The following is a 71,485-nucleotide window of genomic DNA, read 5'->3' as shown; positions in this document are numbered from 1 at the left end:
TGTATCTGTTATTAGTAAAAACTTTATTTTAGTGTAAAACCCGAGTATGTACTTAGCACATACTTTACACCACTGCCTTCTAAACATAATAAGCCATATACAGGGATTAGCAAATTAACTGTGAATGAAAGTTTTGAATTTGAAGGTGTGCTTTTGTTATAGGCAAGAGAGCAAAAGGACAAAAACATCGATAATGAAGAGGGTTACTTGAGGACATTAGAACAAAGGGTTGCTAAACTGGAGAGGGAAAATTCTTCCCTGAGGAATGCTCTGAGCATCATTGAAGGTGAGTTGATTATTTACAGTAATGTGTATTTTTAGCTTTTCTAATACTTTGATTTACTAAAAACCTGCAAAGCTAAAGACATTTCTATCATCCCTAAATACACAGACAACAAACGGTCTTTCTAAAGATGGTTAATATCACACTACTGCTAGCAAGGCTGTAGACTCTTCAGCTTCTCTTGTTTTGTATTAGGAATTGCTAACAGACACTGTAAATCTAGGTCTTCCTGAGATGATTTCATCCATGCAGCAGCTTATCACTCTGCCAAAAGAGATGACTTTCCCAAGGACCATGGTATGCTGTATATATATATATATATTTTATTTATTTTCATCTGCTACTGAATGTCTTTATGTCTGCTATATGTTACAATGTTTAAAAAATGTTGTTTGTTTTATAAACACACTCAATTTAAAGGGAATGTTAGGATGTGTTCTTATCAATAGTCAGTGTTTTACAAACAGTAGATGGCTGTCGGCACACAACCAGTTTGCAGCTAAACATATTTTAGACACCAACAAAAGCAATATTAGTTTAAGTGTATGTTATATTTAGAATATTTTCATAGCTTTACTTTCAGCCCTTTACGGTGGAGACCTGAAGCCTTCATCTATGCTCTAGTTAAAGCCACCATACTACTTTGACAAAAACAGTCATTTTGCATCTTTGTTATTGTGTGACTTTTGCATTTTAAACTGTTAGGACCCTGCTGAAAAATCCAGCTAAAACCAGCCTAAGCTGGTCAGGCTGGTTTTGGCTGGTCTCCCAGCCTGGTCATAGCTGGTTTATCAGGCTGGTTTTAGAGGGGTTTTGAACACTTTTTTAGCTGGTCAGGCTGGTCTAAGCTGGTCAGCCTGGCTGGTCTTAGCTGGTCAGGCTGGTCTTAGCTGGTCAGGCTGGTCTTAGCTGGTCAGCCTGGCTGGTCTTAGCTGGTCATTGTTGGGCTTAGCTGGTTTTAGCTGGTCAGGCTGGTCTTAGCTGGTCATTGTTGGGCTTAGCTGGTTTTAGCTGGTCTTAGCTGGTTTTAGCTGGTCATTGTTGGGCTTAGCTGGTTTTAGCTGGCCAGGCTGGTCATTTTTGGGCTTAGCTGGTTTTAGCTGGTCAGGCTGGTCTTAGCTGGTCATTGTTGGTCTTAGCTGGTTTTAGCTGGTCAGGCTGGTCTTAGCTGGTCATTGTTGGGCTTAGCTGGTTTTAGCTGGTCTTAGCTGGTTTTAGCTGGTCATTGTTGGGCTTAGCTGGTTTTAGCTGGCCAGGCTGGTCATTTTTGGGCTTAGCTGGTTTTAGCTGGTCAGGCTGGTTTTAGCTGGTCAGGCTGGTCTTAGCTGGTCATTGTTGGGCTTAGCTGGTTTTAGCTGGTCAGGCTGGTCTTAGCTGGTCATTGTTGGGCTTAGCTGGTTTTAGCTGGTCTTAGCTGGTTTTAGCTGGTCATTGTTGGGCTTAGCTGGTTTTAGCTGGCCAGGCTGGTCATTGTTGGGCTTAGCTGGTTTTAGCTGGTCAGGCTGGTCTTAGCTGGTCATTGTTGGGCTTAGCTGGTTTTAGCTGGTCAGGCTGGTCTTAGCTGGTCATTGTTGGGCTTAGCTGGTTTTAGCTGGTCTTAGCTGGTTTTAGCTGGTCATTGTTGGGCTTAGCTGGTTTTAGCTGGCCAGGCTGGTCATTTTTGGGCTTAGCTGGTTTTAGCTGGTCAGGCTGGTTTTAGCTGGTCAGGCTGGTCTTAGCTGGTCATTGTTGGGCTTAGCTGGTTTTAGCTGGTCAGGCTGGTCTTAGCTGGTCATTGTTGGGCTTAGCTGGTTTTAGCTGGTCTTAGCTGGTTTTAGCTGGTCATTGTTGGGCTTAGCTGGTTTTAGCTGGCCAGGCTGGTCATTTTTGGGCTTAGCTGGTTTTAGCTGGTCAGGCTGGTTTTAGCTGGTCAGGCTGGTCTTAGCTGGTCATTGTTGGGCTTAGCTGGTTTTAGCTGGTCATTGTTGGGCTTAACTGGTCAGGCTGTTTTTAGCTGGTCAGACTGGCTGACTCTATGTCTTCTCTATTTTTCCTGCCACTGTGTGTTGTGACAAATAATGTAAACAATTCCAAGTATACTTAAAATAATCTTCAGGAGCACAGGCAACAATTCAAACAAATTCCTTTTATTTGATATTGCAGCCCCTTAAAACAACCCATTGATATGCTAACAGTAATGTACAAAATTATTAATTGAAATGATTAAAATGCTAAAAACTATAATAGTAACTAAAGGAGAACAATAACAGAATTATAGAGATACATTTCACATTACATTTTTCTTTTCTTTTTTTATGACATCTTGTATTTTTTGGGATATGTAATACCCCACTTGCTTCTCCCGCTTCTCTTTCTCCTTTATTCGGGTTCTTTTTGTTTGAGCCAGTCACTGAAGCAGACTTGAAAGATAAATAATTTAGATTATTAATTTGTCACTTTTCAACTAGTAAAACTTAGAAAGGTAATCAACTAATGTAAAACCGTTTTACTAAATTGGCTACGGCTACATAAAGTATATGAATGAATGAATGAATGAATAAATGAAATAACAGATTACCTCTCAAAACTTGCAGCTTGGATGGTGTCAGGGGAGGCTTTGCAGAGTGTTTATTCATGGGACACTCCTTTCCTGACACACTTCTGCTCTTTAAAGTGTTTGTATGTGGATCTTCAAGACAAAACATAAATGAGCTTCAATTGTATGAAAAAAAACACTCTTCAAAATATCTTCTTTTATGTTCTACAGAAAAAATAAACTTATACAGAATATATTCCAGTTGGTAGCTATAAATGTTGTGACGTTACTCCTACTTTGGCTACCACATCAGAGCTGCATTTTTTTTAAAGATCTCAATATTACAAATAAGAAGCTGTATTTTTTTTCCTACAAAGATATCTAGTCATTTCAGTGAGATCTTAACAATTTGTGTGGGACCTTTCAGCACGTGTCAAGCAACTTTAGTCTGGGTAGATGCCATATTTAATTCTAAGTGAATCAAAAATGAGGCTGTGTGGGATATGCATACAGTCAGTTCAAAAGTTTGTACCATCTAAATGTGCTGGATCTTTTTACTTCATCACCACCCATGTTTTCTAAAGTTGATTTTTTTCAATATTTCATCAACATAACAGTACATTTAACCGATTGTAAGTCTGTCTTTTACAGACAGTGTTAGCTGTAGCTTTGATTTCGAATTAAAAGTCAATATGTGATGATCATTAGCTTCAATGCAGAACATTAATAACTATGATTGGGACTGCCATATATACATACATTATAATGAGCAAAATATTGCATTAAAAACGTTGTCAATTCTTTGGGATTAGTTGCTGTGTTTCAGCCATAGACTGTAAAAAAAGATGGACGACGCCCCTTCGCTCTCTTCCATTGATGAGAACTGAAGCCCGATATGGCGCTGACATCTTGGGGCTTGAGTTTGCGCAGTAGCGATCTCGGGACCAGACCTGCGCAGTAGTGAGCAGGAAGTAATCAACGCTCCGCCCTCACTCTCGCCGAATGCACTCAGGGAGAGCGGATTCTGCACACTTTTTAAAAAATTGATTGCAGTACGACAAGAGGCTTGTTAAAATAAAGTATACAATCTCCTCAGTCCTCCGAAGATCCAGACAAAATGTCCGTTGGTGCTTCGGTGACTACTTCACTCAGAGAACCTGTCAATCACAGCTGTCAATCATGACGTTACACCACCGCATCACGTAACTAACTAAAAACCAACTTATTTTTGAAACAGACACTTGATCTTACATCAGCGTGATAAAAACGACAGCAAATGAAAGAAACCACATTTGGAAAAAAGATATTTGAAGTGTAATTTAATTGTTTAGTTGGTATCAAGTCCCGTTGAATAACACGGGGAGGCGGGGCTTATGACATATACTAGGACCAGTCACCGGGGGCGATCGAGACGTTTTGGCTTCACTTTTCAGGGCTTGTGCGGCACGCTTGGTTTCAGCGTGTTGTCCTGGGAGGAGTGCATCCACAACAGGAGTTTCACTATGTAATAGTTGATTACTATTCAAGCCACTAGATATCAACTAAAGTGGATTTTCAGAGGGAAACAAATAAATTAAATTGACTTTAGAATTCACAAAATGACAGTTAATTGCATTAACATGCAATGTAATACCTATGAAAAAAAAAAACATGTCAATGTGTTACATTAACAATGCATCTCTATTTAGTTTTTCACCGATGTCTAGGGGCTGTTCACACCAGGCCACTTCATGCATTTTCTCAGATCGGATTGCCGTCTGATTTATCAAAACGATTCCATTTACACCTGGTTACATCAATGTGTGTGTGTTTTTTTTTTTATTATCGTGAGGGGGCAGGGCTTACTTATTTGATCGTTAACTTGCTTATTTACTCGTTAATTTGCTTGTTTTATTAGTTCGTTTTATATATGAGAATTGTTTTCTATTTTGCTAGAAAAGGTGGAGTGTTTATTAATAGGCTAAATCAGGTTATTTCCCGGTATAGTGAGGTAAAAAAAAAAAGATCCTTATCATTATTGTATCTGACTCAGAGTATTTCAACATGTCAGCGGGAAATTTACGGACACACATCCTCTCGTGCCGTTACAGATGCAGCATTTTGACCTACTTCTGCACGAGATGGGAACACGTTTTAATAATTTCTTGGGTCAAGAAAGAGTCGGAGTTTGTGATATATGTCATCCTACCAGTGCTCTCTCTGTCTGTATGCAAGTGCACTTCACACATCGCACTTCAATAAGCCCAAAGAACGCGGGTTAATGTGTTTTAAATGCTGAGAGAAATCAAAGGCAAAAATCTAAAAGTTGATCGGTTATACTTAAACTTATGACTTGACTCTGATAAAGGAAAACGGGTTAATCCGTTTACATGACATGCATTGCCAGTTTATTCAGCATAATCGAGTTAATAACGTGCATGTAAACGCGCTCATTCCCTGAAAGTGAAATCAGAAACGGACTGAGCTTTCGCTGCATTAACGGCGCGTTCTCTCAGAGACGACGGTGGATATAACGGTATAGCAACTATCTTAATTTACTGGCTTAATATTTCTCTTGTGGACTTAAATTATTGACAGTGAAACAATTAGAAGAATATTACTTGTTAAACAAGTGTTTGAAGTAGGGGTGACCCCGAATAGTCGAAGATTCGATTGGAGGAGCCTGATTCGACTACCGATCTCACGGTCGAATCTTCGCACAGGTGTTATGAAACGAGGATCATGCCACTTTGGCTATATGAGAGCGCTCAATGTCTGATTTCACATAGAACTAGTTTTCTGTCAATACGTTAATATTCAGCCTATTATGATAATGCTGTATATGAAAATGTGCAAAGAAATAAGCTTTTAATAAATATTTTTAATGTGCGTGAATAAATCCAAACACCCCGTGACAGATTTAAGTTTCACTTTCAATCCGTGACCGACAGAGGAGCGTCTTGGCGGCAAGGATTTACATTTTTAACAATGTCTGGGATAAGAAACTTTAAAGTGTGGATGTACACCATCAGAAAGGATATTCTCCAAGGCTGGATTTAGCATCAGGAAAACCATGATCGCACTTCTGCCGGTCAACGAACATGTTTCACGTCAGAATGTATTTTATCCGCGCGCACAATTTGAAAAGACTCCAACGGACACAGACAGAGTGAAAGACTGGATTTGTTCTCTCGATCAGGTAACGTTAGGGTACAAGTGATTTCAAAACTTTTCAGACGGTTCTAATTTGATTTTTGGATGCTGTGAGTGTGAACATTTTTAGCTAAAAAGACTGCCACTCCAGTTTAGCATTTTGTTTCTGCAGTTAAAAAGACAAAGTTGAAAATTCTGGCTACTATCGTTATTTTAATAGTTTCAAAACCAGCTAAGCCAGGCTGGGATACCAGCTAAAACCAGCAAAGCCAGGCTGGGAGACCAGCTAAAACCAGCTAAGCCAGGCTGGGATACCAGCTAAAACCAGCAAAGCCAGGCTGGGAGACCAGCTAAAACCAGCTAAGCCAGGCTGGGAGACCAGCTAAAACCAGCTAAGCCAGGCTGGGAGACCAGCTAAAACCAGCTACTTCCAGCTTAAACCAGCTAAAACCAGCCAACCAGCTTAGGCTGGTTTTAGCTGGATTTTTCAGCAGGGGAACTAATAAAACTAACAGACAACGCGGTAGACCGGCAACTCTGGTCTTCTGTGAGGTAAAAGTTTTTGTCAATGGAACCTAGTGGCTTTAAAGGAATAGTTAACTGCAAAATGGTATTGTGCAGAGGTATTGTTGATTTTTTTAAAGTATTTAAAATAGTTTTTTTTTTTTCCTCCGGCTCAGGAGCTGGACCTTCATATTGTTTTTCTTTTTATTGTTTGCTTATTTGTTGTTGAACATCTATTTTCTTTATCATTTAACCCCTAGACGTAAAATAAATATTTTGTTGAATATATTTTTTGTTTATTTTGTTTACTTTATTTTGTTACTTCCTTGAGCTGGAATGTAACAATAGCATACACTCAAACTGATATTAATTGATCTAAAATACTTTAAGCAGCTGCCTCCATCCACAACAGTACAGCTTCTGTGTCGGTATCTCAATAAAACCCCACTTCAAATATCTGAACTCTTCCTTTAATACATAGATACAGAAAGACAAAAATGATGTGGCAGAAGCACCATGTATGGCGCATACCTCAACTGCGGGACCCAGTTTGCAGGTAAATGATAAGTTGTTAAGTTATTTAATGGTTCATTTGAATTACAGCTTTTATATGTTGTTGGTGTTTTTCTTGGTTATAAATTAGGGTGACCATACGTCCTGTTTAACCAGGACATGTCTGGCCAGGATTTCGAGATCGCCCAAAATGGATTCGGCTTTTGCTTTCTACAGTCACCATTCATTATGTTTACATTATTACATTATTTGACACTGACACGTAGGCTACGTGGCAGCTTTGCAGGTCATGCATTCTGCTTCACACGGATCCCGATCGAGACGAAAACACAGGAATTTTCTTAGCAATGCTAAAACACACATCAACCGATCACGTGTTTAGCGTTCATGTAAACACTAAATTCAGATTCACCAATCGGAATTAATTCAGTCCTATTGAATCAAAAGGTGTGCATGTAAGCAAAATGAATGGCGTCGAGAAAGCAAAAGCCGAATCCTGGATATTTCGGGCAATCTCGAAATCCCGGCTGGACATGTCCTGGAAAAAGAGGAGGTATGGTCACCCTATTATAAAGCAAATCTGTTTTGTAGGGCTGTAATCTCCTAGTCGTTTACTATACTTTCTGGCTCGACCAAAATTCTGATTTCGATTTTTCTGTCACGTTCATTTCATCAGGTGGAAAGCACTAATTGCTAATGGGGGTGTTTTTAGAGCACCCCTGTTTCACAGGTAACAGTCTGTCTTCAGAACACCCGCCTTGTTTTCCCTTTTGGATTAGCCAACCCACTGGAGAAGAGAGACAGATTGAAGAAAGTAGGCTACTAGAAGGTTTGCTGAATACTATTTATTTAATTGTCAGAGCGTTTAATTTATAGTCAGTCCTCTTCTACCATGCCAACAAAGACATCGACAGCGTGGCAGCATTTTTTTTAAAATAGAAAACTGGAAATTTATATTTGATATGATTTTGTGCAGGTGCACGTGATGCAACGCTATCAGAAATTTCAGGACTTCAGTCGACCAAGATTTTCTTTTGTTGATTACAGCCCTACTGTTTTGTCTGTCTGTCTTCTTGTTAGTTTCTTGTGAGTAGGCTAACATACTGTACATTCTTCTGTGCTTTTTAAATGCTGTATGCAGTCTTCCAGAACACAGCTGCCTGTGGATGACCGTTCTGTCTGTCTGGTAAGTTATATTCACTAAAAACAGAAGTATACTATAAAGTGGGAGCAGGGAACTTCTGCAAATAGAAATCTGCGATAAATAGGAAGATAACAAAATTATTTTAGTTGTCCCCTTTGAACCCCAACACGACTATTTCATAACAAGCTTTTGGTAATATGATAGCCTGGCAAGCCAGACCTACATCAAGATGTTAGGTCTGGAAACTCACCATAGACGCGGTTTAATCCGAGGGGCGGGATAAACGGCTGTCTTTCAAATTCCCTCTGCACGCAATAGGACAGCGCTTCAACCAACCAGAGCGTTTTCCCAACAGCGGAGCTTAGTTGATAGATTCAACTTTTGCCATATCTGGCCGGCAAAACGACGAACACATCTTCCTTTTTTTAAGAATGACTTAAGTGCCGTTCTTTGCTCTTTTCTCAAAGAAAAACTTAACTCCAAGTCCTCCAGAGTCGCAGCCAAAGCCGATTCGAAAGACCATTGTTCTCCATCAGCAGCCGTCATTCTTTGTTTTCAAGTGGCAGCCGTCGCAACTCTGTCGTCATATGTTAAGCCCGCCCCCGCCTACTCTATACACGACGTGATTGGCCTGACCCAATTTAGGTTTTTGCAGCTAGAAGGTCTATTGAGAGTTGCTAGACCCACCTGGCTGCGAAATACATTTTGCTGCCGCTAGGGTGCGTCTAGATTTCTAGGCTAGTAATATGACCCAATGTGATACCAATTTATGTTCTTAGGATATTCCACAGGCAATCAGGGACCGCTGCAACAAGGTCACAGCAGCCAAATATACAAACGATCTGATGCATGGCCTGTACACCACTGCATTCATGGCATCTCACAGTGTGACTGGGCTTGGGTCATCATGCAAGGGGGAGACACGACCATCACTCCCCACTGAAGATGTTAAAAAGATTGTTGGTAAGTATTTGTTCTTCAGTGACAGTCAGTAATGTACCGTCCGTAAAGAGTGACAAATGCCTGCCGCACTGTGTAGTGTAGTGTTGTATCATTTCACAACATTAGAAAACATTGAGTGAGCCATACAGACTTAAGAAATTAAGGTAACCAGGTATTTTGCAAAGCAGGCGTGGGTATGTGTTGCCCTTACTGTTACTCTTTCACTCTCAATAGTTTGTTGTATCTGTAATATCTGTGTATGTATATGTACCTATTTGTACTTAATGTCTATGTATCTATCTGTAACGTGTCTGTTCTCCTTTCCTTCCCTTCTTTTCTCTCTTTAGGTGAAGTTAAATCTGTCTTCCCAGAAAAGTCGGATGCTGAAATTAAGGGATTCATTCGCCAGAAGTTGTCAAATAGTTGATCATAAAAAGACAATCATGCTAAATCTATGGAAAAAATAAAATAAAATGGGAAAAACATTTTTTAGTTTACTGTCTTTTTATTTGCCTGAGGTAAATATTTAAATTCATGTACATTTGACAGTTGTAGATATGGTACAAATACCATGGTACACGTCCCATTGTACTATTAAAAATACCATGGTTTATGTACCATGGTGCTATCAATATACCATGGTACATGTACCATGGTACTGTCAAAAATACCGGGGTACTAGTACCATGGTATTTGTACCATGGTACTACCATGGTACAAATACCATGGTAAAATTTCTTATGGGCATGTTTTTACTATTATCTCATTTCATATCATCATAACGAATGGAAACATTTGAAGTAACATATGATAATTAATATATTTTTCTCTAGCGTAGTTGTTACTGAAATCTTTGGAAGATTTATATGCTGCTATATAGGTTATTGTTATTATTTTATGAAGCACTGTGCATAGCCTATGCTTACAAGGCACAAAAAACCTGGTGTTCATTATATTATATATTGTTGGAAACATTTGTGTGTGTGTGTATTCTGTGAATTTTAAAAAGCAATTTTAACCAGAAAAATCAAATTTATTCCCAATAAATTTTAGAACTATATTCCCTATAGTTTCTCTTGATATCAGTATGTTCACTTTTTTTTTCTTTCAGGGACCAGATGCCACTGAGTCCTGCTGACTTCAACATTCACATGAGTCTCTCTGTACATGAACATGGTAAAGTGAAAATCAAACACCTTGGAAATGAAAGGTATGTACAATGTTTTTAGGAATGGCACAAAGATCTCTGTCTTTGGATTATTGTTTTCAATAGTGTGATTTTTTGTCATTTGTTGTGTATATTTGGATTATGTTGTGTTGTAAATAAATCCAAACAATCAAAAAGCCATTCTTTTTTAAATCTCCTCATTCTTTGTGCAAGGTTGCTCAGAATGATAGGGCCTGATAGCTCCTAAAATAGGGCCATTAGGGGAGGGTCTTTGTCTTTCTCAGGTGTGAAAAGCTTGCATATTAATGAGGTGATCCGCCCCTTCGCATAAAGCTTTCTCACACAAAACACGTCTTAGAAATTTTAAATCAATATATTGTCTTCTCTGAATGAGCAGTCAGGATGATTTTCACATAGTTTTGGAGCAAATATTCTAGGCTATGTGATACAAAAGTCTTGTGAAGAAATAATCAGTATGGGTTTCATGACCTTATTTCAGTGACAATTTTTTTTTGTATTTTCACAAACCACGCATAAATGTCATTATCTCAAAACTACAAACTTTTACATACATGCTGCTGATATATTATTGTAGCAGAGTTTGTGCTGAATACAGTGTAATCAGACTTTAGCCATGAAAATGTCACAAGTAACAGAAACAAGCACAAATGTCAGAGCATGTCAGAACACCTCCAGGCCCCAGAAAACAGCTTAGACCCCAGAGGGTTAATCCCACTGAACAATAAATAGTGAAATATGTTACTCTCAGACAAAAAGCTTCAATATTCCCTTGCTTATTTCCCTGGACTTTGCCTTTGAATCAGAATATGTTAGAGTGACATACTGTATTGTGTGTGGATTAGTAGCAGTAAAGGTTTTGAATGAGTAATTTGTACCTTTGAACAATATGATATGCTTTCACTGGCCTCAAACACACACCACATATTGATATATGGTTTTGGGTGGAGCAAAATATTTTTTCTTGCGTGAACACCTTAAAAAAAGGCGTGCTTAATTTCTTTAAGTAACTTACACATCATAATATTAGAAAAGGAGGCAGTTTGTGCAAACTGCTTCTCTATTAATTTGCCCATGAAAGTGGCAAGTCCCGCAACCATGACAGCAAGATTCACCTGAGCCAACACAACCAACAAATAAATTGGGTTCCGCAGAGTCCTCCTGAAGATTTTGGGGAAGCCTGAGGAACGATAAGAGACACCAAACTATTTGAAAGAATCTGAAGAACATTTCTACATTAAAGCACAAAAAGAATATCCATGAAGACAAGAACATTATATTTTGGTAGATTAATGAAACAGCATGGTTTCATGAAAACAATATCCAAGGATCTTTAATATTTTGATAAGTCAGTGGTTGCGAGCTGGTTTTGTTTTAGAACCCATATTTTACATTTGACATCAAGTGAAGTCAGCATAATACAGTAATCTCCTTAAAAATCAAACACTAAAATTACATTATTAATATTACCAGGAAAGTTATTTTCAGACATATTACACAAGTTCCAAAATATTGTAGAGTTTGATTGGACGCACAACTTTTAACAACAAAACATATGGAACAATAATTTTTTGGTGTGCAGCCCACCCATTGAGAACAAATGTGCTACATTCATGATATACAATTGTTACAGGAACAGAACATTTGAATTATTAATTTGTAGTTGAGGTTTCACTTGATGGTCTCTTTAACACATTCTGTTGACTGTAAGTAATGTTACACCTACATGTCTACTAACTCTCATTAGAGTGTCAGTAGAGTATTAGTACTGTAGACTGGTAGGGTTAGAATAAGTTGACATGTACTTCCAAAGTTACTTATAGTCAGTATAATGTCTGTAATGAGACCATCACAATAAATATTTAGCAGATATTAAGCAAACAGTCTACTAATGCTCTAATGAGAATTAGTTGATGTGTAGTTGCAAAGTTACTTATTAACAGAATGTTCAAAAGGGACCATCAAAATAAAGTGTTACAGTAGTTGAGACAAAAAAAAAGTCAAAAATCATTATTTGGCTTCTAACATCTGGTTCTGAGTAAGTAGGTCAAAGTGCGTAGCATAAAGTTTCTTTGCTTCACTTAGCGTGTTCTAATGTAGGCCATAAACCTGCATCTTACTTACTAATCACTTAGAATCCAGTTTGACCAGATGCTGAATATGATGAGATTTTGTGGGTGAGTTTGTGGAATTATCTCTGAACTGGCTGTTAAAATAATGCAGACAGCATGCAAATAAACAACATTACCAGCAAGCGCAAATTAATTTCCCCAGGTTGATTTTTGTTATTTGAACTTGGAAGTACTTAATTTGTGACTAATAAAATCGCTGACAGGTAAAATGGCAAACACACTTTTTAGGAACTCAGTGAGAGAAACCTCTTCCATTGTGTCAGTTCCAGGCTTCTTGTCTTCCATAATTTTCTCTGTTGATGGCTCTGTAGGAGTTTCTTCGATTTCCTGAGGAGATTGAAATCTAAATTTGTTTTTGAAATACCAACTGATATGATCAAGATTGTAGTGAAAAACTCTGGAATATGAAGTAGCGATGCACATATTGCAAACTGGTTTACACCAGCAAATCATCTTAACCTTTTTAGGATTTTATGAAGCCTGTTTTTATACCAATATTTTAAAAGTTGAGGTTTTGCATCCAATATTAGAATATGCTCATTTACAGAGTTCAGAAAAAGAACATTTAGTACAAGAACATTCTTGTTGAACACACACTTTGTGTTTTATGCGAGGTTAGCATGTTGAGCAAGAGGGTCAAGAACAGGCTGAGACAAGCTCCTTTTGTACTCAAGTTTCTTTCCTTGTTTGTAGTTTTTTTTTTTTTTTATATATATATATACACATGTTCTGTGAGACCCTAGTAGGCTTCATGAACAAAGCCAGAATCTTAAATTACAGCAGAAACACTCACATTCATCTGATTTATATCAGAATTTACTAAATAATTTCCAGAATCAAAAAGGCCAAAGATGGGATTTGTGATATACATCACCTCCTCTGGATATCTTCTTAGGGAAAAACAGATATGGCAAAGAAGTCAGGAGAAGGAGGGTGTCAGCTATCAAGAATCCCAACCACCAAGCTCCAACCCATCTGGGGTCATCATTTTTCAGAGAAAATTTTTTATCTGAAAAGTGGAAATAACAGCTGATTCATCATAGATTTCCCACATACAAGAGACATGAAGCCAAACTTACTACAGAGTGTATAACTTACAGACAGATATGTAGAAGGGCCGAGAGGAAATGGAAAAAAGACAAACTGCAGATCTCTTATGAGATGCTTAAAGACTCTCTTTTTAAATATCAAAATGAGTTGAGAGTGGCCAAATCAAATTATTTTTCTACCCTTATAGATAAAAACCACAATAATCCCAGACTTCTTTTTAATATTATTAATACTGTTACAAATCCAGCTGTGTCTATCTACCCGAGTGAGTCAGTGGCTATGTGTGAGCGGTTTTGCAAGTTTTTTATAGACAAGATAGCTGGAATTAGAAATAACATGCAATTGATCACTGGTAATCCTGCAGTTGAGTTAAATTACATCGGCAGACTCAGTAAGTTTACACCAATCACTATGACTTTTCTAAATGACACAGTGAAGCAGCTAAAACCGACAGGATCACCATTAGACACTATCCCAGCACGACTATTTTAAAAAGTGTTCAGTGTAGTGAGTACGACACTCCTACACTTTGTAAATAGATGCCTTGAGTTGGGAGTTGTTCCTGAGCGTTTAAAACATGCGTCAGTGCAACCCATACTGAAGAGGCCAAATTTAGACTCATCGAATCTATCAAATTTTAGACCTATTTCGCACCTCCCATTTCTAACAAAAATTTTAGATAAAGTAGTTCTATGTCAGCTTGAAACTTTTTTGAACGAAAATAAAATCTTTGATATATTTCAATCTGGTTTTAAAAAATTTCACTCTACGGAAACGGCACTTGTTAAAGTACTCAATGACATTTTTTTAGCCACTGACTCTGGAGATTCTGTAGCATTGATACTCCTGGATTTAAGTGCGGCATTCGACACGGTAGATCACAATGTCCTGCTATCTCGGCTAGAACACATAGTGGGCATCAGAGGCCCAGTATTACATTGGTTTCAGTCGTATCTTACAAACAGGAGTTTTTCAGTCAACATTAGTAACTACCGATCTTCATCAGTAAAGTTAACATGTGGAATTCCTCAAGGCTCCACACTGGCTCCGATGCTGTTTTCTTTATATATGCTTCCTTTGAGTACTATTTTTAAAAAATATGACTTGAGTTATCATTGTTATGCAGACGACACACAAGTGTATTTTCCTCTTAACCATGGAAAGAATCTAGAAGAGATGGCTGATTGCCTTGAGGATGTGAAAGCATGGATGTCGCAAAATTTTTTAAGTTTGAATGAGGAAAAGACAGAGGTTATAGTGTTTACACCTTCCAGTCTACACGATATAACAAATATAAATCTTGGTACCTTGACACCATATGTGAAGCCATATGTTAAGAACTTGGGAGTGGTACTAGACAGTGCCCTAAAGCTTGATAGACAGGTCAATCAAGTTGTAAAATCAAGCTTCTACCAGTTACGAACTCTGGTAAAAATTAAGTCTATACTCTCATTCTCTAACTTCGAAAAAGTCATACATGCTTTTATCTCTACAAGGCTGGACTATTGTAATTCGCTTTATGTGGGGATCAGTGAATCATCCATTAATCGCCTTCAAATAGTCCAGAATGCCGCTGCAAGAGTTCTGACAGGAACTCGAAAACGAGATCATATAACTCCTGTCCTTAAGTCACTAGATTGGCTGCCAGTGCACTATAGAATCACTTTTAAAGTTTTATTATTAGCTTTTAAGTCATTACATGGGATGGCTCCATCATACCTCACGGACTTACTGACTGTTTATCAACCATCAAGAGCTCTTAGGTCTGCGAACCTAGGCCTTCTGGTGGTTCCAAGAATAAAACTTAAGACTAGAGGAGACAGGGCTTTTTCTAGTGCCGCTCCTAGACTCTGGAATAGCCTCCCTCCTGAAATCAGAGCTGCGCCAACTTTGGGCATTTTTAAAGTGAGGTTAAAGACATTTCTATTTGATCTGTCGTATGCAAATTGAATGTTGAAGCAACTGTCTTGTTGTTATCTTTGTAGTGTATTGCGTCATGTCTTTTTTTTATCCTTTGTACAGCACTTTGGATCAACGGAAGTTGTGCTTATATGTGCTTTATAAATAAATTGATTGATTGATTGATTGATTGATACTATGATACATCAAGCAAGACTGCTAAAGATGTTTAATCTTGAGGTCAAACTTTCTTTTTAAAATCAGTATAGCTTGTCAAAAGGCACTCGTCTAAACATGTTTAGTACAGTTGCTAAAGTATTTAATTATAATGACATCTCATGCCGTTTAAGCGCAGTAAAGTGTGTAAATGTGACTTTACATTTATGAAATGTAGACATGGCATATTAGACTCACCTGAAGAAATCTCAACATCAACAAAGAAACGAAGGAGGACAGATGACATCAAGTAGCCAAATGCCGGCCCAATCACAGTAACTGCGAAAAGTATGCCTGTAAAAAAAGATAAAGTTGGATTATTTCTTGAACGAACCACTGTATTTTGTGAATTGATGATTAAATAAAACTCTATTAATCAAAAATATTTAATCAAACCAAGGTAGAAGGGTGAACTCCTCTTTTCTGCATAATCATCTATGTAGGAAATCCCAAAAGGTTGTGTGGGGACACCGCCAATGCCCAGCAGTAACTGGCCCAGTAGAAATATTGGATACACTACAGTGCCATTCTTGTTTGTATAGCATTTCTGATTAGATTCTTCCTCAGGGGAAATGTTCTGTGATTGGCCCGAGCCCGAGCTGTTGTCTTTGGTGTCTGTGCAACAAATACAAACAGGTTAAATACAATCAGTTATTAAAGGGGGGGTGAAACACTCAGTTTCAGTCAATCTCATGTTAATCTTGAGTACCTATAGAGTAGTATTGCGTATCTCCAAAAAGTCTTTAATTTTATTATATTTATAAAAGAAAGATAGGCAGTACCGAGTCTTTCCGGAAAAGAATCACGAGCGCTGTTCTTGTGCTTACGTGCCGATAGCTAACAACACACAGACATTTGAAGCAGTTTTACTCACCGCCTGCGGTTCCAACGCACGACCTTGAACCTTTATCGTTGGAACTGCTCCATTCTAAAGCATTAGACGATCTGCAAATCCGGCGTCGAACTGGGCCTTGTTTATAAAACAATCATCGTCGAAATGCAGGGAACAGGGAACTCCGTTGATGCTCTGGAAAAACAAACTCCATCCACTGGTCCCTTAACGCCGGGTTCTTCGGGAATCTGTGCAGGGTTGTCTTGCCCTGGCAACCAAAAACAGACTTCTTTCTTTAACATCGCGAGCACAGCGCTTTGATGGGCGTACTGCTTTCGCTCTCTCGCTCGTCGCTCTGGTCTTCGGGTGCGCACGCGCCCTTCCGGGAGAAGTGCCTTTAGGACCCGTATAAGGAAATTCCGCCCCATCTGACGTCACACAGGCCCATACTCGAAAAAAACTTCAGAAACTTGTGACAAACCGGAAGGAGTATTTTTCGCACAGAAATACTCTTTCAAACTTAATTTTTTAAACTTTGTCCATGTTTAGCATGGGAATCCAACTCTTTAACAGTGTAAAAAACTCAGTATGCATGAAATAGCATTTCACCCCCCCTTTAAGTACATCCAGTAGTTAACTACAAAAATGGCTAATTTAAAAGAAAAAGGTTTACTCACTGCTATTAAAGCCTGTATACTTGTACTCTCCACCAATGAAGTGAGGTAGTGCTATAAGGAACACCCCCATGCTAGCAATCATTGCTCCGATTCCTATACATCTCGGCCGATGTACACGACTCCCAAAGAAACTCACAAACACGATGAGAACCGTGTTCCCCACCTTTGCTTAAAATCAACAAAACTTACATTGCATGATCTGATATAATAGTTAAAACTAGATGTACCGCATGGCGGTACAAAATATGACCGCCGCTCAGGCCTGCACTGGCTTTCCACAAAAATAAATGACGTGGAGCAATTTGGCTGTATTGCGTGTTTATGTATATACCTAAAAAAAGTAGTAGTATGTGCATGTCTGTCTGTGTATGTGTGTGTGTTTGTGTTTGTGTATGTGTGTGTCTGTGTGTGTGTGTGTCTGTGCGTGTATGTATGCGTGCGTACATGTGTGTGCGCGTGTGTGTTTGTGTGTGTGTGTCTGTGCATGTGGATTTGTATGTGTCTGTATGGGTGTGTGTCTGTGCGTGTGGATGTCAGTGTGTGTGCATGCTTGCGTTTGTTTGTATTCCTGCATGTGTGTGTGTGACAGTATCATCCTAAACCAGCAACCCTTCGCTCAACAGCACCATCTACAGGCCGATGAGTGTACAGTCACTAAATGTGCACATAAATGAATTTATTTTATACCCCCCCATGGATGAAATTCTACGAAACTTAGCATACCACCAGAGGATGTCAAGTTAATCATACACATGAAATATGGTGCAGTTCTGAACATCTCAACTGAAGATAGGGGCGATTAAAGCAGAATAATATTGCATTTTCATTTTTTATGGGAAGGGGCGCAAATCACAAATGACTGATTATGGGCTAGGTTGATGTGGGCCCTTAAGACCAACATACCATAAAAATTTCTTCATCCTCGGTGCCACGGTTCAGGTAGTTATTTAGGAAAAACTGCATTTTTTGGGTTTCGGGGGGCCCAGCGCGGGGGGGGAGTGGCCCCCGGGGACCAAACGAAATTTTTCCGTAAAAGTCTAGTGGGGCTACATGCCCACCAAATTTCATGTTCCCCGGTGTTTCGGTGTCCCTGGTATCGTTGACGGAAAATTCAGTAGGTGACGAAAAAAAAAAAAAAAAAAAACTTTGACAATCCCTATATGACCGCTTTCGCTAGCTATGCTAGCGGCGGTCATAATTATAGTTATAATATTAGTCTTTGCAGATGCAGTACCATTTCATATTAAGACTTTGTGTCTGAACTTGTAACTTTAAAGGAGAACTCGGCAACTCTAGCGAACTCTAGTCACTTCTTCGCTGATTTTCCCTTTTGTTGTCGCATGTTTTCCCCACGAGCTCCCCCTACAGCTGTGGGGGGGGGGGGGCGTATATTTCACAACACGGTCGTAAAAACTCACTTGTGGCGGCCTCCTCCCCCTCTCTACCGCTGCTCATGTGCGTTTGTTTTGATCGGAGCAAGCCAACTGTATCGTGTGGAGCTGTGTCTACCGAGGTGGGTAATCTGGTAATACATCATACATGCGTGTGTGTTTATGTCGAATTGCCGTAAAGCAATTCGTGTTTCGCCCTCGTTCTCGTTCTCTTTCTCGCTTCTCACGAGACTTCCAATTTCTATCTTGCCGGGACGGTAGTGGCCAAGTTGCAAGGTTGGTTTTCCGCCTGGGAACGCTGGGGGGAGCGTAATCTCTATATGGGTTATGAATGGGAATTACATATGGGGTCCACTTTGATAAACCATATGGGTCAGACATGGGCAAACACAATCAGTCCTATATAGGCTGCCAACATGAGCCCAATGTGGTACCCACATAGGTAATCTATATATGGGTTATGAATGGGAAAAACATATGGGGCCCACTTTGATAAACCATATGGGTCAGACATGGGCAAACACAATCAGTCCTATATAGGCTGCCAACATGAGCCCAAGGTGGTACCCACATAGGTAATCTCGATATGGGTTCTGAATGGGGAGTTACATATGGGGCCCGCTTGGCCAAACCATATGTGTCAGACATGGGCAAACACAATCAGTCCTATATAGGCTGCCAACATGGGCCCAAGGTGGTACCCACATAGGTAATCTCGATATGGGTTATGAATGGGAAAAACATATGGGGTCCACTTTGATAAAACATATGTGTCAGACATGGGCAAACACAATCAGTCCCATATAGGCTGCCTACATGGGCCCAAGGTGGTACCCACATAGGTAATCTCTATATGGGTTATGAATGGGGAATACATACGGGGCCCACTTTGATAAACCATATGTGTCAGACATGGGCAAACACAATCAGTCCCATATAGGCTGCCTACATGAGCCTAAGGTGGTACCCACATAGGTAATCTCTATATGGGTTATGAATGGGGAATACATACGGGGCCCACTTTGATAAACCATATGGGTCAGACATGGGCAAACACAATCAGTCCCATATAGGCTGCCTACATGAGCCTAAGGTGGTACCCACATAGGTAATCTCTATATGGGTTATGAATGGGGAATACATACGGGGCCCACTTTGATAAACCATATGGGTCAGACATGGGCAAACACAATCAGTCCTATATAGGCTGCCAACATGAGCCCAATGTGGTACCCACATAGGTAATCTCTATATGGGTTATGAATGGGAATTACATATGGGGCCCACTTTGATAAACCATATGGGTCAGACATGGGCAAACACAATCAGTCCTATATAGGCTGCCAACATGAGCCCAATGTGGTACCCACATAGGTAATCTCTATATGGGTTATGAATGGGAATTACATATGGGGCCCACTTTGATAAACCATATGGGTCAGACATGGGCAAACACAATCAGTCCTATATAGGCTGCCAACATGAGCCCAATGTGGTACCCACATAGGTAATCTATATATATGGGTTATGAATGGGAAAAACATATGGGGCCCACTTTGATAAACCATATGGGTCAGACATGGGCAAACACAATCAGTCCTATATAGGCTGCCAACATGAGCCCAATGTGGTACCCACATAGGTAATCTCTATATGGGTTATGAATGGGAATTACATATGGGGCCCACTTTGATAAACCATATGGGTCAGACATGGGCAAACACAATCAGTCCTATATAGGCTGCCAACATGAGCCCAATGTGGTACCCACATAGGTAATCTATATATATGGGTTATGAATGGGAAAAACATATGGGGCCCACTTTGATAAACCATATGGGTCAGACATGGGCAAACACAATCAGTCCCATATAGGCTGCCAACATGAGCCCAAGGTGGTACCCACATAGGTAATCTCTATATGGGTTCTGAATGGGGAGTTACATATGGGGCCCGCTTGGCCAAACCATATGTGTCAGACATGGGCAAACACAATCAGTCCTATATAGGCTGCCAACATGGGCCCAAGGTGGTACCCACATAGGTAATCTCGATATGGGTTATGAATGGGAAATACATATGGGGTCCACTTTGATAAAACATATGTGTCAGACATGGGCAAACACAATCAGTCCTATATAGGCTGCCAACATGGGCCCAAGGTGGTACCCACATAGGTAATCTCGATATGGGTTATGAATGGGAAATACATATGGGGTCCACTTTGATAAAACATATGTGTCAGACATGGGCAAACACAATCAGTCCCATATAGGCTGCCTACATGGGCCCAAGGTGGTACCCACATAGGTAATTTCGATATGCGTTATGAATGGGAAAAACATATGGGGTCCACTTTGATAAACCATATGGGTCAGACATGGGCAAACACAATCAGTCCTATATAGGCTGCCTACATGAGCCCAAGGTTGTACCCACATAGGTAATCTCTATATGGGTTATGAATGGGGAGTTACATATGGGGCCCGCTTGGCCAAACCATATGTGTCAGACATGGGCAAACACAATCAGTCCTATATAGGCTGCCAACATGGGCCCAAGGTGGTACCCACATAGGTAATTTCGATATGCGTTATGAATGGGAAAAACATATGGGGTCCACTTTGATAAACCATATGGGTCAGACATGGGCAAACACAATCAGTCCCATATAGGCTGCCAACATGAGCCCAAGGTGGTACCCACATAGGTAATCTCTATATGGGTTCTGAATGGGGAGTTACATATGGGGCCCGCTTGGCCAAACCATATGTGTCAGACATGGGCAAACACAATCAGTCCTATATAGGCTGCCAACATGGGCCCAAGGTGGTACCCACATAGGTAATCTCGATATGGGTTATGAATGGGAAATACATATGGGGTCCACTTTGATAAAACATATGTGTCAGACATGGGCAAACACAATCAGTCCTATATAGGCTGCCAACATGGGCCCAAGGTGGTACCCACATAGGTAATCTCGATATGGGTTATGAATGGGAAATACATATGGGGTCCACTTTGATAAAACATATGTGTCAGACATGGGCAAACACAATCAGTCCCATATAGGCTGCCTACATGGGCCCAAGGTGGTACCCACATAGGTAATTTCGATATGCGTTATGAATGGGAAAAACATATGGGGTCCACTTTGATAAACCATATGGGTCAGACATGGGCAAACACAATCAGTCCTATATAGGCTGCCTACATGAGCCCAAGGTTGTACCCACATAGGTAATCTCTATATGGGTTATGAATGGGGAAATACATTCAAGTATAATTGTAAATATAATGAATTTTGTAGTAAATATAAATTGTGCATCTGTAAATTACATCATAAACTATACACTTGTAAATAACATATCTTCACAATCATTAAAATAATTATATACAGTATATTTTTGTAATTTATAATCTTTGTTATAATACCACTAACAGCTGACCGTGGAATATTTAGTAGTGAGGAAATTTCACAAATGGACTTATTACACAGGTGGAAACCTGGTACCACGCTTGAATTCACTGAGCTCCTGAAAGCAACCTATTCTTTCACAAATGTTTGTAGAAAAGTCTGCATGCCTAGTGCTTGATTTTATTCAACTGTGGCCATGGAAGTGATTGAAACACCCAAATTCAATGATTTGGAGGGGTGTCCCAATACTTTTGGCAATATAGTGCATGTGGTTACAGTATAGGCCATGGCTCTTCAAATCCAGTCCTGGAGTGTTGGTGTTCAGCAGACATTAGTTCCAACCCATGACTTTAAATATTCAAAGTGTCAACTTTTAGTGGTCTGATTTTGTGAGTTACTGCAAAATGCTTATCTCCATATAGTTATTTTAAAATCTATACAAATGGTTCAAAATATCCAGAAAATGGTCACTGTACAATATGAAGAATGGGTTACAGAAGCTATCAAATTCTGTCTATCAAAATCTTTTATAATGGCTTAGAGATGGGTAGAAGAAATCAAACCTCTAGCAACAGCCATATGCCCTTATTCAACGGAGATACTCCAGAGTTTTCTGGTCAGATAGTTAGTGACAATGTAATTCTGATTTTGAATATTGGGGTTAGGGTTAGGGTTAGGGTTTTGATTATTGAGAGGGGCACATCAGTTCAGATGATGAAATAGCCCAAGTAAAGAAAGATAGAATGGAAATTCATGGTTTGAAGAAAATCCAATGTAAATTCAGAAATCATATTTGCATCATATACAGGAGTACAGAATAAAGTGCAGTTTCATTCATTTAGCATTTTGTGTTTTGTGTTCAGTTTTCTTTTGAGGTCAACAGTACAGACTTTTCTTTTCAGTCATAGTTGGCACATGACTGACCCTCAAAGTTGAAATATGGTTGAAATAATGTCAGTTGTTGTTTTAATGTTGTTAAGTTTTTTATTTTGTTTGTTTGTTTGTTTTTACAAAATCTGTATGTTGAATCAATGTCATGTCTTCAAGGAATACATAATCTTTGAATTATTATTATTTCTAATTATTATTTTGTTATTTTAGCATTGTATGATATTTTGATCAAAACACCACTTCAAAAATCTAAATTTATGTTAAAATATAATCATATTATTAACAATAATAATAATAATAATAATAATAATGGATATAATTTCAATCTCAAGAGAGAAGTACAAGCAGAAACTTTTTTGCTTTGTGTGATTTTGTTTGGACTTACAATTTTGTGTTTGCCTAAAGCTTACCATGCAGGATTGCATTTTTATTCACACTGTCATCAAACACTATTTGACCAACTAATCAAATATAGTATACAAATAAAACTAAACACACATTTCTTTAAACAAAAAAAACAAAAAGAAAGAAAAGTAATCTTTTCCATTACCACCCTGAAACAATTACTATTGGTTGTTTCACCTTCTTTGATCATGATTGGTTAATATGACTGTCATCTACGTAACTGGCCAATGACAACCGTGCGCGCCTTTTTACTGGTCAAGTTTGAAAATACGATGACGACGTGTGTGTGCTACTGCTCGGCAAGATTACTCGGTCTTTCCTTATGCCTGTTAAATTATTATTTTAAACTAATTTGCGTTGTGACATGTAAACGGAGGAGAACAGAAGCTGATATGTGAACACAGAGGAAGGTCGTTCTGGATGTGTGAGTCCTGCAAACATTTTGGTGATATCAGGTAAGAGAACATTTTTCAGTCTCTATTACGTAGTTATGTTTTGTGTTCATGTCCTATTAGTTTAGAAAAAACAGAGATCAATTAATATATATTTAAACGTTTAGGCATTACATTAAAATAAGTGGATACGAATGTTAATATAATTCATGGTAGAATATATAATGCAGGTAAACAAATCTTGTGTTAATGGAGTTCATTAACTTCCCAGAAATGTTCTGTGTCAGTTAACTTTTACACACGGATAACGGACGTACTACAACCTGCAGCTGTGTGTGTGTGTGTGTGTGCGCGCGCGCGTGTACGTGTACCATTGATTTGATTACAGTAAGATGCTAATAGTGATTAGCGTATTAGCACGTTGTAGCCTCTGATGTCAATGTTAGTCAGCTAGTTTAAAACTCAAACACATGAAAACCCTATTGGAAAAAATATATAACTAAAATATATTTGAAAAATTTATTTTATGTTAAGTTTACTACAAATGCATTTACATATTTATGTACTTAATATAAATACCCTGCAATTGTACTTTGGTATCCTAAATTATATACTTAAAGTCAATAAGAACAACAAATGTTGTACTTAATGCAACTTTAGTTATCTGGAAGTAGTGCTGAGGTTAAGTGTATTTGATTGTGCTAAAGTGGAACTATTGCATTTGATGTATTTATTTATTTTTCTAGGGAAGGAGCATCCGAATGAGTAAAGTGACTGATATAACTGTCATTTATATATATATATATATATATATATATATATATATATATATCTCAAGCACTGGAAGAAGATTTTTTGGGGAGAACAGGCACCCAACAGAGAGACAAATCCACCACGATTATCAACTTCAGTAAGATGCAAGTCAATTTTAACCATTGCTTCTAAACCATACATTGGGATTAATATATTATGTAGTTAAAAGTATTATTCTCATCATCAAAAGTAATTTCATCTACCAGTGACAAATCTGAGTAACTTTTTATCCTTTTGTCTTTCTTTCTCTAAAGTGACAAAGAAAGGAGAACATGTCACCATCATCAGTCCTTTATTTAGTTCACTGAAGAGCATCAAGGGAAAGACCCTCAGACGTGTCATAACAGGATAAATGTGGCGACAGGTAAAATTATTAGATGGTCTGTTTGATTTTGGTGTACCAATTTGCTTTTTTCAGAGCTACAATTGTGTGATGTGACGTGACATGTATGTGCAAAAACGGCTGCCCACTGCTCCGGGTGTGTGTTCATAGTGTGTGTGTGTGTGTGTTAGTGAGTATTGAACACACACACACACTGAACACACACCCGGAGCAGTGGGCAGACGGTTTTGCTGCGGCACCCAGGGAGCTATTGGTGACCATTTGTTCATGTTGTCTGAATGTTTAATAATGGCAAATGTTGGTACAATTTAAATACGTTTTGTTTAATATTGTTTAAAGGAATGGTACAAATTAAATCTTTCTTTTTAAGGACTTATCAGCCCCCTCCATCCCACCTCAGATTGACCAAGGATCCAGATGAGTACTGGCAATTTGGTGAAGGATTGCACTGTCACTTCTGGTATGAATCTATTAACCTTTTGTTATGTGTGAGGTGTTTTGATTTTACTTAATTTAATAAAATTTACAAAATTAGATTTTACATAATTGACTTAGAGTAGTAGTAATTTTCACTAAAATGAAAATTACCCCATGATTTACTCACCCTCAAGCCATCGTTAGTGTATATAACTTTCTTCTTTTAGACAAATACAATTGGAGTTATATTAACTATGGGGTTGGGTTAATAAAGCCCTTCTGGAGCAAGGCTTTTTATCCAAAAGTATACTTTTTTTCCAAAAGTATCCATATTTAATACTTTAGAAAGTAAAATAACTAGCTTCCGGCCATACATAGTCTACTTTTGTATAAAGCACAACTTACGCAACTTGTGACGTCAGAAGTAGCGTAGTGCATCATGGGGTAGCGTAAATATCAGCAGCACGTCGCATTACTCGCATAAGTTGCGCTTTACCCTTAAGTGGAATCTGTATGTTTGTTTGCCCAGAACCTAGTTGTTTTAAATATTAATATTTTTCTAACACAAACTCATGGCTTCGCTTCAGAAGGCCTTTATTAACCGCGTAGAGTTCTTATGTAATGGATAGATGCACTTTTTTGAGCTTCAATCTGATGGATGCAATGGTTGCAATCCACTGCCATTATGCAGCTTGGAAGCATCAATGTGTTTATTAATATAACTCCGATTGTATTCGTCTGCAACAAGAAAGTCATACATACCTAGGATGAGTAAATCATGGGCTAATTTTCAATTTTAAAGTGAACTACTTTAATACTATGTGTAGTTAGGATTCTGAATTAAGTGTAATGTTTCTCTACATATCAGAAATATACAGAGCCACTTATTAGGGGTGGAACGGTACACAGGAGTCACGGTTCGGTTCATGCCTCGGTTCAGACATCACAGTTCGGTACGAGTTCGGTACAATGGAGGAAAAAAGCAAAGCAAAACAAAAATGCAGAAGGCTTGTGCATGTCTCAGGCTGTACCACCAAAGGAAAATAAATTACTTAAGCCTTGTATTTTTTAAATAAGTTTTATTAATAAAGTAAGGCATAGAACCAGTTTATTTGTAGTGCACTGACAATAGTTTTATATAATTAGTTTATTAATTAAATTAATAAAAAGACAAAAAGACCTTGAGATATGTTTGGTAATTGTACCTGAATTAATTTAATTGAATTAATTTGCTACATTTCAGATTAATATATTTGTTTTCTCTTAAAATTTTAATTAACAGTAACTTAAACACTTTGCAGTTTGAATGATGTCCTGTATAAACAAAATGACGGAGTATGTTTTTATGTTTACACTGTTCGATCACACCTCACACACACAAATTTCAGTAAGCACTTTGCGACTTTTCGATCATGACCGCGCCTCTCTCTCTCACACACACACACAATATATTCCAGCATTGCAATCTTTACATCGCAGCCAGCTTCAGAGCTAAGGCGGGAATGCAGATTAGGTGTCCCTAAAGAACCCGCGTATCTAACAGTAGTTCCACATTACATTCATTAATTTGCACACAAGTTTTATTTATTTTTATACCGTGTATTCTCCGTGTAAATTTATGCGGTGAACCGTGACGCCCGTACCGTTTCGGTTCAATACGAATACATGTACCGTTCCACCCCTACCACTTATATTATCAGAAATTAGAGCTGAAATTGTTGAAAGATTTTGATCTCGATTCAAATACCCACGCAATATTTTCCTAAATGACAAACGATTTGTCTTAAACCTTTGTCAAGTAAGATCACAGTGAACATTTATATCTGCGTTGGCGCTGTCAGTAGCCACATTTACATGGAAATGTTTTGTTTCGATCAGAATGAAATCATTCTGATTGATGAATCTGAACATAGTTTTTACATGAATGCTAAGTCATCAGGTTGATGGGCATTTATAAGTCACAAGCTTCAAATCTGATTTAATCTTTTTGATGTGAACTAATATGCAGTTTCCTGCTGTTGTCACAAACTAACCATCCTCCGTTGTTTTAAAAAGCAGACTTATATTTACCTATATTTCAGGTCCTTATTAGGAGACGAGGAGTACACAAAGCTTTGCCGTGCTGCTTATATTAATCAAGCAGTAACAAAACAATGCCCAGATGCCCAAAACAAGGCGTCTGCAGATGAGAGTCCGAAACAAGAGCTTGTTGGACAACGTTGTCCTGCACCACTTCACAGAATGATGAGTGAGAAGATCATTTTAGATTGACACAACAGTCATTTATTATATTCTTAAATAATATTACAACAACATCAGCTCTTAATTCAAATGATCACAGAAGTACTGAGATAAAAGTTTATAGTTCAGATATAAACACTGTCTACAGTAGCAATCAAAATAGAGTAAATCAACTTTTGCAAGAATCTTGACACTTGAAACTTTAATCATTCATTCTAGAGATTCGTTCAAAAACGCTGATTCATCCAGTAATGAAACACGTATTTTAGTCATTAAATCATTCATTCAAACTTTTTTTTTTATTCAGATTCATATTCATTTTAAATCGATTGCAGAAATTAACATTTGTCAGAACCTCTAGTAAATTACATGTTATGTTGTTAATTTATCTGTTCAGAATCATGATCTCTGTCTGAAACACTAAAAGAATCAGATTCTCATTTTAACAATTCTAACTTGTTATTAAAACTGTGACTCTGAAGTCGAGCCATCCTGGAAATTTAAGAATCATCCACACCTGTGATCACCTCAATTATTTTCCAAAGACACAAAGAATAATATTTTTATATTTTTACTTTAAAAGCAATCATAAATCATTAGCAATAAAAAAATAATTAAAATACTTTAATTATGCATCATTTTGTCGGCCCATTCTATCATCGACTGAGAATCTGATTGTGAGAAACTACCTAATATTAAAATGACTTGAGACAAATAATGTATTATTATTATTATTATTATTATTATTATTATTATTATTTTTGTTTATAATTTTTTTTAAGGGTTAACTTGTATCAATTAATGAATTGATGCTTTCAAACACATTGCATATTCATACTTTATAAACTGGTTTTATTAAAACAAAATTAAATCGGAATAGTCTGAATAAATAAACAGTAATTCTCTGTTGATTTCCCAAATGCCCTTCCAGTGACATTCCAATACCATGACCATTCCAATTGAAGTTTAATGCTGTTTTTGTTTTTTATCCTGAGTAAAAGTTATTTTTTCATAAGGTATTGTGACGTGTAAGTAACATGATTTCTCTAAAATCCTAATCTCTAAAAAAAAACAAATTTGTTTTGCAGAGGCTCTTAAGAAGACTGCTCAGATCAACTGGCAAGAAACTGAGAGGGAACACTCAAAATAGTCTGGGACAAGAGATGGAGGACAGTGTCCAGAATGCACAAATGACTGTCTGCAGTGTAAGCTGTACTGGTACATGTGTAGTTGCTGCTTCTTCTAACTGCCCCCATTTTATTTTCTGTTCAAATGTTCAAAGCTTTCAGTAAAGACTGGGTCAAATACAGGTTAAAAGTATGTATTTTAACAATTAGGTATAGAACTTTAAAGAGATACTCTTTAATCTGACATAAATCTGCTTATTTAAATATTGTCTCTGGAATTTCAGAATATTGCATAATATGATGGGTAATTTCAATAAAATTTAAATTTGAAAAGATTTCAATCTCACTGTGTGCTCTAATGCTTTAAAACTTGTTTGTGTGGTGTTGCTACTCATTTAGATGGAACCCAGATGATCCCTAGTTGGGCCACATGCATATGATTCCTAGTTGGGCCCCACCTAAAGCCCTGTGAAATCCTAAATAAAACCTAAATGAGTAAGTTGCTGGGGCCAACATGGAACCCATGGACAAACCCACTTACAGCCCATATTTCGGCCCATGTAGTAACGTTGTAGTACCTACAAAAAAACTAAAGCTGGGACCAAGAAAGGTCTTGTGCATGTAGCCCAGTTGGGGCCCACCTTTTTGTAAGTGCCATCCTATATGAAATCCATGTGGGCAGTTGGTATGGGGCCATTATGGAACCCGCGGACAATCCCATACAGAGCCCATTTTTCAGCCTATTTCGAAACCCACATGGGCCCCATATACAAATGTCGATGGGGTTAAGCTGGGACAGAGATGGGTCTTGTGCATTTTGTCCACTTGGGCCCCACCTAGTACCAAGTGCAATCCTACATGAAATCTATCTGGGCAATTAACATGGGGCCATTATGGAACCCGCGGACAATCCCATACAGAGCCCATTTTTCAGCCCATTTCAAACCCACATGGGCCCCATATACAAATGTCTACTGGGTTAAAGCTGGGACAGAGATGGGTCTTGTGCATTTTGCCCACTTGGGTCCCACCTAGTACCAAGTGCCATCCTATATGAAATCTATCTGGGCAATTAACATGGGGCCATTATGGAACCCGCGGACAATCCCATACAGAGCCCATTTTTCAACCTATTTCAAACCCACGCGGGCCCCATATACAAATGTCTACTGGGTTAAAGCTGGGACAGAGATGGGTCTTGTGCATTTTGCCCACTTGGGTCCCACCTAGTACCAAGTGCCATCCTATATGAAATCCATGTGGGCAGTTGGTATGGGGCCATTATGGAACCCGCGGACAATCCCATACAGAGCCCATTTTTCAGCCTATTTCAAACCCACATGGGCCCCATATACAAATGTCGGCGGGGTTAAGCTGGGACTGAGATGGGTCTTGTGCATTTTGCCCACTTGGGCCCCACCTAGTACCAAGTGCAATCCTACATGAAATCTATATGGGCAATTAACATGGGGCCATTATGGAACCCGTGGACAATCCCATACAGAGCCCATTTTTCAACCTATTTCAAACCCACATGGGCCCCATATACAAATGTCTACTGGGTTAAAGCTGGGACAGAGATGGGTCTTGTGCATTTTGCCCACTTGGGTCCCACCTAGTACCAAGTGCCATCCTATATGAAATCCATGTGGGCAGTTGGTATGGGGCCATTATGGAACCCGCGGACAATCCCATACAGAGCCCATTTTTCAGCCTATTTCAAACCCACATGGGCCCCATATACAAATGTCGGCGGGGTTAAGCTGGGACTGAGATGGGTCTTGTGCATTTTGCCCACTTGGGCCCCACCTAGTACCAAGTGCAATCCTACATGAAATCTATATGGGCAATTAACATGGGGCCATTATGGAACCCGCGGACAATCCCATACAGGGCCCATTTTTCAGCCCATTTCAAACCCACATGGGCCCCATATACAAATGTCTACTGGGTTAAAGCTGGGACAGAGATGGGTCTTGTGCATTTTGCCCACTTGGGTCCCACCTAGTACCAAGTGCAATCCTACATGAAATCCATCTGGGCAATTAACATGGGGCCATTATGGAACCCGCGGACAATCCTACATGGGGCCCATTTTTCAGCCCATTTCATACCCATATGGGCCCCATATACAAATGTTGGCTGGGTAGTAGTCCTGACATCTGACTGGAAAATCCATATCGTCTGTCAATAGTGGTTATGGAGCCCTTCAGATAACCAGACACCAGGAGCTGAGCAAGTTGTAGCATCCCATGACACAGTACAAAAAACTGAAACACAAAGAAAAAAAGTGATAAAAATGTAAATTCCTTTGGTGTGCATTCTGTAAATATGTATACAGGGCTCCAGACTAACTTTTTTTACTGACAAATTCTCTTATAATAAATAGACTTAACGTACAGATATTACAATGTCCAGTTTTATTTTAAGTTAACAGGGCTCCAGACTAACATCTGAGGGCAGCAGCACTGGAGCCACTGAGTTCTACAAATAATATCTGGTAGCACTGTGGCTGACAATAAAGCACTGAGCTTAATTTAGGGTGTAGATGAAATTAACTTTAATTATTATCATTCATGATGTCTTAATATTAATTAAAAAGCAAAACGAGTGAAAAAATGGATGATATTAGGGAGTGAAAATAGCCAATAAGCATCCTACTGTTTACAATGTTAATTGATTTTTTTTCTTTTTCTTTTTTTTTTTTTTTTTAAATAAGTGTTTAAATAAGAGTTTTCCTACATCTTAAAATTTTTAGTTTTAGGACAATCTTTGAAGGATGAACAAAAAATGTGTTGGTCATCACATTAAAAATAACATTTATTATATTATAGTTTTGAAGTGCTGGAAAAAGATGTGTAGTACTTGTAAGCGTTTGACTATTTCTGTCACAATACCATAGTTATGGTTAGAGTTACTACATTAGCCAAATCCATGGTGAATGTTGCTGAATTGTGGACTGAAAGCCTATAAGCTATAAGTGTTTCTCCTGGTTTCCACGTCAGCGCTGTTTGATCTGATATCTATGGTTAAGAACAGAGAACTCTGCGCAGAATCGGAATGTTTCTCACTGGATCTCGCAGCGATGATGTTATTAATTCTGAGGCGAATTCAATGCATTTCTTCACTGGATCTCCTAGTAACAGTGTTGCGTGATCGAGATCGGCCTGCGACTGGCAAGTTTGGGGCGCTGCGCTGTCTATTATTGGTCCGAACTAATAAACGGTCTGTGAAGCATAAATGAGTAGCTCATTTTTGTTCATCTTGGCAGATGAATTTACAGGTTTCAATATTCATTCTGTGTTTATATATGACTCAGTAAAGCCCTGACATTCGGTTCTATTTATTTAATGAATCATAATGCGATTGTACGCGCTATTATTATTACGTTAGAGACATCAACCACTGGTTGATGACCATAATGTTTGTATAAACTGTAGGTAACAACTGGTAAAATGCACATCTAGGTCATAAAAACTTAATATTTTCTTCTCAGCCATGTCAACAATTGTCCGTGAGTGAAATCTCCTCCCATCCGTTGTCTAATTGGCCTTTCGCAAGGATTCCTGGGTAGTTAAAGTGTGTGGAGCCTGCATCTATGCGGGCTTCGCGGAAGACCGTTTCAAGGGTACAAAGCACTGCTGAGCACACTTCAGCGTGGTAAAATGCTGAATGGAACGGCCTACGGACTCGTAGACTCAGCGAGCACGCGCAATTCAAGTCCATGAGACCGAAAGTCCACATGAAGTGCGCCATTTGGGACAGGGCCTTTGTCGCAGTCTGGAGCAGCACAAACATTTTGGAGTCAATAAGCAAAGGATCAATCTAGGTTTTTGGCTATGTTAATGTCATTATTTATTGCGAAGGTGTTTTTGTTTTAATCTTTGAATTGGTTTTACGTGTTCAAGTAAAGTCAAGCTGTCTTCTTGCAAAGTCAGGTTGTGTATGTTCAAGTTCATAAGACTTTTAGCCATTTAATAATCATCACTCTGATTGTTGAACAGCTATTTCAGAGCATTTGGTAATGGGATAAACATAAGAAGAAGAAAAAAAAAAAAGAACAATATAAGGATGTGCAGTGAATATAAGGAAATTAATATTGTCCAGGCCAAATCTATGGAGACTAGTAAAGTCAGGAAACTTAACTCAGCTACGCCTCTAATAAAATACCGCATTGTAAAAAGAAGCTTCCATTGCTACATCTAACATTTCCAATATCTAATACTGCTGAAATTCTTACAGTGTTTACATTGTTTTTAAAACACTTCCAGAAACAAACTACCGAACCTGTAGACTGGCAAATCATATCACAGTGCAGGTAGATGCCCAGCGTCATGTTAAATTAATTGATTGTCACTATTGTCGATAGTCATTAGACAACGGACGTTTTTGCCTGCCAAATTTCACTGAAATTATGCTAATTTGGCCGCACTTTTAGAGTGTGCTGTTTTCTTCATGAATAAAATATCATATGTTAGTTATCAAAAGATGTGTCAGTGGGTAGACTAAGCTGTAGCCTTTTTTTCCTTTAAAGGGTTAGTTCACCCAAAAATGAAAATTCTGTCAGTAATTATTCACCGTCATGTTGTCCCAATCCCGTAAGACTTCATCTTCGGAACACAAATTAAGATATTTTTTATAAAATTGGTAAGGCACTTTTACGTTTTCTCGTTGGTTTCTCGGACATCCAGGAAATGCACACTTTAGAACTATTTTAAACACTACATCGAGACCCATCTGCATCATCTTCTCAGCTCTTGCGCATGCGTCGTGACGCTCTCGTGAACTCACTCAGTGGCCCACACAGAAGAAAATGAATAGTTTAATAAAGTCTTATTTTGGGGATTTTTTTGCGCACAAAAAGTATTCTCGTCGCTTGACAAACTCAAGGTTGAGCCACTGTAGTCACTTGGACTATTTTAACAATTTCTTTACTAACTTTTCTGGGCCGGCAGATGAAATTACCTAGCAGCCGATGGAGGAGTGAGACAGCTCTCAGATTTCATCAAAAATATCTTAATTTGTGTTCAGAAGATGAACGAAAGTCTTACGGGGTTGGGACAACATGAGGGTGAGTAACTACTGACAGAATTACATTTTTTGGGTGAACTAACCCTTTAAATCATATTGATCTGGTTAATATAATCTTTTCCTGAGGTGGGGAAAGTTGTGTCACTGGACACCTTTATTTTAGAAGTCATATTTGTATGTAATTAGGGATATTTACATTTTGAATCTTACCTTGATATTGTTAAAGAGACCCATTGATCTGCGACGTCTCGTTGTCTCAATAGCTGTCATTTCGTGTTTTTACAAGATACAACACATTCTGGAGAAATAAAATCATAACTATTAAAGGTATATTTTGCCTTCCTCAGCAAAACAAATATGGATTAAAAAGCTTGTCATGAGTTTTTATCTCTCATTTTAATCTAGAAATGTGGAGTTACAATCAGTTACAAGTTGTTTTCTGCAAGCTATTTAAAATGAACAGGAAATGCTTGTGGTCTTAAGCTAACTTGGTTACATGTAGTTGATGCTGTTTTTTTATTTGATTGTTTCAGGCAGCCGCTCACAAGAAAGCAGCCTTTCGTCCCCGTTTTTTTCTTAGGAACTTGGTGAGCAGAACATATGATGTCAAGACTTAGGCTGCTCCAAGGGCGTCTTGGCAGTGCTTTGTGCTGGTTTTGATTTAGCACTTTCAATTCACTTTGAATTCAGCTCCAGAATAGAAGTATTGAGGAGAGTGTGCCTAATATCATCCATACATGTTCTATTACATTATACACATTATTGAGTATACTCAGGATAAGAATGAACTGAGATTAATTGATTAAATTTAAAGAATACATTCATTTCTACTGTAAGTATAAAAACAAATATCTATAGCAAAATGATATATATTGATAACTTGATATTATCACATCTTGATAAGTCTGACTAAGAGTTGTCCTTTACTGCCCAGAGTTCATGAATTAATGAAAGTGTTCTTACAGCTTGCTGAGACTGAAGAGTTGGAGATATAGTCTAGCTACTTTCACTTTAGGACGTTAAGTGGGCTACAAGAAGTTGCTGAGCTGTGGGCGGGCGTTCGGGATTGTGAAATCTCAAATAGCATTTGGACGTGATTTCATGTGAAGTGTAAAAAGAAGGTGAAAGAAAGAAAGAAAGAAAGAACAAATAATGACAAGACACACCTCTCAAACGAGCATCGATCATTGATTGATCACTGACGATTGTTAACCGGCAACATGCGGTTGCTAGTCGTTCTGTCCTTATTCCAAACTTTTTTCTTGAATTTCCTAACATAACCAGCAGATGGAGACAAAGTACAGTTTTAAAACCAAACTCACTTTTATGAAAATTCTCGATTCTAGATCATATGTGACCCGATCTGGCGAAATGAGTCGGAAATTTTTTTTTTGCTAAATTTCAAAGAACAGACATTCAAAAATAATCTCCTAAAGTTTCGCAGTCCAGATAATTGAGTAAAGGTATTTAAATGACTATTAAAGTTTACAAAGTTTTACTAAATTCGCTGAAAATGAATATTGCTTTTCTCAACTCCTCTCGTCACCTCTGAGCATTTCCCGGGAATCGCCTCAAACGTCTCTGCTCTCCAAATATGGTGTTTCACGTTGTATAGAACCAATCAAAAAGCTTAGAAATGTACACAAATGCTGATCATTTGTCAATGGGAAGCCCCGTTTCGACTGACCGGCACGCGATTGGTCCAGCCATCCTCCTGTCAGACTCACAGCGCTATGTGTAAACAAGCTAGCTGATCTCCTCAGAAAGATTAAATATTATTAATTTGAGAAATGTCGCTGTCAAAAGAGAGCAAAGTCGCCAAAAAGTTGCCAAAAGCGTTGAACTCACTGGAGGCTTCTAACCTAAGCTCTGCTGCTGGTCATCAAGAGTGGCTAAGGCTAGTCAGTGATTGTTTTGAATCTGGAGACGTGTCATCCTCTGATGACCGCGACAGCAGTGACAGCCCTGTGGTATTTATCGTGTATGGATGTGAGTGAGTGCAATTATTCTGTGAGTGTATTTATCTGCAAGGAGAATCCATTACAATGTGTTTGATTTATTTTAACCCAATATTTAACTGTTGGTATCTCCGTTATGAATGTGTTACACTGTTATTGTTACTGTCAACTAGCCTACACAAAGATATTGCATAGGCTAACAGTATTTTGTTCTCTGTTTCATTGTCTCTCTGCCTCTCTCACTTTCTCTCTCTCTCTCTCTCTCTCTCTCTCTCTCACACACACACACACACACACACACACACACACACACACACACAGAGAGAGAGAGAGAGACGCACACACACCCTCTCTCAAGGAAAACTGTAGCACCTCTGTTCAATCTTTCTGATTTTAGTAAATGTTTGTAAAAGTGCCTTTTAAATTATTTATTAAAATAAAAACTTTAAAATAATTTGAGCTTCAGCCTGGTTTAATAGCATATATTAATGTCTTTGGTCAAATTAAGCTGTACAATAAATAGTTTATCCCTTTAAATGCAATGGATTTTGAAAGATATCAACAAAAAACGGGCAAAAAAACTTTAAAAGCGATATTCTCAGGTTTTCAATTGGAAAAAGAGGACAGACGACCATAATTCAAATGTGTATATCTTTACAACCATTCAAGGTATGACTATGACTAGGATATCATTTGAAAGCTTATGGTCTCCTCTTTCCATTAATAACAAAATCTCAATTTTGAAATTTGGGTCACTGTGACTCATTTTGCTGGATCAGGTCACATATTTAGGTCACATACTTAATACAAGACCAGTTTTAACTGGTCATTCAAATGGCATGATTACAGAAAAGTCTTTCAGGAGCTATATTACTTCTAAATGCATCTATTAGAATGCTGCATATTTTTTTCAATTCAAGGTATTGCCATACTTTTTTTTCCTAGCTATCTAGAACTAGGCCTTAAGCCTGGAACACACCAAGCCAACGAACTAGCGCTGATGAAAGCCGACTGTGTCGTCGCCTGGCGTCGGGGTTAAAAGCGGCACCTGAACACACCGAGAGAACTACTGCCGACTGTCAGCTAGAATGCGCGTTCTGCGCCTGCGTGTAAATGAGACAACTGTCTATTTCTGCAGATATATTCGTCTATATTCGTCATTCAAAAAGGGAAACCGACGCTGCCGGCTACAGATACATACACCGTAAACAAAGCAGTGCGTGCTTACCGTTTTGAATATCGCTTGGTGTGTTCCAGGCTTAAGGCCTACATGTTATTTGATCATGTTCATCACAAAAAAAAATAAAAATAAAAAAAATAAAGATTAACTTTACTATACCAGTTATTCAACTGTATTCATGTTTTATATACAGATATACAGGGTTATATACTTGCTTTCTCTCTTTTTTTAGTTGCATGGTATTATGTAACCAAAGAACATGGGGGCAGGGACAGAAATTAACCAGGGAAGTGACCAAGGTATGCATATTGAAATTGTGGTGGCAGAAACATTTTCTCATTTGATATTTTTTATTATTATTATTATTTATTTTTTCAGTAGTAGTACCCCCCAAAAAAATTTTTTTCATCCCTTTTGGGAGGGTCCAAGTCTCATCTAGGGGGGTAGGATTATGATCGGTTATGATGTTTCCTATGCAGTATGGAACTTTTGTCTCTCTGTCACCATCTGTGGTTGAAACATAAAATTGCAAGTGGCTTGGAGGATTTAAAAAAAAAATATTTATTTGGAACAAATCTTTCATAGTGCACCTTTAAATAACTGGCTTGTATGTGATGTACTAAAGCCTAAACAAATGATTAAAATATTATTTTAAATATTATTAATATTATCTTTATTATTTATTTATACAATAGGTGTATTTATGTTGAGCTTCTCACAATAATATAGTTCCACATGTACATAATGATTGAATGATTGAACACCCAGCAATGTGTAATTTCTTTGCATCTCCTTTCGAATACAACATTCAAATTATTAGACAAAAAATTCTATCTTGAGAAAAGCGGATTTTGATGGGTATCCGGTTGTTAAGTCTGACGTCACACGTGACGTTTAGCCTTTTCCGGGTCCAAGCGCTCCGCTCGTCCAGAAATAACAATGGCGGAGCCTGTAAATTTATTTACGATCACGTCCTTCTTTAGTGAGGCACCCTTGGCGGTCAAAAAGGGTTTAAATTCTTTTAACTCCAACAGAGTGGTTAGTGTAGCTCATCACTCAGGTGGCATAATTAAGGGTAGAGTCCAGGCATCAATGAAAAAGAAGATTTACGAGGTTGAGGTGAGTTAGCTGTAAGCTAGCTAGCTAGTTGACATAATTTGATATTCCATGTTCTGGATGAGGTATTTCAAAAGAAAACATGTTCAGGACTGCTATAACTGTGGATGTAAACGAAGATGAAATGGCAAATATGTGACTGCCAGGTTTTAGAGGGTTAAGTTAGTGAACTTAGGCTAGCAGCTAGTCAATTTAGTAACGTTAGTATGATCTGACAGCCCCGAGATGGCTACAGAAGTATTAGGATAAACATAGTGCTGGCAGCATTGTGTTTTAGAAGTGTTAGGGTGAGGGTTAAATTGTTTTCAATACAGGTTCACGTTGAGGGCCAGGCAGTCAGGTACAGCACATGCGAGTGCCCAATCGGCAGAGATAAGTGCCATCATATGGCAGCTTTGTTGATTTGGGTTGAGAAAAATGTGTCCCGCACCGACGTGGAATGTGTGTGGAAGAAGGCCAGCACTCCGAAGGGGGACGAAATTACATCCAAGAGAGTGTCTGAGATGACACCAACCACAACACGAGGTTTGTAATAAGTTTGTTGATGTTGCCTGGTTTTAATTATTTTCTTAAACACGTAATGTGGTTTAAGGCTATTGCTAATTAGATTAATCATATTTATGAAACTCTTCTGACATACACTCACGGTGTGTTGTGATTCAGCTAGAATTCATGACCATGAGCTTTATCACCACATTGAAATATAGTTGCAAGACAGTGAGCCTGAGATGTACACTGTGATATTTTTTTTTTTTTAAAGCTTAGATTTTGTGCTATAAATGAATGATCATAATAAAAGGCTGTTAAATTGAGAAATAATCATCACTTGAAACGTTCATTTTCATTTTCATTTTTATAACCAGTTTTATACCATTATTTCAGCTGGCATCAAAAGACCTGTCACCCAGGAGGACAAAGAATGGGCTCGGGTGTCCTTATTGCAACTTGGGCGTTTTACAGGGATGGGGTGGATTTTAGTCCAGGAGTCCAGAGACGCCTCAGGTATATATTTTTTTTACTTTTGTACTTTCATGTTCCCTTAAAATTAGTAGAAACATTACAATAACACTACATTAAACCAATGACAATTCAGCTAGGATTTTGTCACCCAACACATAATTTTGTACAATGTTATGTTTAATCATTTCTTGAAATTTGAACCAAGTGTTTCAAACTGTTTATTATAGTTAAAAACTAACATTACATAATTTAGGGACATGAAAAATGTGGTAAACTACACACGTATGTGTGTATGTATGTAAACCATTGCTTTCATTTCAAATGTATTTTGTAAACACAATGTGGCTAAGTATGTGGACACCTCACTGACTTCACAACTTGTGCTTAATTTTAAATCTAGACTCTCCCAATCAAGACATTTGATGGGCTGGTGACCAGCCCAGGTTTTGTCCAAGCTGAGGACAAGGCTCTATATGTGCTGTCAATGATCAGGAGAAGCAGCAGATTGAGGAAGCAACAGTTGGCCAGGCTAAGAACGCATCATGGTAAGAAAGCTTATTAATAAAAACAAAATTCTGGTGGTTCTGAGAGCTAAAGACTCTGAAACTTTATCACATGGAAAAAGACAACACAAGCATAAATAAGTTAGCTCTGATGACATTCTGCTGTCATTACTCTAAGACAATCATGAACACCTTGATTAGATGGATCAGGTGTGTTTAATTAGTGTTGAAGCTGAACTCTGAAGGGCTGTGGCACATCAGGAACTGAGTTTGACACCCCTGCTCTAAAAGAATGTTAGTTGCTTTCGAAAAATGTACTTACTTAAAGTTGATATGGATAAAAATGTCTGCTAAAGGCTGTAAATTTGCTCAGAATTTAGAAAATGCACATGCAAAATGTCATATGTCAGATGTTTTTTTTTTACATGAAACTGTAATGCCAATTGTTGCGCAACAATGGCCTCTCTTGTGGCTGGTTTCTTTTAACAGGTTTGCATATCGCAAGAAAAGGATAACCGCAAGTAATTTTGGTTTGGTATTGGCAGCAGTCAAGCGGAAGTCTTACCCGCCTTCCTTATTCAAAACCCTGCTTGGCCAGTACAACCTCAAAGAAGGATCTAAAGTAAGTTGTAGTATAGTGAATATTTACAATGAAGGCATCTGTGTCTATGAACACACTTATTAAGACTAAGTGGTATTTGTCCCCTCCCCCCAAGGCATGTGATTGGGGAATCCTCCATGAGCCAAGGGCGAAGCAGGAATACGCTGAGCGCACTGGTGTTGTTATACAAGAGAGGGGACTGTTCCTATCTGATAGCGGCCTGCTTGGTGGATCTCCGGATGGGACGGTGTCTGGAAACTGCGTGATTGAAGTCAAGTGTCCGTGGTCAGCCAGAACCAAGACTATCCTGCAGGCTGCAGAGAATAGGGACTTTTTCCTGGAGTTTGATGAAGCCATTGGTTCCCTGACACTAAAACAAACTCACAACTACTGGCATCAGATCCAGGGAAACCTGCACCTGACCGGAGCTAACAGTGGTCACCTGCTTGTGTGGACTCCTCTTGACCTTGTCCTTCTGCTCAAAGACCCAACATGGGCTGTTAACATTAACATTCTGGAAATATTTTATAAAGATGTTTTCCTACCATACATTCTCTCACAGTTGTAAGTACTGTTCAATTTGAAAATAAATGAGAATTTGGCATTTCACACAAGCAAGGCATTTATTTATTATACACGTTTGTAGGACCTTCATGCTACACACAAAACTTTTAAATGTAACATTTTATTTTACAATGTCCTTTTTACATGTTACATGTACGTATCATAGCAATAACAGTACATTAAGCATAAATACATGCAACTAACCCTCAACCAATCCTACCCTAATATTACTCAGTACTTCAATATATAATTATACTGTAATCTTGACACCTTAAAATATAGAGTAACCAAATAAAACTATATATACAGTTATTTATATACAGACATATGTATTACACCCATTAGCCTGTATTTTGAAATTTATCTGATTTCTGCAAGCAAATATGCAGAAACGAATGTATGTACAATAGTTAAAGGGATAGTTCACCCAAAAATGAAAATTAGCCCATGATTTACTCTCCCTCAAGTCATCCTAGGTGTATATGACATTCTTCTTTCAGACGAATACAATCAGTTATATTAAAAAATGTCCTGGCTCTTCTAAGCTTTTATAAGCTTATGCTAAAAGAGTAACCCTTGAACTTGACGCACAATATAATGACGATGGCTTCAGGGTGAGTAAATCATGGGCTAATTTTTATTTTTGGGTGCACTATCCCTTTAAGCTCAATACCTTTAACTCATCCAATTTCACGGAGAATGGGTGTTTGTAAATTTGTAAGACACACACACACACTTTAAGAATTTTGTTAATATTTTGTTTGAACTGGTACGGAATGTGGTCCAAAATATGAAACAATTTCAGTCGCTGAATTAGGGATGGGACGATTACCGGTTTTACGATAAACCACGATAAAATGTACTGACGGTTAGTAATATCGTTTAAAATTTAATTATCATTAAAACCGTGTTTGATTATCGCGATTTTAGATCCTGTTCAGCCAGCAACAGTCTGACGCAGCCGCAGGCGCAATGTTATTTTTTTTATTCAAGAAGGAATTGCGGAAGGCAGTGACCGTGCTCGGGAGAATTTTCAGCCTTTTAAAAGAACCAATTCTGATGTGTGGTCATATTTTGGCTTTAACAAAAGTCCTGAGGGAAACTTAATCGAGGATGGTCACCCTGTCAGCAGAACATGCACAAGAAAAAGTCGCTGCAATAACTTCAGATCTGCCGAGTCGTCTTGTGTGACCATCACCGACTGTTGTATAGCGAACGCAAGGCAAGTTAACTTTGACCTCAATACCAAAACTATGTCTGGGAAATAACTGGGCATGAAATGTTGTTTTAAGTTTAACTATTTTATATCAATAAACGTGAGGCTTCCGCAAATAAAAGTTCGCAGCAAGTGGCTTAGCCAAAGACGAACGAACAAGTTCAAACAAGACTATTAAGAGTGACATTTAAGGGATAATAATTTATATTCATTATACACTTATTACACCGATATTTTTTTTTACCACATAGGCTAATTACGGGGACAATGAATTGAGATTAATCTTTTCTTACCTTTTTATAAATCATGTACAGCGTAGGCTACAAAACAATCGTTCAGACAAGATGATCACAACAATATTATCAAACTCTATAAACAATAAATCAACTCTGATTTATTAATTTTCAATACAATTAAAAATGGAGACGCAAGACGGCAAGTTGTATTTGAATGAAACGAGAGAGCGCGTCCATTGTGATACATGTTGTAACGTCTGTCAGAGAGTTTGAAGTCTGCCCAGATGAAGAATACAAGACAGTGCAAATGAACTGGTAGTTCCACAAGACTTTTATAGATGTTTTCTCTCAGTTAAGCACACACTTCACATGTCGAAGAGCGAATGTTAAAAGGGAAAAGAAAACACTCTAAAACACGCTACAAATCAAAGTAAACACATTATAATAAAACAACGGTCAGCAGTAGAGCGGTCATCTTCCTCTTTGCGTGATCAATCTCACTCTCCCTGTGCGTGCGCGCTCACATAAAAACAGCATGCATACAATAACGTACACCATAGAAGAAGTTATCTTAAAGGCACATCCACATTCATGTCATGAACACTACTTAACACTAGGTGGCCGTTACAATGCATGTGCGCGGTCTTATAATGCGTTGCTATTGACGACCGTCATTATAAGGAAGGAAATGCTTTAAAAAGTGCATAGAGCTGCTTGTTTTATTTGTTGTTTGTTGATTTTCAAATATAAAACTTGTTGAAATGTCTTCAGTGTGAGCATCAACTCTTTTTGAACACTTTCATCTCGTTTTAACAAAACCGTGATAATATTGATAATCGCGATAATTTTGGTCACTATTATCGTGATATTAAATTTTCATACCGTCCCATCCCTACGCTGAATTGAACGCTCCACATGTATCCTAGCTTTTGAGATGAGTCTGTTATTGTTCACTTCCTCCTGCGTAAACTGTCCATTGACGAGAAAAGAGGGGATGTTCAGGGAAACTCCTTCTGGCAAAATGTCCCGAATTGTGAAGCCCTTGTCTGCCATTACCATATCACCAGGATTTAAATGTTGGAGAAGTCCACAGTCAGCTGTTATTGCCTTGTCTGAGGCACTCCCACCGTACAGGTCACTGGCAAAAGTAATAACTCCGTTAGGCGCAACGCCGATTAAAGCCTTAAGTGTGGTTCGTCCTTTGTACTGGCTGTACAAATGACACTGTGTGTCAAGCCTCTCTGTGTTAGAGACGGCAACCTCTGTGCAGTCGAGCACGATCCTACAGTTGGGGAAGGGCTGGAAGCAGTATGGCAGTGATGTCTGATTCTTGGCTGTTGAGGGGATGTTGTTCTCAAGCAAACCGACATACACATCATACAGACATCATACAGGGCACTAATGATGGTGGTGAAGATGTTGGTTACTGTAGCTGTGCTACAATTAAACCTGGTTGCTAGGTCTACGTGGCCGCAATTTAGTCTAAGCTTCATTAAGGTCAGGAGCAATTGATCAATTAGGGGCATAATTTGGACAGTCCAATCAGAATGATATTGTATTTCAAATTTAGAAAGAAGTGCTTCCAAAAACAGGACAGTGGCAGCATCAGGCAATCCAGTAAAATACTGAACTCTGTCAGGGCTGGAAGAAATTTGACTAAAGGAAAAAGTTTGCTTCTGTTTCTCCAATTGTTTTTTCAATTGGTCATTCTCTTTCCTCAGCATGTCATTCTCCACCTCAAGTGCCACAAGACTTTTTGAAGTACATGGGGTCTGTGCAGTTACCATGTCAGCATCCGTTCCCCACTGCTTGGGACCATTTGTTTCTTCCGTTTAGGGAGATGTCTGAGGTGCTCAGGGAATTGGAAAGTCTTCCCCTCATCCCAAGCAAATTGCGATGACCCAGCAGCTTTTCCATTGGGGAAATGCCAACTGCACACCCTAGAGTTGCAGTTTGGGGTGAAGTTTTCACATCTGTAAAAATTATAAACAAAATAAATTTTAATATTACTTAAATTATTTGTCATGTGAACACACTACAATAACATTAAAGCAGTCATTGGCAACAATTGCTGTCTACAAATGTTTTGTTTCTGGTGTGTGCATGTGTGTACTGTACACTGTAGTTTGTGTCCGTTTTTATTTAGCTTGTTGCCCTGTTAGTTTATGCTTGTTCTGTGTATGTACACTGAGAGCAAAGATCAGAGTCAAATATGTAAACATACCAGGCCATTAATCATGATTCTGATCTTATATCTCAGACTCCCTCCAACAATACTTAATTATTATAGCAAGAAAAAACATTAAACCAGTTAAAGTATGATAATATGCTAACATTTCTCATTAACGTTACACCCATTTACCTGTTTTTTACTTTTAAATCTGATTTCTTCAAGCAAATTTGCAGAAACAAATGTATGTACAATAACTTACAGTTAAAGGAATAGTTCACTAAAAAAAGTTCAAATTACCCCATGATTTACTCACTCTGAAGCCACCGTAAGTGTACATGACATTCTTCTTTCAGAATGTGCTGGGCTACACTCTTTACTGTGTGAATGGCCCCACCATCAGCAGTTATATCAGTAAAGGGAACAAGCAAAGGCTTGTCCCTCAGCAAACTAAGCAACTTCTCCTCATTGAAAGAGGACTCAGCATCCATCACATGCTGAATGTCACCCCCCTCAAAGAGCCCAACTTGTTCAATACGAGCCCTTACTGTGGAACCGAACTTCAGACACATATCTGACATGTAAGTCAGATATGTGTCTGCCCTATTCCTCGTGGTTCTCTGGTGCCTTGGGTGACATGCACCACAGGTGACCAAGCACCCACTCACTGGATGTATATGCACTTTCTGCAGTCGGTTGTGCGGTGTATTTGAATACAGTTGCACAAACGTCAGGGTGTAACCGAGGTCGATCTCTCTGAAAATCCCCCGAAGTGCCCTTGAGATGTCTATACCCCGGTTATCAAGGTTGGAGGAGAAATTCGCTGTTTCATTGATAGAGAGAGCTGAAAACAAACTCCCTCTATTCCCCACCACCTCCTGCACACCATACCGAGACCAAAATATGTGGATCTTTGGGTCTTTTGAGTGGACCGTACATGCAGTGTGCACAGACACACACATAATGCACTCAGCATCCACCAATGTACCCAAATCCAGCAGGTCATCGTTTTTTTGTCCAAACTTGGACAGTGTCAACATCACCTGGACGTTGAACCCCTCACTTATCTTGTTAATGCACTTTTGCAGTACACTAAACAAGAAGCCCTGGTCCCCAGCAAGAACGTTGAAGTGGGACAGGTCATGGAAATTCGCCTTCATTATGGATGGACGATCCATGTTGCGAGGAGCCATTGCACGCAGTGCGGACTTGAACTCCAGTAAAACTGCATTTAATATTTCAGCAGTCTTACATTTGGCTACATACTTATCAAGGAACATATTGTCTATTGTCCCATTGATTTGTGGAACAACAGAAATGTTCATGAAATAACCCCCCTCAACATGGCCCAGCGTCCAACCAGTGCAATTGTGCAGTGCACTTACATATTTCTGAGTAAGGTTGCTCAGTTTGAAGTGCTTTCTCAAAATGTCAAAATGTTCATTCATCATATGTGGATGAAATTCCGGCAGGAACAGATAATGAACACGACCATGCACACCAGACAACTCATTCAGCTGTACAACAACCCCATCAATATCATACGTAAAGTATATGCTGTCACATTCAGCAGTTGTACAATGGATGGGGATTTTCACATTCTCATCAGCTAAAAAATCCTCCATTTCAGGAAAACCTGCAACAGCAGACAAAATATTGTCTGTGTTCACCCTCCCTGCCTCATAAAGCACTGACTTGGCCATAATGTACTGTAATTTTTCAAATTTGCTCTGAATACAACCACACAACCTCCCTATTCAGTCTCCTCACACCAACAAAGCTGCTGCAGTCTGTGACCCTGCTAAACCAGACGTTGTTTGTAAACAAAGAAAAAACAACAACTGCCATTCCCACAGTATTCAAACTCAGTTGAGTTTAACCAAAAAATATGCATTTTATTAATTTTTAATAGGTTTTAATGGTCATACAATGAATTTTAATGTTCCAAAAAATCATAATTACCCATATAATAATAAATTTGGGGTAAAAATGAGTTGTTAATGTATGATCACTGAATAATTACAACTTTAAATAAAAAAATGCTCTTTAAAAATCACAGAACATACCAATTCAGATTTTTACTACTGATCTAGTAGTGACATAACAGTGGTCATGTGACCCCAGCAGAATTTGCCGAAATTTCGATTGTTTACCATAGTAATTACACAATAATTACAACTTTTGATCAAAAAAGGGCCTTTAAAAATCAGAAAAAATACAGATTCAGATTTTTACTACTGATCTAGTAGTGACATAACAGTGGTCATGTGACCCCAGCAGAATTTGCCGAAATTTCGATTATTTTTGATTTATAACAGACAATTTACTAAATAATTAGTATGAATAAACACTATATCATGGTTCCACCCTCAAAGCTCAGAACGACATGCATCTGGTGTCATCTTAAAGGCCTCATCCAGACCTTACTATTAACCCCTCCCATGCTTCAATGCGACCTTCTAGTTAGGACATATGGCCATTTCCGGTTACATTTTGAGTGTCAATATCTCAGGACCCCTACATACCACAGACATCAGAGTAGACTCTTTGGAAAGGTCTGAGAAAACCCTTTCGAATGATACCTTTATGTCGTTGACAGCTTCCTAGGCAGAGCTATGGGACAAAATATATTCATGTTTCAAAAATGTATCTCGGCCTGGGAAGGACGCAGCGACACAAACAAGGTGTCATTGGAAAGCACTCACAGAGACCTTTCCAATGACACCAATCACGAGTCGTTTTGACCTTCCTAGACCGAGATAGTTTTTGGATACACAAATATATTAGGCCCCATAGCTCCGCCCCCAAAGCTCAAAACGACAAAAGGGTGGTGTCATATTAAAGGCCTCACGAAGACCTTTCTTTTAACACCTCCCATGATTCAATGCGCATTTCTAATTAGGAGATACGTCCACCTCCGGTTAACATTTAGGGTGTCGATATCTCATGACTCCTACATAGCAGTGGCATCAGAGTAGACTCTTTGGAAAGGTCTGATAAAACTCTTTCGAATGCTACCTAATTAATGTCGCTGACTGCTTCCTGGGCGGAACTACATGTTCACTTCCGGTTAAACTTAGAGTGCCAATATCTCACGACTCCTACATCACAAAGACATAAGAGTAGACTCGTTGGAAAGGTCTGAGAAAACCCTTTCGAATGATACCTGGTTTATGTCGCTGACCCCTTCCAGGGCGGAGCTATGGGACCAAATATATTCATGTTTCAAAAATGTATCTCGGCCTGGGAAGGTCGCAGCGACACAAACAAGGTAACATTGGAAAGCACTCTCAGAGACTTTTAAAATGACACCAATTACAAACAGTTGCGACTTTCCTAGACCGAGATAATTTTTGAATACACAAATATATTATGTCCCATAGCTCTGCCCCCAAAGCTCAGAAACACATAAATCTAGTGTCATCTTAAAGGCCTCATTCGGACCTTTCTTTTAACCCCGCGCATGCTTCATTCCGTTCTTCTAGTTAGGAGATATGGCCGCTTCCGGTTAAAAGTTTGACGGTCAATATCTCATTAACCGAACATACAACATACATGAATTTACACTCATTGGAACGGGGAAAGCAAACCCCTTCGAATGGTACCAATTATGTGTCGCTCACCACTTCCTGGGCGGAGATATACATTCACTTCCGGTTAAATTGTTGACGGTCAATATCTCATGAACCGTACATAGCACATACATGGGACTAGACTCTTTGAAAACGTGAGAACATACCCTTTCGAAAGATACATAGTTCATGTGGCTGACAGCTTCCTGGGCGGAGCAATATGTAAATTTCCGGTTAGAATTATAATCACCTTAGCAACCACACAGACCACCATAGCAAACCCCCAAAACACCCTAGGAACTAACAAGAACAAATTAGCAACCAAACATAACACCTTGGCAACAAGAGTCAAACACCTTAGCAACCACATATAATCACCTTAGCAACCACCAAGAACAGCCTAGCAACCACACAGAACACACAAGCAACCACCAAGACCACCCTAGCAACCACCCCGAACTACTTAGCAACCAAACAAAACACCTTAGCAACAGCAGTCAAACACCTTAGAAACCACATATAATCACCTTAGCAACCACCAGGAACACCCTAGCAACCACCCAGACCACCCTAGCAACCACCCAGAACTACTTAGCAACCAATCACAATACCTTAGCAACAGCAGTCAAACACCTTAGCAACCACGAAGGAGGCTCTGGACTGGATGGGACCAGCGGCGAAGAGGGCTTTGAGCTGGACAGGACCATCACAGACTCTGGCTCGGCGGCGGCGGCCATCTTGTCCAGAGACACTGGCTCTGCGGCGGCCATCTTGTCCGGAGACATTGTCTCGGTGGCGGCGGCCATCTTGTCCAGAGACACTGGCTCGGCGGGCGTGACGTGAACAGTCTCTGGATCGGCAGACGTCACGTGAACAGTCTCTGGATCGGCAGACGTCACGTGAACAGTCTCTGGATCGGCAGACGTCACGTGAACAGTCTCTGGATCGGCAGACGTGACGTGAACAGTCTCTGGATCGGCAGAAGTGACGTGAACAGTCTCTGGATCGGCAGAAGCGACGTGAACAGTCTCTGGATCGGCAGAAGCGACGTGAACAGTCTCTGGATCGGCAGAAGCGACGTGAACAGTCTCTGGATCGGCGGCAGACGTCACGTGAACAGTCTCTGGATCGGCAGAAGTGACGTGAACAGTCTCTGGATCGGCGGCAGACGTCACGTGAACAGTCTCTGGATCGGCAGAAGCGACGTGAACAGTCTCTGGATCGGCAGAAGCGACGTGAACAGTCTCTGGATCGGCAGCAGACGTCACGTGAACAGTCTCTGGATCGGCAGAAGTGACGTGAACAGTCTCTGGATCGGCGGCAGACGTCACGTGAACAGTCTCTGGATCGGCAGAAGCGACGTGAACAGTCTCTGGATCGGCAGAAGCGACGTGAACAGTCTCTGGATCGGCGGCAGACGTCACGTGAACAGTCTCTGGATCGGCAGAAGCGACGTGAACAGTCTCTGGATCGGCAGAAGCGACGTGAACAGTCTCTGGATCGGCAGCAGACGTCACGTGAACAGTCTCTGGATCGGCAGAAGTGACGTGAACAGTCTCTGGATCGGCGGCAGACGTCACGTGAACAGTCTCTGGATCGGCGGCAGACGTCACGTGAACAGTCTCTGGATCGGCAGACGCAACGTGAACAGTCTCTGGATCGGCAGAAGCGACGTGAACAGTCTCTGGATCGGCAGAAGCGATGTGAACAGTCTCTGGATCGGCAGAAGCGACGTGAACAGTCTCTGGATCGGCAGCAGACGTCACGTGAACAGTCTCTGGATCGGCAGAAGTGACGTGAACAGTCTCTGGATCGGCGGCAGACGTCACGTGAACAGTCTCTGGATCGGCAGACGCAACGTGAACAGTCTCTGGATCGGCAGAAGCGACGTGAACAGTCTCTGGATCGGCGGCAGACGTCACGTGAACAGTCTCTGGATCGGCAGAAGTGACGTGAACAGTCTCTGGATCGGCGGCAGACGTCACGTGAACAGTCTCTGGATCGGCAGAAGTGACGTGAACAGTCTCTGGATCGGCAGAAGTGACGTGAACAGTCTCTGGATCGGCGGCAGACGTCACGTGAACAGTCTCTGGATCGGCAGAAGTGACGTGAACAGTCTCTGGATCGGCAGAAGCGACGTGAACAGTCTCTGGAATGAGAGCTAATGTGGGAGTACCACGTTTCTCTTCCGTGATCCCCACAGCATATCCCGAATCACTCAGCTGCAGGGCCAAGTTAATATAACTTTCTAAAGTGCCGTGGGGAGAGTGCAGTGGCATGGTTGACCCAAGTGGCTCTGATAGTCCCCCTCTAAAAAAGATCATGAGGCACATAGGGTCAATAGGGGTAACATTTGCCAGATCGATAAACTCCTGTACGTACTCCTCAGTGGTCTGGTCTCCCTGACGGAGACACATAATCCGTGCTACAGCATTCCTGGAGGTCATTGTTGCTGGATCCTCATTGTTTGGTGGGTTCTTCTGTGACGATGCAGGGTTGAATCAATGGAGGAAGCAGGATCCAAAAGCAACAGATTTATTAAATAAACTAGAAACAAGACAGACTCAGATAAAGGAACAAAACTAGGGAACATAACAACCAGACTAAAACAACATCACAAATAACAAGAACCCACAAACACTGAACCAAGACACAGGGTATAAATACAGTGACTAACCAGCTAAACAAGATAACAAGGGGGGCGTGACTAAGAGAAAACACCTGGGAAGACTAATCAACATAACGGGGAACTGCAAAACATGTGACAGGACAGAGGAACACATGACAGACAGGAACAAGACACGAAACCCACACCGTGACACTGACCGTGTTGAGCACAGAATATCATTTTTAGGTTACGATTTGTCTCTAAAATCCAGCATTTTATATATTACAGTTTTTCTTGATTGCTTTATCACTATAACCAGGCTTTTGAACTAAAATGTAAAAGCCATAATGCCGTTTATCAAAAAGCACACCAATTCCCCTAAACTATAAACACTATTCCCATTTTGACACGAGGCAGATTTGTTGAACTGTCACTGCAAAACTCTACACACAAATCTCTTTATTTCTCATTGCCTACACCATGTTGTCATTTAGAAAGCACTAGCATTCAATATTGTTCACTCAAGTCAGCACAGTTTCAGCTCATTTAGCACACAATTACCCAAGTGGAAACACTAAGAGTCAAAATTTAACACGCATCATTCAGATCCTTCAGTAGATATATAAAAGGGCCCAAATCAGTTTATTGAGTTTTGGAACAATGGATCCAGAAAGACATGAAGGAAGAGATGGAGGAGGGATAAGAAGGAGGAGGAGCAAGGGCAAGAATACAAGCAGTCTCAGATGAAATTCAAGCCACTCTAGTTGCCCATGTCTTAGTCAATGGTATGACTATGAGGGAGGCTGGCCTACGAGTAAGGCCAAATTTGAGTCGCTTTACCGTCGCCTCGAGAACCTTCAGGGAGGTGTGGTGGCAAACACAATTCTATCACTGAATAAGAGACAAACCTTTCCAATAGTCTTTGATGAGGTTTATTTTCTTGCAAGAAAAGGCCAGCAGTCGTACAGTCACACAGAGTGCCACAGAGTGTGACAGTGAAGGGAGGGCATCCTTCATCCTTTATAGTCTTGACTCCAGAGTGTTATCTTTCTAGGCAAATGATGATATTTCAACCATATGTGGAACATTCTTAGACGTGTTCATCATATTGTGTCCTTGAGTGGAGGCCCTCCTGTCACGACCAACACTCTTTACCATTCCAATACAATTCCATATTAGAATAAGGTTTGTGTGTGCTCTTTTACTGTCAAATTATGGTCACACACATCTTACTGTAAGTAAATTTAAAAAAAATTAGAGGAGAGAGTAAAAAAAATATATATATATTTTGTGTGTGTGTTGTACTGTGTAGTACATGAATGAATAAAAATGTGCAAATGTATCCATTGGTTGTGTCTTTTGTGTTCATCATGTGAAAAGGTTTGTGAGGGGGGGAACCACAAGCAACATAACTTACCAGTTTAGGAAATGTTGTTTTGAATTTATTGCACCAGTGTGTTAGACTATGTTGTAGTGTGTGTGATTTTGAGGGCTTGTGTGTCCTGTCTGAGGGCAAAGTTTGGTTTTTCAGCAAGAGTGAATGGTTTTGAGTGTAGAGCTTCATTTTAACCTGAAAATAGGATGTTTGGGGAATTGGGTGAGACGTTATGGATTTGTGTTTACAGTTTTGAGAATACGAGGCATAGTTTCAAGAAATGTGTTTAAGCAATCGAGAAAAACTGTAAGTCCTATTGTACCTATTCCTATTGAATTTTAGTTGTAGTTCCACCAGAGTTCCACTGGGGGCGATTACCCATGAGTGCAAAATGAATGGGAGTCTATAGAGCTTGACGGCTAAATTTGTCTCTTTCACCCGATTGCCGTTGAGAAATCTCAGATTTGATTGTAGGTTTTGCAAGTTCAACATGGGTTATAGGTCAAAAGTTGAATGAACTTATGTCCTTTCAATTTCTTACAGGTTGAGTTGTTGTTGCCCATAAAATGCTAGCATTCTGCTAATGAACGCTGATTAGTCAGTGAAGGACTGATTACGACCAGAGATACCGCTTGATGGCATCGTGGCATCCGAAGCGGGACCAGAATGTTAAGGTGGACTTTTTCGCCCAAGTTTTTTTTATTTTTTTTATGCAGCAACTTTTTTTTTGGTTACTGACACTTTTATCTGCCTATGGTTATGTATGTACTGTGAAATTTACACGGAAAATAAATTGAATTTGAGTACTTGTTGTGTTATTCTTGTGTTAGGAAATACAGGATATCCTACATATGGTATAGTATTGCCACCTTAAAAAAAAAACTATTTTTGTTCTATTTTTCGAGAGAAAAGAAAGTGCAGAGCACGAAAGCAACAAAGTGACTGAAGGATTGCAGTAAGCAGTGTCTCTGGTCGGACGATGTGTATGACGTCATTGACATTTTAAAATACTTTTTAAAGCAAATAGCCTAAGTGACTCAAAAAAATCTAACACCCAGCAATGTGTAATTTCTTTGCATCTCCTTTCGAATACAACATTCAAATTATTAGACAAAAAATTATATCTTGAGAAAAGTGGATTTTGATGGGTATAGCTCCATAGACCTCCATTCTCGTCCTGTGAGCGCCCTCATATGGAACCAGAGTGGAACTGCAACCAGTTTAGAAGCCAGAAGTTTACTGAAAGTGGAAGTACTCTCCTTATTAGACATTCTCTGCCAGACATTCATTGTGCCTGTTATGTGCTATACACTTTCACACTGTTGCTAAACATATTCTACATTGCACACTCTTCATATCCTGCAAAGATGACAGAATTTACTCACATTTGCTGTCCTGCGGCAATACATGAGAGCAGTTTTAGCATTTTAGACCAAACATATGGTGACTGCGTGCGACCTGGACTACATCAGTGAATGGTGAGATATTTTACTAAATAAAATTACCCTGTCAGAAGAATTGGGCGATAACTAGGGCTGGGCGATATATCGACTATACTCGATATATCGCGGCTTGTAGTCCGTGCGATGTAGAAAATTACTATATCCTGAAACTCGCGGACATTTTTTTTTTCCTTTGTTTTTCCCCCCTCTTGTCCTGTCCAGCATCGAAGCGCCAGCATAATGATTACCTTGATAACCTAAGTTAAGAAGCTTATTTTATTTTATTTTTTACACTTGTTTGTAGATTAACTTTTACATACTCGCGGACATTTAACTCCAGGCTTCTCACACTCTTTCTAGTCTTTCCCTCTCACAGAGAGACAAAACAAACGCACATAGTTACAAACGTCAGTCTGTCGCGCATGCAACGTCATACGCCCTCGACCAGCAGAAAGATAGCGGCAGCAGGTGCTAACGGTTACACATGGAGGAGGACGAATTAATAAAAAAAAGAAACAGCACAGGATCCATCGTCTGGCGGTGGTTTGGTTTCAAGAAGGAAGATGTTGAACAAACAACGGTGATATGCAAAATCTGTCGCAAAAGCATCGCTTCAAAATTTAGCAGTACATCAAATTTACATCACCATTTGAGAACCCACCCGCTAGAAAATGAAGAGTGCTTGAAACTCCGCACGACAACATCTCAGAGCGGTGCAATATCAAAGAAAGTGCCTAAGCAACCAGCACTCACGCAACTGAGTCTGGCCTCTTCTATTTCCAGATCAACGCCGTACAACAAAAACAGTCAAAAACAGAAGGAGATAACGTGTGCAGTAACCCACCACATCGCGAAAGACATGGCCCTGGTTAATGTTGTTGAAAAGCCCGGGTTCAGAAAGCTCATCAACACACTTGACCCAAGATATAATCTGCCGGGTCGCAAATATTTTGAAGAGAAAGCGCTGCCTGAGTTGTACATTAAAGTGAGGGAAGAGCTAGCCAGTCAGCTTGTAAATGTGACCCACTTCTCAACAACTGCCGACATATGGAGCAGCCGAACATGTGAGCCATACCTCAGTTTGAAGGTCCACTATATAGACAATTGGGAGTTGAAAAGCAAGTGCCTTCAGACGAGCTTTCTTCCTGAGGATCACACTGGCGGGATCATCGCACAAGGCCTGCAAGATGCTCTCATGTCATGGAATTTAAATGAAGCTCGTCAGGTGTGCATCACCACCGATAACGGCGCTAACATCGTCAAAGCTGTGAGCCTGAACCACTGGACACGTCTACAGTGTTTTGGCCATCGCCTGCATCTTGCAATTGGTGAGTGTTTTTTTACCACTGTGATAAAATAGTAATTATCTTTATTGATATATGAGAATAATGCTCAATCATCACTAAATTAATCACTTAATTATCTCATTAACTTTAACACTCTTGAGTGTTAATTAAGTTGGCTTGAGAAAGCCAACTTACTGAAATCCTATTTAAACTTATTAAGTTGGCTTGAGAAAGCCAACTTACTGAAATCCTATTTAAACTTATTAAGTTGGCTTGAGAAAGCCAACTTACTGAAATCCTATTTAAACTTATTATTATTCTTCTTCTTTTTCTTATTCTTCTGACCCAAAATTTATCAACTCTAACTCCTCCTAGAGCTTTAACTCTACAAACTCCAAACTCAGGTCAGACCTTCAGACTGTTCTGACTTGGTGTGCTATATCTTTTCAGACTGATTTGACTTTCAGGTTTCTTAAAAATTAATATTAAAAACCATAAAAATCCCATAGACTTACATTGCAGAGTGCTCAAATTGAGCCAAGACTACGGTGGCCCATTAGTGTACAAGCCAAAAACTCAAATCTAAACTCCCTGAAGCCCTAGACTCAATTAAACTACCATTCTATGGACTAATCTATCTATCTATCTATCTATCTATCTTTTTAACTAATCTATCTATCTATCTATCTATCTATCTATCTATCTATCTATCTTTTTAACTAATCTATCTATCTATCTATCTATCTATCTTTTTAACTAATCTATCTATCTATCTATCTATCTATTTTTTTAACTAATCTATCTATCTATCTATCTATCTATCTATCTATCTTTTTAACTAATCTATCTATCTATCTATCTATCTATCTATCTATCTATCTTTTTAACTAATCTATCTATCTATCTATCTATCTATCTATTTTTTTAACTAATCTATCTATCTATCTATCTATCTATCTATCTTTTTAACTAATCTATCTATCTATCTATCTATCTATCTATCTATCTATCTTTTTAACTAATCTATCTATCTATCTATCTATCTATCTTTTTAACTAATCTATCTATCTATCTATCTATCTATCTATCTATCTATCTATTTTTTTAACTAATCTATCTATCTATCTATCTTTTTAACTAATCTATCTATCTATCTATCTATCTATCTATCTATCTTTTTAACTAATCTATCTATCTATCTATCTATCTATCTATCTATCTATCTTTTTAACTAATCTATCTATCTATCTATCTATCTTTTTAACTAATCTATCTATCTATCTATCTATCTATCTATCTTTTTAACTAATCTATCTATCTATCTATCTTTTTAACTAATCTATCTATCTATCTATCTATTTTTTTAACTAATCTATCTATCTATCTATCTATCTATCTATCTATCTATCTATCTATTTTTTTAACTAATCTATCTATCTATCTATCTATCTATCTTTTTAACTAATCTATCTATCTATCTATCTATCTATCTTTTTAACTAATCTATCTATCTATCTATCTATCTATCTATCTATCTATCTTTTTAACTAATCTATCTATCTATCTATCTATCTTTTTAACTAATCTATCTATCTATCTATCTATCTATCTTTTTAACTAATCTATCTATCTATCTATCTATCTATCTATCTATCTATCTATCTTTTTAACTAATCTATCTATCTATCTATCTATCTTTTTAACTAATCTATCTATCTATCTATCTATCTATCTATTTTTTTAACTAATCTATCTATCTATCTATCTATCTATCTATCTATCTATCTATCTATCTATCTTTTTAACTAATCTATCAATCTATCTATCTATCTATCTATCTATCTATCTATCTTTTTAACTAATCTATCTATCTATCTATCTATCTATCTATCTATTTTTTAACTAATCTATCTATCTATCTATCTATCTATCTTTTTAACTAATCTATCAATCTATCAATCTATCTATCTATCTATCTTTTTAACTAATCTATCTATCTATCTATCTATCTATCTATCTTCAAACCTTTTCTATCTATCTATCTATCTATCTATCTATCTATCTATCTATCTATCTTCAAACCTTTCTATCTATCTATCTATCTATCTTCAAACCTTTTCTATCTATCTATCTATCTATCTATCTATCTATCTTCAAACCTTTTCTATCTATCTATCTATCTATCTATCTATTTTTTTAACTAATCTATCTATCTATCTATCTATCTATCTATCTATCTTTTTAACTAATCTATCAATCTATCAATCTATCTATCTATCAATCTATCTTCAAACCTTTTCTATCTATCTATCTATCTATCTATCTATCTATCTATTTTTTTAACTAATCTATCTATCTATCTATCTATCTATCTATCTATCTATCTTTTTAACTAATCTATCAATCAATCTATCTATCTATCTATCTATCTATCTATCTATCTATCTTTTTAACTAATCTATCTATCTATCTATCTATCTATCTATCTTCAAACCTTTTCTATCTATCTATCTATCTATCTATCTATCTTCAAACCTTTCTATCTATCTATCTATCTATCTATCTATCTATCTATCTTCAAACCTTTCTATCTATCTATCTATCTATCTATCTATCTATCTATCTATCTTCAAACCTTTTCTATCTATCTATCTATCTATCTATCTTCAAACATTTTCTATCTATCTATCTATCTATCTATCTATCTATCTATCTATCTTCAAACCTTTTCTATCTATCTATCTATCTATCTATCTATCTATCTATCTTCAAACCTTATCTATCTATGCTACAATCAGTAAATCATACTTGAACATGGTAAATCATGGTATACTATAGTAAATCATAGTAAACTATGATAAATCATGCTAGAATCAGTAAATCATACTTGAACATGGTAAATCATGGTATACTATAGTAAATCATGGTAAACTATGGTAAATCGTGGTAAATAATGGTAAACTATGGTAAATCATGGTAAACTATGGTAAATCATGCTAGAATCAGTAAATCATACTTGAACATGGTAAATCATGGTATACTATAGTAAATCATGGTAAACTATGGTAAATCGTGGTAAATCATGGTAAACTATGGTAAATCATGGTAAACTATGATAAATCATGCTAGAATCAGTAAATCATACTTGAACATGGTAAATCATGGTATACTATAGTAAATCATGGTAAACTATGGTAAAACGTGGTAAATCATGGTAAACTATGGTAAAATCATGGTAAACTATGATAAATCATGCTAGAATCAGTAAATCATACTTGAACATGGTAAATCGTGGTATACTATAGTAAATCATGGTAAACTATGGTAAATCGTGGTAAATCATGGTAAACTATGGTAAATCATGGTAATCTATGATAAATCATGCTAGAATCAGTAAATCATACTTGAACATGGTAAATCATGGTATACTATAGTAAATCATGGTAAACTATGGTAAATCGTGGTAAATAATGGTAAACTATGGTAAATCATGGTAAACTATGGTAAATCATGCTAGAATCAGTAAATCATACTTGAACATGGTAAATCATGGTATACTATAGTAAATCATGGTAAACTATGGTATATCGTAGTAAATCATGGTAAACTATGGTAAATCATGCTAGAATCAGTAAATTATACTTGAACATGGTAAATCATGGTATACTATAGTAAATCATGGTAAACTATGGTAAATCGTGGTAAATCATGGTATACTATAGTAAATCATGGTAAACTATGGTAAATCGTGGTAAATCATGGTAAACTATGGTAAATCATGGTAAACCATGCTAGCAACATGGTAAAAAAATTCTAGCATCATGCTAGAAACATGATAATCATGCTAGCAACATGATAATCATGCTAGCATGGTAAACTATGGTAAATCATGGTAAACTATGGTAAATCGTGGTAAACTATGGTAAATCATGCTAGAATCATAGTAAATCATACTTGAACATGGTAAATCATGGTATACTATAGTAAATCATGGTAAACTATGGTAAATCATGGTAAATCATGGTAAACTATGGTAAATCATGGTAAACTATGATAAATCATGCTAGAATCAGTAAATCATACTTGAACATGGTAAATCATGGTATACTATAGTAAATAATGGTAAACTATGGTAAATCGTGGTAAATCATGGTAAACTATGGTAAATCATGGTAAACTATGATAAATCATGCTAGAATCAGTAAATCATACTTGAACATGGTAAATCCTAGTATACTATAGTAAATCATGGTAAACTATGGTAAATCGTGGTAAATCATGGTAAACTATGCTAAATCATGCTAGAATCAGTAAATTATACTTGAACATGGTAAATTGTGGTATAATATAGTAAATCATGGTAAACTATGGTAAATCATGGTAAACTATGCTAAATCATGCTAGAATCAGTAATTCATACTTGAACATGGTAAATCGTGGTATACTACAGTAAATCATGGTAAACTATGGTAAAACGTGGTAAATCATGGTAAACTATGGTAAAATCATGGTAAACTATGATAAATCATGCTAGAATCAGTAAATCATACTTGAACATGGTAAATCGTGGTATACTATAGTAAATCATGGTAAACTATGGTAAATCGTGGTAAATCGTGGTAAATCATGGTAAACTATGGTAAATCATGGTAATCTATGATAAATCATGGTAAACTATGGTAAATTGTGGTAAATCATGGTAAACTATGGTAAATCATGGTAAACTATGATAAATCATGCTAGAATCAGTAAATTATACTTGAACATGGTAAATTGTGGTATACTATAGTAAATCATGGTAAACTATGGTAAATCGTTGTAAATCATGGTAAACTATGCTAAATCATGCTAGAATCAGTAAATCATACTTGAACATGGTAAATCATGGTATACTATAGTAAATCATGGTAAACTATGGTAAATCGTGGTAAATCATGGTATACTATAGTAAATCATGGTAAACTATGGTAAATCGTGGTAAATCATGGTAAACTATGGTAAATCGTGGTAAATCATGGTAAACTATGGTAAATCATGGTAAACCATGCTAGCAACATGGTAAAAAAAATTCTAGCATCATGCTAGCAACATGATAATCATGCTAGCATGGTAAACTATGGTAAATCATGGTAAACTATGGTAAATCGTGGTAAACTATGGTAAATCATGCTAGAATCATAGTAAATCATACTTGAACATGGTAAATCATGGTATACTATAGTAAATAATGGTAAACTATGGTAAATCATGGTAAATCATGGTAAACTATGGTAAATCATGCTAAACTATGGTAAATCATGCTAGAATCAGTAAATTATACTTGAACATGGCAAATCGTGGTATACTATAGTAAATCATGGTAAACTATAGTAAATCGTGGTAAATCATGGTAAACTATGGTAAATCATGCTAGAATCAATAAATCATACTTGAACATGGTAAATCATGGTATACTATAGTAAATCATGGTAAACTATAGTAAATCGTGGTAAATCATGGTAAACTATGGTAAATCATGCTAGAATCATAGTAAATCATACTTGAACATGGTAAATCATGGTATACTATAGTAAATAATGGTAAACTATGGTAAATCATGGTAAATCATGGTAAACTATGGTAAATCATGCTAAACTATGGTAAATCATGCTAGAATCAGTAAATTATACTTGAACATGGCAAATCGTGGTATACTATAGTAAATCATGGTAAACTATAGTAAATCGTGGTAAATCATGGTAAACTATGGTAAATCATGCTAGAATCAATAAATCATACTTGAACATGGTAAATCATGGTATACTATAGTAAATCATGGTAAACTATGGTAAATCGTGGTAAATCATGGTAAATTATGGTAAATCATGGTAATCTATGACAAATCATGCTAGAATCAGTAAATCATACTTGAACATGGTAAATCATGGTATACTATAGTAAATTATGGTAAACTATGATAAATCATGGTAAACTATGGTAAATTGTGGTAAATCATGGTAAACTATGGTAAATCATGGTAAACTATGATAAATCATGCTAGAATCAGTAAATTATACTTGAACATGGTAAATTGTGGTATACTATAGTAAATCATGGTAAACTATGGTAAATCGTTGTAAATCATGGTAAACTATGGTAAATCGTTGTAAATCATGGTAAACTATGCTAAATCATGCTAGAATCAGTAAATCATACTTGAACATGGTAAATCATGGTATACTATAGTAAATCATGGTAAACTATGGTAAATCGTGGTAAATCATGGTATACTATAGTAAATCATGGTAAACTATGGTAAATCGTGGTAAATCATGGTAAACTATGGTAAATCGTGGTAAATCATGGTAAACTATGGTAAATCATGGTAAACCATGCTAGCAACATGGTAAAAAAAATTCTAGCATCATGCTAGCAACATGATAATCATGCTAGCATGGTAAACTATGGTAAATCATGGTAAACTATGGTAAATCGTGGTAAACTATGGTAAATCATGCTAGAATCATAGTAAATCATACTTGAACATGGTAAATCATGGTATACTATAGTAAATAATGGTAAACTATGGTAAACTATGGTAAATCATGCTAAACTATGGTAAATCATGCTAGAATCAGTAAATTATACTTGAACATGGCAAATCGTGGTATACTATAGTAAATCATGGTAAACTATAGTAAATCGTGGTAAATCATGGTAAACTATGGTAAATCATGCTAGAATCAATAAATCATACTTGAACATGGTAAATCATGGTATACTATAGTAAATCATGGTAAACTATAGTAAATCGTGGTAAATCATGGTAAACTATGGTAAATCATGCTAGAATCATAGTAAATCATACTTGAACATGGTAAATCATGGTATACTATAGTAAATAATGGTAAACTATGGTAAATCATGGTAAATCATGGTAAACTATGGTAAATCATGCTAAACTATGGTAAATCATGCTAGAATCAGTAAATTATACTTGAACATGGCAAATCGTGGTATACTATAGTAAATCATGGTAAACTATAGTAAATCGTGGTAAATCATGGTAAACTATGGTAAATCATGCTAGAATCAATAAATCATACTTGAACATGGTAAATCATGGTATACTATAGTAAATCATGGTAAACTATGGTAAATCATGGTAAATCATGGTAAATTATGGTAAATCATGGTAATCTATGACAAATCATGCTAGAATCAGTAAATCATACTTGAACATGGTAAATCATGGTATACTATAGTAAATTATGGTAAACTATGATAAATCATGGTAAACTATGGTAAATTGTGGTAAATCATGGTAAACTATGGTAAATCATGGTAAACTATGATAAATCATGCTAGAATCAGTAAATTATACTTGAACATGGTAAATTGTGGTATACTATAGTAAATCATGGTAAACTATGGTAAATCGTTGTAAATCATGGTAAACTATGCTAAATCATGCTAGAATCAGTAAATCATACTTGAACATGGTAAATCATGGTATACTATAGTAAATCATGGTAAACTATGGTAAATCGTGGTAAATCATGGTATACTATAGTAAATCATGGTAAACTATGGTAAATCGTGGTAAATCATGGTAAACTATGGTAAATCGTGGTAAATCATGGTAAACTATGGTAAATCATGGTAAACCATGCTAGCAACATGGTAAAAAAAATTCTAGCATCATGCTAGCAACATGATAATCATGCTAGCATGGTAAACTATGGTAAATCATGGTAAACTATGGTAAATCGTGGTAAACTATGGTAAATCATGCTAGAATCATAGTAAATCATACTTGAACATGGTAAATCATGGTATACTATAGTAAATAATGGTAAACTATGGTAAATCATGGTAAATCATGGTAAACTATGGTAAATCATGCTAAACTATGGTAAATCATGCTAGAATCAGTAAATTATACTTGAACATGGCAAATCGTGGTATACTATAGTAAATCATGGTAAACTATAGTAAATCGTGGTAAATCATGGTAAACTATGGTAAATCATGCTAGAATCAATAAATCATACTTGAACATGGTAAATCATGGTATACTATAGTAAATCATGGTAAACTATAGTAAATCGTGGTAAATCATGGTAAACTATGGTAAATCATGCTAGAATCATAGTAAATCATACTTGAACATGGTAAATCATGGTATACTATAGTAAATAATGGTAAACTATGGTAAATCATGGTAAATCATGGTAAACTATGGTAAATCGGTAAGGACCAGCGTTCATCATAAGAGACACGGCAAGAGCGCGCAAGTGTGTTTTTCTGGATTTCTCTGTTGTTCTGTTATTTTAGTGCTGTATTTTAGTCCAGGTAAGCCCTTCTTCGATTCTCTGTTCATTTTGTATTTTTAGTTTCACATAATTCTGTATTTTAATTAGACGCGCTGCTACATTAAACAGAAGCCGCGAGTGAAAATTAATATTGCTTTCTAGTTTGCACTTAAGCCTTTGCTATTGAAGAGTTTCGATTCAGCGCATTCTCACGCTATTCAGACTTAATTGCCCGAGAGAAACAGCATCTGTACGAATAGATATAAATAAGGAAGCTTCAGTTCATTCGCCAGGACCAGCGTTCATCATAAGAGACACGGCAAGAGCGCGCAAGTGTGTTTTTCTGGATTTCTCTGTTGTTCTGTTATTTTAGTGCTGTATTTTAGTCCAGGTAAGCCCTTCTTCGATTCTCTGTTCATTTTGTATTTTTAGTTTCACATAATTCTGTATTTTAATTAGACGCGCTGCTACATTAAACAGAAGCCGCGAGTGAAAATTAATATTGCTTTCTAGTTTGCACTTAAGCCTTTGCTATTGAAGAGTTTCGATTCAGCGCATTCTCACGCTATTCAGACTTAATTGCCCGAGAGAAACAGCTGTACTCACTCAAGCGGTGAAAGCATTATCTGTATATCTGTGTAATTTGCGCGCTGTCGCGGAAGCGTCAGCGGAAGCGTTCAGCTCTCGTGTTCAGCCCCCTCGTGTGAAGACCGACTCGGGTAAAGACCAGCAACTCTACCTGCGCGACTCCACCGAGCAAGGACACCAGAAAGGCACTTAAGTATCTCCTTTTCCCTTTTCCTTCACTCTTTTTATCTTATTGTTCACCTTAATCAACATGTGCCTTCAATACATTCCTGTTATCTCTCGGCAACGCCCTTTCATCACGTGCAAAAGGCAGCGCAATACTGCCAATCTGCGTCCCATTCTCTCATCCTCACACACTCCTCTCTCTCTTTCCGTGGGTCTATGGAATTGTCAGTCAGCAGTCAATAAAGCTGACTTCATTCCAGCCTTTGCATCTCATTCTTCTCTTAATATCTTAGGCTTGACTGAGACCTGGATCCGGCCAGAAGACTCAGCAACCCCCGCTGCTCTCTCTAACAATTTCTCCTTCTCTCACTCCCCTCGCCAGTCTGGGAGGGGTGGGGGTACAGGGCTCCTCGTTTCTAACAATTACAAATACTCCACGCTCTCTTCTCTATGCAACAACAACTCATTTGAATATCATGCTATTACACTTACAACTCCCATTAAGATCCATATTGTAGTCATTTATCGTCCCCCAGGTCAGCTGGGTAACTTTGTGGATGAGCTGGATGTGCTGCTGTCCACTTTCCCTGAGGACGGCACCCCACTCCTAGTCTTCGGTGACTTCAACATCCATCTCGAAAAGCCGCATGCAGCAGACTTCATCTCCCTCCTAGCCTCCTTCGATCTCACACGACTCATCACCACAGGCACTCACAAATCAGGCAACCAACTGGACCTGGTTTACACACGCAACTGCACCACAGAGAACATCTTGGTGAGACCTCTCCATGTTTCAGATCATTTCCTCATTACTTTCAGTCTACAACTCTCTACCCCTGCACCTCCAACCCCACCTCCAGTCACTTTCAGGCGAAACCTGCGCTCACTCTCTCCCTCACACCTTTCCTCTGCCGTGTCATCTTCTCTTCCCCCACCCTCACAATTCTCATCTCTGGATGTGAATACCGCAACGGATACCTTATGCTCCACTCTAACCTCTTCTCTAGACACTATCTGCCCTCTCTCCTCCAGGCCAGCACGCGCTACTCCCTCCAACCCCTGGTTATCTGAGGTTCTTCGTGAACACCGGACTGAACTCAGGGCAGCGGAGAGGAAATGGCGCAAATCAAAAGACGCATCTGACCTGGGTATGTATCAATCTCTCCTCTCTTCCTTTTCTGTAGATGTTCATGCTGCAAAATCTTCATACTTCCACAACAAGATCAACAGCTCCCCCAACACACGAGTACTTTTCAAGACATTCAACTCTCTCCTCTGTCCACCTCCACCACCACCCACCTCCTCCGTAACTGCTGACGATTTTGCGAACTTCTTCACCAACAAAACTACAACTATCAGCAGTCAGTTCTCGGCTCCACACACACAGGAACCCAGACCGACCCCTTCCTCAGCCAATGTCCCTCTGTCCTCCTTTTCTCCGCTAACCGAGGAAGAAGTATCTACACTTCTCCTCTCCAGTCATCCTACCACCTGTCCTCTAGACCCCATCCCCTCGCACCTTCTACAAGCCATCTCTCCGACACTTCTACCAGCACTCACACACATCATAAACTCATCCCTCCATACTGGCACCTTCCCTACAGCATTCAAGCAAGCTCGGGTTACTCCACTGCTTAAAAAACCAACACTAAACACATCAACTGTAGAGAATTACAGACCCATCTCCCTCCTACCATTTATTGCAAAGACACTTGAAAGAGCTGTTTTCAACCAAGTAACATCCTTCTTGTCTCGAAACAACCAGCTGGATGTCAACCAATCCGGCTTCAAGAAAGGCCATTCTACTGAGACTGCACTACTATCAGTCACAGAAGCCCTACGGATCGCAAAAGCTGCTTCCAAATCTTCAGTCCTCATTCTCCTGGATCTGTCTGCTGCCTTCGACACTGTGAATCATCAGATCCTTCTGTCCAGCCTCTCATCACTGGGCATCACAGGTACTTCACTCCACTGGTTTGAGTCCTATCTCACAGGTAGGTCCTTCAAGGTCGCATGGAGAGGCGAGCTATCCAGATCGCATCAGCTGACCACAGGGGTTCCCCAGGGTTCAGTTCTTGGACCCCTCCTCTTCTCCATCTACACCACATCACTGGGACACATCATACAAGCGCACGGCTTCTCCTACCACTGCTATGCTGATGACACACAGCTCTTCCTCTCGTTTCAACCAGATGATCCCACAGTAGCTGCACGGGTCTCAAGCTGTCTGGCGGACATCTCGGCATGGATGAAGGAACATCACCTACAGCTCAACCTGCCAAAGACTGAGCTTCTCGTCCTCCCTGCCAATCCATCTCTACAGCACGACTTCACTATCCAGCTAGATTCATCTTCAATCACCCCATCAAGGACGGTCAGAAATCTTGGAGTAACATTTGATGACCAGCTGACCTTCACAGATCACATTTCAAAGACAGCTCGATCATGCAGGTTTGCACTGCACAACATCAGGAAGATCAGGCCTTTCCTAACTGAGCATGCAACACAACTTCTCGTCCAGGCCCTGGTCATTTCTAGGCTTGACTACTGCAATGCTCTTCTGGCCGGTCTTCCTTCAAGTGCAACTAAACCTCTACAGATGATCCAGAATGCTGCAGCTCGTCTTGTCTTCAACGAGCCCAAGAGGGCCCACGTCACTCCTCTGTTCATCTCTCTGCACTGGCTACCTCTCGCTGCTCGCATCAAGTTCAAGGCATTGACGCTTGCTTACCGATCTATCACAGGCTCAGCTCCCTCCTACTTTAACTCATTCCTACGAGTCTACATCCCTACCAGACGCCTACGATCAGTCAACGAGCGACGTCTCGTGGTTCCATCGCAGAGAGCCACAAAATCACTTTCCAGAACATTCTCATTCACAGTTCCATGCTGGTGGAACACTCTCCCCTCCCTCATCCGGAATGCTGAATCCCTGACAACCTTCAAAAAGCATCTGAAAACCCATCTCTTCCGTGAGCACTTAACCACATAAAAAAAAAAAAAAAAAAAAAAAAAAACCCCTCCCCTTTCCCTCTAAAAACCTCACTTATCGGGCTTATGCTACTCTGAATAATGCCTGAACTTTGTATCTTGAGCACTCCTTGCGTAGCTTTGGTTTTTGCCTCTTCATGATGATTCGCTTAATCTAGTCCTGCTTTGTAAGTCGCTTTGGATAAAAGCGTCTGCCAAATGACTAAATGTAAATGTAAATGTAAATGTAAATCATGCTAAACTATGGTAAATCATGCTAGAATCAGTAAATTATACTTGAACATGGCAAATCGTGGTATACTATAGTAAATCATGGTAAACTATGGTAAATCGTGGTAAATCATGGTAAACTATGGTAAATCATGCTAGAATCAATAAATCATACTTGAACATGGTAAATCATGGTATACTATAGTAAATCATGGTAAACTATGGTAAATCGTGGTAAATCATGGTAAATTATGGTAAATCATGGTAATCTATGACAAATCATGCTAGAATCAGTAAATCATACTTGAACATGGTAAATCATGGTATACTATAGTAAATTATGGTAAACTATGATAAATCATGGTAAACTATGGTAAATTGTGGTAAATCATGGTAAACTATGGTAAATCATGCTAAACTATGGTAAATCATGCTAGAATCAGTAAATTATACTTGAACATGGCAAATCGTGGTATACTATAGTAAATCATGGTAAACTATAGTAAATCGTGGTAAATCATGGTAAACTATGGTAAATCATGCTAGAATCAATAAATCATACTTGAACATGGTAAATCATGGTATACTATAGTAAATCATGGTAAACTATAGTAAATCGTGGTAAATCATGGTAAACTATGGTAAATCATGCTAGAATCATAGTAAATCATACTTGAACATGGTAAATCATGGTATACTATAGTAAATAATGGTAAACTATGGTAAATCATGGTAAATCATGGTAAACTATGGTAAATCATGCTAAACTATGGTAAATCATGCTAGAATCAGTAAATTATACTTGAACATGGCAAATCGTGGTATACTATAGTAAATCATGGTAAACTATGGTAAATCGTGGTAAATCATGGTAAACTATGGTAAATCATGCTAGAATCAATAAATCATACTTGAACATGGTAAATCATGGTATACTATAGTAAATCATGGTAAACTATGGTAAATCGTGGTAAATCATGGTAAATTATGGTAAATCATGGTAATCTATGACAAATCATGCTAGAATCAGTAAATCATACTTGAACATGGTAAATCATGGTATACTATAGTAAATTATGGTAAACTATGATAAATCATGGTAAACTATGGTAAATTGTGGTAAATCATGGTAAACTATGGTAAATCATGGTAAACTATGATAAATCATGCTAGAATCAGTAAATTATACTTGAACATGGTAAATTGTGGTATACTATAGTAAATCATGGTAAACTATGGTAAATCGTTGTAAATCATGGTAAACTATGCTAAATCATGCTAGAATCAGTAAATCATACTTGAACATGGTAAATCATGGTATACTATAGTAAATCATGGTAAACTATGGTAAATCGTGGTAAATCATGGTATACTATAGTAAATCATGGTAAACTATGGTAAATCGTGGTAAATCATGGTAAACTATGGTAAATCGTGGTAAATCATGGTAAACTATGGTAAATCGTGGTAAATCATGGTAAACTATGGTAAATCATGCTAAACTATGGTAAATCATGCTAGAATCAGTAAATTATACTTGAACATGGCAAATCGTGGTATACTATAGTAAATCATGGTAAACTATAGTAAATCGTGGTAAATCATGGTAAACTATGGTAAATCATGCTAGAATCAATAAATCATACTTGAACATGGTAAATCATGGTATACTATAGTAAATCATGGTAAACTATGGTAAATCGTGGTAAATCATGGTAAATTATGGTAAATCATGGTAATCTATGACAAATGCTAGAATCAGTAAATCATACTTGAACATGGTAAATCATGGTATACTATAGTAAATTATGGTAAACTATGGTAAACTATGGTAAACTATGGTAAATCGTGGTAAATCATGGTAAACTATGGTAAATCATGCTAAACTATGGTAAATCATGCTTGAATCAGTAAATCATACTTGAACATGGTAAATCGTGGTATACTATAGTAAATCATGGTAAACTATATTTGGCTAAATCTATATTTTGAACTTATCTATCTATCTATCTATCTATCTATCTATCTATCTAACTTCAAACCTTTTCTATTTATCTATCTATCTATCTATCTATCTATCTTTTTAACTAACTAATCTATCTTTCTTTTTAACTAAATAATCCATCTTTCTTTCTTTTTAACGAACTAATCCATCTTTCTTTCTAACTAATATATTTTTCTTTCTTTCATTCTAACCAATCTATCTTTCTTTCTTTCTAACTAATCTATCTATCTTTCTTTCTAACTAATCTATCTTTCTATCTTTCTTTCTAACTAATCCATCTTTCTTTCTTTCTTTCTTAACTAATCAATCTTTTTTCTTTCTCTCTCACTAATCTATCTTTCTTTCTAACTAATTAGTCTTTCTTTCTTTCTTTCTTTCTTTCTAACTAATCCACCATTCACTCATTCTTTCTTTCTAACTAATATTTCTTCTTTCTTTCTAACTAATCAATCAATCTATCTTTCTTTCTAACTAATCTTTCTTTCTTTCTTTCTTTCTTTCTTTCTTTTTCTAACTATTCTTTCTTTCTAACTTATCTTTCTATCTAATCTTTCTAACTAATCTTTTTCCTTTCTAACAAATCTTTTTTTTTCTTTCTTTCTAACTAATCTTTCTTTCTTTTTTCTTTCTTTCTTTCTAGCCAATCTTTCTTCTTTCTTTCTAGCTAATATTTCTTTTTTCTTTTTCTTTCTTTCTAACTAATCTTTATTTTCTTTCTTGCTTACTTTTCTTCCTTTCTTTCTAACTTATCTTTCTTTCTTTCTACCTAATCTTTCTTTCTTTCTTTCTTTCTTTCTTTCTTTTTTCTTTCTTTCATTCTTTCTTTCTACCTAATCTTTTTCTTTCTTTCTTTCTTTCTTTCTTTCTTTCTTTCTACCTAATCTTTCTTTCTTTCTTTCTACCTATTCTTTCTTTCTTTCTTTCTTTCTTTCTAGCTAATATTTCTTTTTTCTTTTTCTTTCTTTCTAACTAATCTTTATTTTCTTTCTTGCTTACTTTTCTTCCTTTCTTTCTAACTTATCTTTTTCTTTCTACCTAATCTTTCTTTCTTTCTTTTTTCTTTCTTTCATTCTTTCTTTCTACCTAATCTTTTTCTTTCTTTCTTTCTTTCTTTCTTTCTTTCTTTCTTTCTACCTAATCTTTCTTTCTTTCTGCCTAATCTTTCTTTCTTTCTTTCTTTCTTTCTTTCTACCTAATCTTTCTTTATTTTTTCTTTCTTTCTTTCTTTCTACCTAATCTTTCTTTATTTTTTCTTTCATTCTTTCTACCTAATCTTTCTTTCTTTCTTTCTTTCTTTCTAACTATTCTTTCTTTCTAACTAATTTATCAATCAAAATTTAAACTACTTTAAATTTCTAACTACTTCAAATTTCTAACTACTTTAAACTTCTAACTACTTTAAACTTCTTCAAACTCTCTGGTCCGGCTTTCTCAAGCCAACTTAAAGTTTGTCTCAACAAACTTTTTTTTCTAGTTATTATTATTATTCTTTTTCTGACCCAAAAAATTCTGACTCTAACTCCTCCTAGAGCTTTAACTCTACAAACTCCAAACTCGGGTCAGACCTTCATACTGTTCTGACTTGGTGTGCTATATCTTTTCAGACTGGTTTGACTTTCAGTTTTCTTAAAAATTAATATTAAAAATCATAAAAACCCCATTGACTTTCATTGCAGACTGCTCAAAATGAGCCAAGACTACGGTGGCCCATTAGTGCACAAACCAAAAACTCAAATTTAAACTCTCTGAAGCCCTAGACTCAAATAAACTACCATTCTAAATCTATCTATCTATCTATCTATCTATCTATCTATCTTCAAACCTTTTCTATCTATCTATCTATCTATCTATCTATCTATCTATCTATCTATCTATCTATCTTCAAACTATTTCTATCTATCTATCTATCTATCTATCTTCAAACATTTTCTATCTATCTATCTATCTATCTATCTATCTATCTTCAAACATTTTCTATCTATCTATCTATCTATCTATCTATCTTCAAACCTTTTCTATCTATCTATCTATCTATCTATCTATCTATCTATCTTCAAACCTTTTCTATCTATCTATCTATCTATCTATCTATCTATCTATCTTCAAACATTTTCTATCTATCTATCTATCTATCTATCTATCTATCTATCTATCTCTTTCTAACTAATCTATCTATTTAACTAATCTATCTTTCTTTTTAACTAATCCATCTTTCTTTCATTTTAACTAACTAATCCATCTTTCTTTCTAACTAATCCACCTTTCTTTCTTTCTTTCTTTCTAACCAATCTATCTATCTTTCTTTCTTTCTAACCAATCTATCTATCTTTCTTTCTAACCAATCTATCTATCTTTCTTTCTTTCTAACCAATCAATCTATCTTTCTTTCTTCCTAACCAATCTATCTTTTATTATTCCTTTCTAACCAATCAATCTATTTTTCTTTTTCTTTCTTTCTTTCTTTCTTTCTTTCTTTCTAACCAATCTATCTTTCTTTCTTTCTAACCAATCTGTCTTTTTTCTTTCTTTCTAACCAATCAATCTTTCTTTCTAACCAATCAATCTATCTTTCTTTTTCTTTCTTTCTTTCTAACCAATCTATCTATCTTTCTTTCTTTCTAACAATCAATCTATCTTTCTTTCTTTCTAACCAATCTATCTTTCTTTCTTTCTAACCAATCTATCTTTCTTTCTAACCAATCTTTTTTCTTTCTTTCTAACCAATCAATCTTTCTTTCTTTCTAACCAATCTATCTTTCTTTCTAACTAATTAGTCTTTCTTTCTTTCATTCTAACTAATTAGTCTTTCTTTCTTTCTTTCTTTTTCTTTCTTTCTTTCTTTCTTTCTTTCTTTCTTTCTTTCTTTCTTTCTTTCTAACTAATCCACCATTCTTTCTTTCTTTCTTTCTTTCTTTTTCTTTCTTTCTTTCTTTCTTTCTTTCTTTCTA

At 37.7% G+C, this 71,485-nt stretch overlaps 2 protein-coding genes, 1 long non-coding RNA gene and 1 pseudogene across 5 annotated transcripts in view; 3 read left to right on the top strand and 1 right to left on the bottom strand.

The window, feature by feature from the left end:
- Positions 1–9,489, top strand: part of LOC311070404 (BEN domain-containing protein 6-like) — a gene marked incomplete at its 5' end in the record, with an annotated part of 10,701 nt that extends 1,212 nt beyond the window's left edge. Inside the window, 6 exons of the mRNA XM_084094229.1 lie at positions 163–286; positions 507–580; positions 6,916–6,990; positions 8,089–8,133; positions 8,871–9,054; positions 9,381–9,489. Coding sequence (XP_083950355.1) covers positions 163–286; positions 507–580; positions 6,916–6,990; positions 8,089–8,133; positions 8,871–9,054; positions 9,381–9,460 — 582 coding nt within the window. The 3' untranslated portion in view covers positions 9,461–9,489. The remainder of the gene's footprint in view (positions 1–162; positions 287–506; positions 581–6,915; positions 6,991–8,088; positions 8,134–8,870; positions 9,055–9,380) is intronic.
- A 1,613-nt stretch (positions 9,490–11,102) lies between these two features.
- LOC311070403 (solute carrier organic anion transporter family member 2A1-like) lies at positions 11,103–34,597 on the bottom strand (annotated as a pseudogene). Its single transcript, XR_014609527.1, has 11 exons — positions 34,461–34,597; positions 33,708–33,795; positions 30,581–30,736; positions 17,026–17,188; positions 16,558–16,616; positions 16,391–16,487; positions 15,913–16,131; positions 15,715–15,810; positions 13,226–13,360; positions 12,573–12,678; positions 11,103–11,399 (listed from the first exon to the last, which is right to left on the bottom strand). The product of XR_014609527.1 is annotated as a solute carrier organic anion transporter family member 2A1-like (transcript).
- On the top strand, positions 24,353–28,935 carry LOC311070540. 2 transcript variants are annotated; one of them, XR_014603686.1, is made up of 4 exons: positions 24,353–24,442; positions 24,593–24,702; positions 25,052–25,141; positions 28,428–28,935. It is a non-coding gene; the product is annotated as an uncharacterized lncRNA (long non-coding RNA). The 2 variants fall into 2 exon arrangements; XR_014603687.1 differs by having other exon boundaries at positions 24,356–24,435.
- A 3,130-nt stretch (positions 34,598–37,727) lies between the features above and the next one.
- Positions 37,728–43,667, top strand: LOC311070402 (uncharacterized protein; the record flags this gene model as incomplete). Its single annotated transcript, XM_084094228.1, has 7 exons — positions 37,728–37,754; positions 38,066–38,276; positions 38,634–38,753; positions 39,172–39,256; positions 39,704–39,836; positions 39,931–40,379; positions 43,553–43,667. 7 exons carry the CDS (start codon positions 37,728–37,730, stop codon positions 43,665–43,667), a joined length of 1,140 nt encoding a protein of 379 aa, XP_083950354.1.
- Between the last annotated feature and the right edge of the window lie 27,818 nt (positions 43,668–71,485).

The sequence above is a fragment of the Abramis brama genome, assembly GCF_963993115.1.
Source record: "Abramis brama genome assembly, chromosome: 20".
NCBI classification, from domain to species: domain Eukaryota; kingdom Metazoa; phylum Chordata; class Actinopteri; order Cypriniformes; family Leuciscidae; genus Abramis; species Abramis brama.
Note: the sequence above shows the minus strand (reverse complement) of the source record. Positions and strands in the feature narration are given on the sequence as shown.